The sequence below is a fragment of the Puma concolor genome, chromosome B3 (genome assembly GCF_028749965.1).
Source record: "Puma concolor isolate L17-30 chromosome B3, mPumCon1.1.hap2, whole genome shotgun sequence".
NCBI classification, from domain to species: Eukaryota; Metazoa; Chordata; class Mammalia; order Carnivora; family Felidae; genus Puma; species Puma concolor.
In genome coordinates, this window is record NC_141672.1 from 11410737 (window position 1) to 11480248 (window position 69512).

Here is a 69512-nt window from a genome sequence, read left to right on the forward strand (position 1 = left end):
AGCTCAATCCCCTACCTGCACCGACGCAGCGGTGAGATACCAGGGAAAGAGAGCGAGTTTCAAAAGGACAAAGGTTTTATTGGGGCCTGGGGGCAGTTGGTGAGGTAATGGCTATGGCCTCAGCCGATTGGCTGGGGAAGGGTCCTGGGGAAGGGTCTGAGTCCTGTTAGGCAGGTGAGGGAGGGTTTACTCAAGGGGAGGAGGTGTGGTCAAGGTGAAGGACACAGAACAAGATGGAGTCGGCTGGCGTAGGCCGCCCTTTCATTTGTATCTGGCAGATGACTTCACTAGGGCTGATCAGGAAATGACAGATGGACTCTTAAAAGGTCACATTCGTGGGAGAGGTTGAAATTGTAATTAAGTCTTGGTGCGCTGTTGGGGGGGAGGGGCAATGAATCCAATCTGGGTTTATTTCTTTTTTAATAGGGTGGAGTTGGATGGGGGGGAGGGGAACACCAGAACTGGGGGTGGTGTGCCTACAGCTTTGAAAACTCAAGGGGTTCAAGCGGTCCCGAGGGGCTGTTCTGAGCTTCTAACGACAGTGATAAGGGAGCATAAGGCAAGCTAACACCCCACAAACCGCTCTCAGGTGGGATCTGAGTGAAATATATTCCTCAGGCACTCCCAGCAGCCCAAGAACAAAGGACAGGACAGAAAACAAAAGGTTAAACTGATTAGAGTCTCCTTTAGTTTACAAATATCTTAGTAATACTTCAAGAAAGGGGCCATCTTATTATTGGCTAATCTCCAGGACCTCCCTACTATCTTAATGCTAATGCCTTGCCAGAGGGAAAATCCACTTTAGTTTGACAATAGCTAGGCCTCCAGTAATCTGTGAGTCTTCTTTGGCATGAGGAAATCCCTTTAAGAAACTTCCTCTTGTGGGGTGCCTTGGTGGCTCAGTCCATTAAGCGCGGACTTTGGCTCAGGTCATGACATCACCTTCAGTTTGAGCCCCACGTCAGGCTCTGGGCTGACAGCTCACCTGCTTCCGATTCTATGTCTCCCTCTCTCTCTGCCCCTCCCTCACTCTCTCTCTCTCTCTCTCTCTCAAAAATAAATAAACATTAAAAAAAATTTTTTTAAAGAAACTTTATCTTGACTTTATCGGCCCCAACTCCATAGCATATAACCAGCTACCCTGCACAACCCCAGGGCAGTTCTCCTGCCCCCCCCCCCCCCCCCCGTGCTTTCCTAAAATCACCCTTTCTGGACCAAAGACTTCTTCAAGAATTCTTTCTTGGCCGTCAGTTCTGGACCCCCCCCATCACTTCAAAACTCCACCAGGCAGCAGCCTGGAAAGGGTTAAGGGAGGCTGGCCAGTGGACTTCATTTCTCCAACCAGGCTGCTTCCTTCCTCCCCAAAACCCCAGCACCAACTTCTCAGCTCTTCCCAGGACTTTCCTAAAGTTCCACAGAGCCGTTTAAAAGATGCCAGAATTAGGAAATAAGAACCAATTACGCCTTAAAGGCATAGACTGTAGTCAAGTTGCTCTAGGTTTCTGTTCTTGCGTCATCTCCTCACTTAAGATGATGAGACTTAAGATGATGAGAAAAGAGAGCTTACAATACCCATTTTATAGATGACGACACATCTCTGCCACAGAGCTGGCAGGTGATCTGCCCCAAGTCCAGCTGCTTCCAAAGCCTGGGCTTGGAATGGTTCCGATTTGGTTCCTCCCGACGCTGGTCTTTTCCCCCTGCTTAGCCAATTGCCACCCAGGCTCAAACAAGGTCAAACAGAGCCCCAGAGCCCAGGGGCGGTTGGGGCTGGAGTCCCTCCTCTCCCCACCCCAACTGCCTTGATGCTGAACAAAAGAACTTTCACCAAATGGATCCACAACCCTCCCACTCACGGAGCCCCCGCCCACCTGCCGTCGGAGGTCAGGGGACAGAGCCCCTGCCCACCCCTCCCTGTATTATCCAGAGAAGCAGATTTTCTCAAAACGGGTCTCGGACCCAGAAGTCTGAGCCTGAGACCTTGGATGTGTTTCCAGAAGATCTGACTCAGGATATTTATAACACGACTCCCTTCTGACTGAAGCACAGCCAATGAGGTAGGTTTTGTTTTTACTGGAAAACGAAACTGTAATAGAACTGTTAGGCTTTTGGGCTCGCCAGGCAATAGACATTGTGTGTTGGGGGGGGATGGAGAGGGGGCGCCAAACTGGATGTAGACAGCAAGACGCAGTAGTCATTCATGTTAGGCGGGGATGTGAGCAGTCAGCTGTGTTGTAGTGCAGACCAGGTGTCACCGAGACCGGCACCGGCTGATGACCCATCTAGAACTGAGAACCAGCGGGAGCCAGAGGTCTGCCAATGTTACAGGATGTTGGTCCTTGTCTCACGGAGTCCAAGAATGAATCTTGCAGACAACAGGGAGTGAGCAAAGCAACTGAATTTATTGAGAAAAAGCCCAACTCAAGAGTGAGAGGGCTCACGACTGGGTAGCCGCCGAGCATTTTTGTCCCTGACTTTTTTTTTTTTAATTTTTTAAATGTTTATTTATTTTTGAGACAGAGACAGACAGAGCACAGCTGGGGAGGGGCAGAGAGAGAGGGAGACACGGAATCCGAAGCAGGCTCCTGGCTCTGAGCTGTCCCGACTGAGTCACCCAGGCGCCCCAGGTTGCAGTTTAAATATCACAGGTTGGTCCACCCATCTAACTACTTTATCTGTTTCAGTAAATACTTTTACAAAGGCTTGGGAAGGTTTTACTTTCCTTCTGGGTACTTAGTTTCATTTTAGCTTAGGGGAGGAAGGTGAAAAAAATTTTTAACAGGCACACATGGGTGGCTCAGTCTGTTGAGCATCCAACAGATGCTCAGGTCATGATCTCGCAGTTCACAGGTTCAAGCCCCGCATGGGGCTCTGTGCTGACAGCTCAGAGCCTGAAGCCTGCTTTGGATTCTGTGTCTCCTTCTCTCTCTGCCGCCCTCCCCACCTTGCTCACTCACTCTCTCTCTCTCAAAAATAAATAAACATTGAAAAAATTTTTGTAGCATGTTTTGCAACTTGGCCAATTTCTGACCGCAGCACTACTGTGTAGGTTTTGTTTGTTTGTTTGTTTGTTTGTTTTTAAGCTGAGACAAACAGTAAACATTTCTGGCAGGATTTGATGCAGGCTGACTGGGTCCGGGGACCCAGAGAGGATCCCAAAGGATCAGCCAAGATGGTCCTTGGCATCACACAGGGCAGAAATCAAACACAGGCTGAGCAGAAGCGAGAGCAGAGTTTATTGAATAGGGTAAGTCATAGAGTATAACAGATGGACTGTCTGGGAGACTCACAAAGGAAAGGAAAGAGAGAGAGAGGGAGATTCCCCTTTGCTTGGGGTCTAGGGTTTTTCCTGAGGATGTGGTCCAGCGTACATGTCTTCTCAGGCATCCAGGAACTGGTCAAAACAAGGATGAGTGCTCGGGTGTCCTCCATAAGTCACTTATGCCCTGGACCCAGGGGTCCTGGGGTCAAGGTGTCTGGAGTCAGAGGTCTTGGAAAATGTACATCCAAATGACTACCTGGCCCAGTCACTCCTTAGATATTATCGATTGTGCTAGAAGACCCCAAAGAAATCATTAACTCCTTGACCCTTACAGGGAGGACATTCATGATCTGAACCATAAGGCGTGTGTAAGATGGGGGTGTAAGTAAAAACCAGTTCTTTCCATGAGATCCCTCTAGTTTCTCTGTCTTATATTGAAAAAACACACACACACACACACAAAAAAAACCCTTGGACTCAGGAGGCACTCTCAGAGAAGGTGCAAAAGATACTTTGTGTTCTTTTTCTACAAGGTACTGCAGGCAGAGATCCAAGAGAGCTGACTCTGGTAACAATTTTCACCTTTAGCCCAATCTGCTGCCCTGATATTTACCAGAATTTGACGAGTTTTTTTTTTTTCTTAACGTTTACAAGGTTTTGTTGTTGTTGTTTTTTAACGTTTATTTATTTTGTTGAGAGAGAGAACCAGCAGGGGAGGGGCAGAGAGAGAGGGAGACAGAATCCAAAGCAGGTTCCAGGCTCTGAGCTGTCAGCACAGAGCCTGATGCTGGTCTCAAACCCCTGAGCCGTGAGATCAAGACCTGAACTGAAATCAAGAGTCAGATGTTTAACCAACTGAGCCACCCAGGCGCCCCTAATTTGGAGACTTTTTTTTTTTTTTAAATTTAAGGACTTTTAAGTGCACTTCTTAAATGATCTTATCTAATTGGAACATTCCTTGTGGTGGCCATTGTAATTTTCCTCAAGGGCTAGCAGCAGTTTGCTAGGACCCTAGCCGAAAAAGGGGTGCAATCCATGTTTCTATCTAGCCACAGTTTGGGGCGCCCAACCTGATGGTTACCAAGACAATTTCTCAGGACACAAAATAAGCTTAGTAAAGATTTTGCCATTTTGGCAGATTCTTCTAGCTTCCGGGACTACAGTTCTTAGACGTTAAAAAAAAAAAGCAGGTGTGCCAGAAAATGGATCACGTGACTCTTTAGAGTTTAAGGATATTTTTGGCGAAGACTTTGGGCTTCCCAGGGCTGAACAAATCCCTGCAAGGGGTGTGCAGCTGGGTTGAGGATTGTACAGTGTTTTACAGTGTTCCTCGCCGCATGGAAATTTTCTTGAGGCTGGCCGGTGACCTAGTGTCAATTTAACCTGTGCCATGACCCACTTATCCTAGCGCAGGAGTCTTTGGGTTTGGGAGTGATTGCTCTGATAGCTCTTAGGTTCTTGACCCGTGCCCACCAATTGTTGTGGCTTTTCGGCTTTGGAGACGCCTGTTAGCAATAGTTTTTATCTACATAAGGTGCACGAACGTGTGTGCCTAAGCCCACCAGCGGTAACCAAGAGGTGACGGGCCAAGAGAGGTAGTGCACCCCACCAGCAACTCCATTGTGGACGAAACCAGCAGACCAGGAAGTGGGGACTGCAGACTGGAACTCCGGAAAGGAATCCCAAAGAGCTGGGGAATTTCGACCTGAACCAAGGGCCAGAGATTCAAGTTCCAGATAGAATTGTCTGCCAGCTCTAGATGACCTGCCAAACCTGGGACTAGAAAGCCACTTAGATGGGGGAGCTCAATGCAAAGAGAACAGAGCTCAGAACTGAAAGGAACTCGGCCCTAATCCCATATGGAAGCATGGGTTGGTGGTTAACAGCATGATCTCTGAGCCAATGGCCTGGGTTGGAATCCTTGCTAGTTGTGACCTGGGAACAGTTCCTTAGTCTTGATGTGCCTGAGTGTGGTGACACAGAGACCCACAGAAAATAGACCTATTATTCCATTTACTGTTTCTAGTGGAATAAGTTCCACGGAAGTATAGATTTTCTGTCTTTTTCTCTTGGGTTAGTACTCAGGAGCTCAGTAAGTGGGTTTTGAATGGGCGCATGAATAAGGAGGAGAGAGAGGAAAGCGAGAATCTCAGTGTGAGGTTGAGGAGGAAAGGAGAGGCAGGAAATGAAAGAAATGGCAGAATTGGGGGGCAGGACATCCTTGATTGTCCTAAGCAATGAGGCTTTGCCTCTTATGCAACACAAGGAAATGAGGTGGCCAGACCCAGGGCCCGGCCCAGCCCTCTTTGGCTTTGGAACAGCAACCCGAACAGTTTGGCAAAAACTGCTCCAGTCTCACTGAGATCCTGCATAACCACCGTCCTCGGGACAAGCAGGGGAGAGGTTTGCAGAGCTAGCTTGCAGGAAAAGTCTCTGGATGGGTTGGTATTGGCTCTGCCTTCCTGGCGGCATTCATGACATCAAGGACATTCCCCATGGGGAGAAACAGGCAAAGTGGTTTCTCTGAATTTCCTGTCACTAGAAGACAACTAGAAAGACAGCCTGTGGGACAGGAAAAAGTGGTTCCATCAGACGACATCTGCCATTAAAAGCACCATGAACAAGGATGAGAGCAAGTGACCTACCAAGGGGGAAAAAAAACCCAAACCTTTGCACTGTTACTCTCTGCATTGTCAAGCGTTTTTATGAATCAGTTTTTGAAAGGAACTATTTATTTTCTTTCTTCCTTATTCTTTTTTTAAGTTGGCTCCATGACCAGCATGGAGTCTGACATGAGGCTTGAACTCACGACCCTAAGATCAAGACCCAAGCTGAGTTCAAGAGTTGGACACTTAACTGATGGAGCCACCCAGGTGCCCTTGAAAAGAACTTTCTCCAAAAAGAAACCCGAAGACAAGAAGAGGTAGTCTCCAAGGAGAGAATTACATATGGCCAATAAATATATGAAAAGATGTGCAATCTCACTAATAGTAAAATTGCTTTTTAAAGCAGATAACTGTGTGTGTGCATGTGTGTGTGTTTGTGTATGTGTGTGTTGCATCTATTATTGGTTTATTAGTCAAGGTTTAACTACAGTAGCAGAAGTCACTCCAGCTCACTTAAGCACAATGGGTTTTAACACAGGGAATTAGGTGCCTTCAAATAGTTTCAAGATTGGAGGAGGAGGTTCAAGGTTGAAATTCCATCCTCAGAATGACACTGAAGACCTGGACCACCAACGGTGCAGCAACCACTACCAGCATCGAGAAACTGAGACATCAAGGGGTGTCAGGGTGGCTCAGTCGGTTAAGCGTCCAACTCTTGATTTGGGCTCAGGTCTTAAGCATCCTGCTGTTTCTGGAAACCAAGGTCCCACTACTGTGATTGGCAGCTAAAGCCCTGTCCCCCTCCCACTTTCCAGTTCTGGCACAGGGGGGACTATGTGGCACGATCCAGGTTATGCACAGAACTGGTGCTACACGGGAGTCTGGGGAACATGGACGTTAGCTCTCCGTCGTGGAGAATTTAGAACAGGGGATGAAAGAGAGATGATTGAGAACCTCTTCAATATCTGCTGCAGGTAGTAATTAACTGAAAACACGCAGTGTTTGCCTGGGCAAAGAGAGGCGAACCCTCTCCTACTGTGCTGGGTGGTGTATATTCTGAGGCATACTTTCCGGCTAGCAACACGAGACAGATAATAAAAGCTTCCATTCCATTTGACTCAGAAATTTTGCTTCTTGGAACTCATTTTAAGAAAAAGAGTCAGGGGGCGCCTGGGTGGCGCAGTCGGTTAAGCGTCCGACTTCAGCCAGGTCGCGATCTCGCGGTCCGTGAGTTCGAGCCCCGCGTCGGGCTCTGGGCGGATGGCTCAGAGCCTGGAGCCTGTTTCCGATTCTGTGTCTCCCTCTCTCTCTGCCCCTCCCCCGTTCATGCTCTGTCTCTCTCTGTCCCAAAAATAAATAAACTTTGAAAAAAAAAATTAAAAAAAAAAAAAAAAAGAAAGAAAAAGAGTCAGATACATGCACAAAAATATCAGCCCGTGAATGGTCATCATGGTGTTACTGATGACAGCAAGCCAATTGTTTGAAACAATAGGGAATATGGAGTAAAAATTTCGTGCCTCCACAAAATAGAATTCTGTGCCACCACTGATGATAGAAGCAAAGGCAGGTTTGCCACGGAGTGAAAAAAGAAATCTGAGCTCGGGGACCCTTGCTTGTGCTGGCTCCTTCTAAGACCCTGAGAGCGATTCTGGTCATGTGCTCACATCACTAGCCTCACTATTTGCAAAAGTATGATATTCTAAAAGTAATTGGTTAAGACAGTTGTCTCTTCCCAATCGGACTTCCCTCAGCCCTACTCCCCTGGTTTTGGATGACATTGTAATTATAATTTTTTTAAAAGAGCTCTCCCTCCCCAATTATGTAAGCTTCAGGCCTCTAAAACCTGGATCATTATAAGCGTGCCCTTTAATCTCCATCACCAGTTTTATGCATCTCCCATCCCCCCACCGTCTGGTAACCATGAGTTTGTTCTCTATAGTTAAAAGTCTGTTTCTTGGTTTGCCTCTCACGGTCTTGTTTGTTTTGCCTATTTATTCCTTAAATTCCACGTATGTGTGAAATCAGATGGTATTTGTCTTCCTCTGACGGATTTATTTTACTTAGCATAATACCCTCCAGATCCATCCATATTGCTGCAAATGGCAAGATTTCAGTCTTTTTTATGGCTGAGTAATATTCCATTGTGTACATATACCACATCGTCTTCGTCCATTCGTCTGTTGGACATTTAGGTTGCTTCTAAATTTTGGCTAATGTAAATAATGCTGCAATAAATATACGGCTGTGTGTATCTCTTTGGATTCATGTTTTTGTATTTTTTGGGTAAACAGTAGTGTAATTAGTGCATCCTCAGGTAGTTCTATTTTTAACTTTTTGAAGCAACTCCATACTGTTGTCCACTGTGGTTGCATCAGTTTGCCTTCCCGCCAAGAGCGCATGAGGGTTCCTTTTTCGCCACATCCTCGCCCACACCTGTTGTTCATTGTGTTTTTGAGCTTAGCCATTCTAACAGGTGTGAGGTGATAGCTCATTCTAGTGATCTGTATTTTCCTGATGAGGAGTGATACTGAGCATCTTTTCATGTGTTTGTTGGCCCTCTGGACGTCTTCCTTGGAGAAATGTCTGTTCACGTCTTCTGCCCGTTTTTTTAATTGGATTATTTGTTTTTTGGGTGTTGAGTTGTATCAGTTCTTCTTTTTGAGTTTTTTTTTTTTTTAAGTTTATATATTTTTTGAGAGAGAGAGCAGGGGAGGGGCAGAGAGAGAGGGAGATCGAGAATCTGAAGCAGGCTCTGTGCTGACAGCAGAGAGCCTTACGCAGGTTGTATCAGTTCTATATTTTGGATACTAACCCAAGTTAGTATCAGTTCTATATTTTGGATACTAACCCTTTATTGGATATGTCATTTGCAAATATATTCTCCCAGTCAGCAGGTTGCCTTTTAAGTTTTGTGTCCTTTGCTGTACAGAAGCTTTTTATTTTGATGTAGTCCCGCCAGTTTATTTTTGCTTGTATTTCCCTGGCCCCGGGAGACATTTCTAGAAAGATACTACTACTGCCTATGTCAGAGAAATTACTGCCTGTGCACTCTTCTAGGATTTTTATGGGTTCAAGTTTCACATTTAGGTCTTTAATCTATTTTGAGTTTATTTTTGTGTACGGTGTAAGAAAGTGGTCCAGTTTTCATTCTTCTACATGTTGCTGTCCAGTTTTCCCAACTGGACAGCGCTCTCTTTGTTGAATTAGACTGTCTTTTTCCCATTGGATATTCTTTCCTCCTATGTTGAAGATTAATTGACCATATATTTGTGTGTTTATTTCTGGGTTTTCTCATCTGTTCCATTGACCTATGTGTCTATTCTGGGGCCAGTACCATATTGTTTTGATTACTACAGTTTTGTCATATAACTTGAAGTCTGGAATTATGATACCTTCAGTCTTGTTTTTCTCTTCCGAGATGGCTTTGGCTACTTGGGGTCTTTTGTGGTTCCATAACAATTTTAGGATTACTTGTTCTAGTTCTGTAAAGAATGCTGTTGGTATTTTGATAGGGATTGCATTAAGTGTGTAGATTGCTTTGGGTAGTACAGACATTTTAACAATATTCACTCTTTCCAATCTATGAGCATGGGATGTCTTTCCATTTCTTTGTGTTGTCTTTGATTTCTTCCATCAATGTTTATAGTTCTCAGAGCACAGGTCTTTTGCCTCTTTGGTTAAGTTTATTCCTAGGTATTTTATTATTTTTGGTGCAAAGTATAAATGAAATTATTTTCTTAATTTCTTTTTCTACTGCTTCATTATTAACCATGTAGAAATGTAACAGATTTCTGTATATTAATTTTGTATCCTGCAACTTTACTGAATTCATTGATCAGTTCTGGTAGTTTTTTGGTGGTGTCTTTAGGGTTTTCTATAGACAGCATCATGTCATCTGCAAATACTAAAGTTTTACTTCTTCCCTACCAATTTGGATGCCTGGGACTTCCAGTACTATGCTGAATAAAAGTGGTACCCTAGATTTGTCTCGTTTTCCATGACTGTGTTGAAGAAGCCAGTCGTCTTATAGAATATTCCACAATCTAGATCTGCCTGATGTGTCCTCGTGATTAGATTCAGGTTAAACAGTTTTTTGGTAAGAATACAATGTGAGCAACGTAGTTTTTTCAAAAACTTTTTAATTTTGAAGTAATTGTAGAATTACAGGGAGTTGGGTACCGAGAGGTTCTACGCGCCCTTCACCCAATTTCCTCCGGTGACTACATCACCTGTAGTGCTGATCCAAGATCAGAACTAGGAGATTTGCATTGGTAGAAGGTGTGTGTAGAGTTCCGTCATTTTATTACACGTGTAACCACAATTTCAATCAAGACACAGAACTATCCCATCACCGCAAAGATTTCCCTTGTGCTACTTCTTTTGAGTCACACTCGCCCTCTAACCATGTCCTCCTTCCTAATCTCTGGGAACTGCTCATCTGTTCTCCATCCTATAATTTTGTCTTTTCAAGACTGTTATATCCCGTTTATTTAATTTTTTGAAGTTTATTTATTTTGAGAGAGAGAGAGAGAGAGGGAGAGCAGGGGAGGGGCAGAGAGAGAGGGAGAGGGAATCCCAAGCAGGCTCTGGACTGTCAGCACAGAGCCCCACGTGGGGCTCGAACTCACGAACCGTGAGTTCATGACCTGTGCTGAAACCAAGAGAGTCAGACGCTTAACCGACGGAGCCACCCAGGCACCCCTGCGATACGCCCTTTAGACGTGGGCTTTTTTTCACTCGACATGATGCCCTTTAGATCCATCCAAGTTGTGTGTACCACCAGTTCATTCCTTTCTAATGTTGAATAGATGTACCATAGGTTCCTCCCCGCCAGCTTTATTGAGATATAATTGACACACAACATTGTATAAGTTTAAGGTGTACAACCTAACGGCTTAATATATGTAGATATCACAAAATGATTACCACATACCACACTTTAACCATTCACCTATCTTAGAACATTTTGGTTGTTTCTAGTTTTTGTAACAAATAAAGCTGCTATGAACTATGAACAGATACTATCTGACGAGGTCAGTACTCATTGTCACTTTTGGTGCTGGGTTCAATGACAAAAGTGGATAGGAGGAACCTGTCTTCAAGCTAAGGTCAACTGTTTTCTCATTCATTCATCCACAAACAGCTATGACCCCCTAAGTCAGCCAGACATGGACTAGATATTTTAGGGGACACCAAGACAAAGCTGAGGGGAATTCCTTGGGGAACTTGTAATCTAAGAGAAGTAAGACAAGAAGGTAAATCTCCCAATCAAATACAGAGCTGAAAGTACTCTATACAGAACACTCAGGGAATCCTAAGGAAGGAGATGCTTGTTGAACTAAATTATTGTAAGTCTGAATTATATTTCACTCAACCTTGGCCACAAGTTTTAAGCAATGTTCAGCAAAGACATTCTCTCTCCCAGCCTCTTCAATTTCGATCCTTTTGTACTTTGAAGCAGGCTTTGAGCTAAGCGTCATGAAACTGATGTTGAGACAATTTCCTTGCTAGGTCTAACACTCTCCAAGGAACCAAGCAAGGAAACTCTGCACTTACATTTTCTTCTCAGTATTTGTGCCTTCACTAAAATGGACTCAGACAGAATACCATTTTAATGTCTCATCCATAATAATCAGGGGGAACAACACCCCGTTGTCTTGTGAAAAAAAGACACAAAAATGCCATCTAACATGATGTCAAAATTTCCACCTCACGTGCAAATTTATAACTTCTCCCTTTTCCCCGGCTTAGGTCTGATCCAGGCTCTGAAACAAAGAGCTGGGGAGAGGGGAAGTAATCTGCTCCTCACCTCTCTTTCTTTTACTTCCTCCCCATGCAGCTGCTTTTGGTGACTTCAGGGTCAACTGAGCAAAGCTGCAAGGAATAAAGGGGCAAAAGACTACCTTAACTTAGCTGGTGCTTGCAAATCTGTCTTGGCTGCCCCTCAGAGTTGTCTTCTCCACCATGGAAGACGTCCAAACAAAAACTACCCTTTTCTCTCCTGGAATGCTCTGATGGTTAATTTCCTGCCTCCACTGGGATGGGCCACTGTGCCTGGATAGTCCGTCAGACATTATTCTAGATGTTTCTGTGAAGGTGTCTTTTTGGATTACATTAGCATTTAAATCTGTGGATTTTGAGGAACACAGATTACCTTCCACAGTGATGGTGGGCCCCATCTAACCAGTTGAAGGCTTTAATAAAACAAAGACTGCATCCCCTCAGTAAGAAAGGATTCTGCCCAGGGGCGCCTGGGTGGCGCAGTCGGTTAAGCGTCCGACTTCAGCCAGGTCACGATCTCGCGGTCCGGGAGTTCGAGCCCCGTGTCGGGCTCTGGGCTGATGGCTCAGAACCTGGAGCCTGTTTCCGATTCTGTGTCTCCCTCTCTCTCTGCCCATCCCCCGTTCATGCTCTGTCTCTCTCTGTCCCAAAAATAAATAAATGTTGAAAAAAAAATTTTTTTTTTAATTAAAAAAAAAAAAAAAAAAGAAAGGATTCTGTCCATTGGCTGCCTTTGGACTCTTTGGCTGGCCTACCTTATCTGAGTTTGGATATGTCAAACCTCCACAATCACTGTGAGCCACTCTCTTAAAATAAATTTCTCTCTGTATATACATATCCTGTTGCCTCTATTTCTCTGGAGAACCCTAATACAGATGCTTTTGTCAGTTTTTCAGAGGCCTCCACTGAGAATCTCCACTATGCCCCATTTTGAGCCCTCGACAGGTCCCCCAACTCCCACCCCAGGGGCTCTATTTCTAGCCCGTTTCTGTTGAGGACCCTTTTCCCTCCACACGGCCCTGTTAGGCAAGGTTCTCTCAGGACAATGCTGCAATCCTCCAACGTGTGTAACTAGCTCAGAGGGGACAGGACCCTTTATCCTGTCATGTAGTAGGGACATGCACCCTTCCTCGTCACAGTGTCACCTAGACAGCTTCAGTCTCTAGGCATCAGACTCCTTCAGACACCACTTGGGCACAGGCTTTATGCCATCCAGCCTCTTGGGGACCCTGGCAATTTTCCTCAAGAAATGAGTTAAGTTCTGTCCCATGGTGGTTCCAAGATGGGGTGGGGAGGCTCACTTGACCTAAACTTTATGAATTCCTTTAGGACTTTCCAAGATCACCAGACAGGGACACCATATGGGAAATGTTTCCCAGGTGGTGTGGTGATGCCCACATTGAAAGGAACATCATCTACCGTGGAGCCGATTTCTCTGCATATAACAAAGGAGCCAATCTAGCTTGGTGATTAAAGCATGAGCTTTGGAGACAGGGCAACGTAGCCTGACCATCAGTGAGCAACAGGCGAGGCATGAAAAAACTTGACAAAACAGCCCCTCCGATACAGGCTGGTTGGGGCTGCAAATTAGATGCTAAAACGTTTGCAAAAGGCTCCAGGCACGCACTAGGTACTTCATTCGTGGACAGCCAGTGCACCGAAGCTAGACCAAGAATACAAGAGGGGCGCCTGGGTGGCTCAGTCGGTTGAGTGTCCGACTCCGGCTCAGGTCATGATCTCGCAGTTCGGGAGTTCGAGTCCCGCGTCTGGCTCTGTGCTGACAGCTCGGAGCCTGGAGCCTGCTTCGGATTCTGTGTCTCCCTCTCTCTCTGACTCGCCCCCATTCATGCTCTGTCTCTCTCTGTCTCAAAAATAAATAAACGTTAAAAAATATTAAAAAAATATATAAGAAAACTTGCGCTCCGGCGAAGGAGCCGACACTAAACCCGTTGGACGCAGAACGGCAGAGACGCTTACCCAGCGTGCGAGACGCAATCGCACCTCTCGGAGCGCCAGGCGCCCCGTGTCCCCGCCCCCGCCCCGCCCCGCCCCCGCCCTGCAGGAGTCCGCGATGCAGCCGTAGCGAATCACGTAGCGGCGCCTAGATGGGGGCGGGACTTCCTGCCGCAGGGCGCATGCGTCCGTGAGTGCAGGCCCCGCCCCGGAACTGCGGACGACGCTGCAGCTGAGGGAGAGCGGTGGAGGTGTGCGAGGCGGTTGGCCGGCGTGTGTGAAGGAGCCGCGGCGGCTTTTCCAGGCGGTCAGTACCGGGACTGGGGTCGGGCCCGGGGCTTCCGCTGCGGGTCTGTCTAAGCCGCTGGGTTCTCGGGCCCCGAGAGGGCGGCCGTCGGCCCCGCGCCGGGGGCCCCTGCAGTGGGCCTCCTGGCTCGGTGGTGGCCTCGGTCTGTCCGCTTCGTGCGCTTGTCGTGCCTGAGGCGGGGCCGAGCAGCTCGCCCCTCTGGGCCTGAGCACCCCCACCGCCGTCGTCGTGGAAGCCGGTGGTTTGCGGTCGTGGCGTCGCAGGTGGCGGTGGGGGAAGCCTCCTTGCGTGCTGACGTGCTGAGCGCTCAGGCGCCATGGCCAGCGGGTGCTGACGTGCGCCACCTGGTAATGGTGTACCGATCCCCTGAGACAGACCCCTTCGTCATCCGCATTTTACAGGCGAGGACACTGAGGCTCACAGGGAGTGAGACGTCCGCCACAGACCCAAATTTGAACTACGCTTCACCCTTATCCTTCCTTCCAGGATCTGTCCTTTTTCCTGGCCTTTCTGGAAAGGGAGGAGATGGATCGAGTTCCACTCAAGCGGCCTCCGTTGAAATGTATTTTAAGTGACTTAAAACGTAATGCCAAAGCTGGGTGGGCAAAGGCCAGAATGGTGGAATAGGCGTTTTGCCTTCTTGGAGCCAGGCGTGAGGAGGAGGAAAGGTCTGTGCCCGGATCCTAAAGCTGGCCTCCTATCCTATCCCCTCCCTCCAAGCCTCCTCATGTCTTAATTCGGCCTTCAAAATGGCTTGGCTGTGGAAGGCTTTTTTCTCCCGGCTCTACGTAATTTTCTTTATTTGCGTAAAACATTTTTGTGACTTAGATATTAGCAGGCGCCTCTCCCTTTTTGCAAGATGAGAACACCGACGTTCCGAGAGGATTAGGCGGAAGTGTCCATGGCACACGGGCAGTTAAGTATTGGATCTGGAATCCAAACCAGATGCAGCGCGTGTCTGCCCATCTCCTGTGTCCCCTCTGTTGCAGGCCCCGCTGCCTAATCTGTCGCTGTGTTTCTTCTCTAATTTGATCTTCTCTATCTCTGTGTCCTCACTTCTTTGCAGGGCCTGATACGCTTAGAAAATATTTGTTGCCTCAGAACCCTGTGCTTCTCAGTTGCCAACTTAATGGAACATTTCCTTCCTTTTCTTTTCAGTAGCCATGAAGTTGAAGGAGACAAAATCAAGGCCAAAGCCGCCAAGCTATGGCAAATTTCAGACGAAGGGAATCAAAGTTGTGGGGAAATGGAAGCAGGTGAAGATTGACCCAAATATGTTTGCAGACGGACAGATGGATGACTTGGTGTGCTTTGAGGAACTGACAGATTACCAGTTGGTCTCCCCTGCCAAGAACTCCTCCAGTCTTTTCTCAAAGGAGGGGCCCAAGAAGAGAAAGGCACAAGCTGTTTCAGGAGACGAGGAAGGAGAGTCTAGCTCCTCAAAGAAAAAGATGAAGTTGAAGAAGAATAAAGACACGGAGACTAGAGGGACCAGTGCCGAGAAAGAGTCTGAGGTCAGAGATGCTGCGCCAGAGCCCCAGGGACATGGCACAGTTTGTCCTGATCCAGAGGTAGAGGAGATGGTATCAGAAAGCTCAGCCCAGACTGTTCCAAAAAAGAAGAAAAAGAAAGGGAAAAAAAAGCTGGAGTCTTCCCAGAGTACTATTCCAAAGGTGCCCAAAAAGGCAAAGACATGGGTGCCTGAAATGCATGACCAGAAGGCAGATGTAACAGCCTGGAAAGATCTTTTTGTACCCAAGCCGGTTCTCCGAGCCCTCAGCTTCCTAGGCTTCTCTGCACCTACACCAATCCAAGCTCTGACCTTGGCACCTGCCATCCGTGACAAACTGGACATCCTTGGGGCTGCTGAGACAGGTAGGGGCATCCTTAGCTGGCCAGGGCAAGATTGCTTCTGGGTTGAACTTGTGGCTGCTAACAGGTTGGATGGAGGTGGGAGAGGGGAATTTGGGGATATAACCACAAAAGCAGTGTTGAATGAAGGTGTTTAGAAGTCAGCCAGCTCTGGGTTGAAATCTGCCACTTTAAAAAAATTTTTTTTTAAGTGTTTGTTTATTTTTGAGAGGGAGAGGGAGAGAGACAGAGCACGAGCAGGGGATGGGCAGAGAGAGGGGGAGACACAATCTGAAACAGGCTCCAGGCTCTGAGCTGTCAGCACAGAGCCCGACGTGGGACTCGAACTCACAAACCGCGAGATCATGACCTGAGCTGAAGTCGGACGCTCAACCGCCTGAGCCCCCCAGGGACCCCTGAAATCTGCCGCTTTGTAATTGGTACCTTGGACAGGTCACTTTCTCTCTCTGACCCCTATAGCTCCCAGCAGTACCTGCTTTTTTTGCTTTGTGGGTTAAATGTAAAGTTATAGTAGTTTACACAGTGTATTGTGAGCGATCTGCACACGGTAGTTTCCCGTTCTTGAGCATTTCTAAATGGCTCAGAGGGGTAAAGTAGGGCTAAGTTCAGCCCTTCCGAGAGGTAGATCTTCATTAGTATAAGGAATAAGGGTCTGATTCACAGGAGTTGTCCAAGGGTACAAGGGCTGCTTTGGGAGACGGTGAGTTCACGTCCTTGGAAAGATTTGAGTGTGTGGTAGATAACCGTTAGGTGGATTTTGTAGGTAGATGTTGGCATGAGGTACTGTTGGGTCTAGGCATTGTTTAAAGTTCCCTCATTCCCTGGGCCATCTAAGGCTTTGTGAAGCAATGGCAGGTTGACTTGCCCTCAGTAGATGAAACTACCGACTGGAGGGCAGAGCTTGTACTACCTGGAGCTAAGTCCGGCTAGACCGGAGGTAACCAGAAGAAACGTACATGTAACGTGAGCCACGTCTGTAATTTTAAATTTCCTAGGAGCCATATTTTGAAAAGGTAAAAAGAAACAGGTAAAAATTAACTTTAAAATATATTTCAGTTGATGTAATTCATTGTAAAATTATGAGATGTTTTATATTCTTATTTCTATAGTAAGTTTTCAAAATCTGACATTTGCTCAAATGTAGAATGATCACGTTTTGGGGTGCCTGGGTGGCTCAGTTGGTTAAGATCTGACACTTGGTTTTGGCTCAGGTCATGATCTTGCTGTTCATGAGTTCAAGCCCCACATCGGGCTCTGCACTGACAGTGTGGAGCCTGCTTGGGATTGTCTCTCCCTTTCTCTCTCTACCCTTCCTCTGCTCATGCTCTGTCTCTCAAAATAAATCAATAAACTTAAAAAAAAAAAAAAAGTAAAACTCTTACAGAGTAACCGTATTTTAAGTGCCCGATAGCCATACATGGCTAGTGGCTATTCTTTTGCATAGGAGTAGACCATCTGGACACTTTGTGCCTTGGATTTCTGGAAAGAGTGGTCAGGGTACTAAGGGTGAGGTCCTGTATAAGAGTCACATAGATGGAAGAGTAAGGAAGCCTCGGGGGAATGGAAGTAACAATAACGATTTAGGACATTTTCTTAGATAAAATGTATCAGGCACTGTGTTAAGTACGTTACATAGATGAATTCAGTTCTTACGACCACCCTGAGATAGGTTGCGTTATTCTCGTGTTACTGGTGAGGAAATTCAGCCTCACGGAGGACCGTGTCCCAAAAACTGCACAGCTGAAAAGTGGTAGTGCCTGGATTCTAGATGAGGTCTGTGTGCTCTTGAGCATTCTGCCCTACTGCCTTGGTATGTGCGGAGGCCTGGAAGTGGGTTTCTGGAAGCAGAGGCAAGGTTGTGCAACGCACTGTTGCCAGACCCTGACATTTGGATTCGTACCTCAGCTCCTATCGGCTTATCTCTGTGGCATGCTGGGATTCTGCAGGTCTCAGATTCACAAAGACTTACGGGGCTGTGAACAAACTGCTCCCCGCACAGATAATGAATGTTTCCGTCACCCCCACAAGATGCTCTGGGCCCTTTTTGTAATCTCTCTTTTCCTGGGTCCTGCTCCTTGTTCATTCCCAGACAACTTCTGATATGCTTTCTAGCACTGGAGATTAGTTTGTGTTTTCAAGACTTTTATATAATGGAATCATACAATATGGACTTTCGGGGGAGGTGGGTGTTTTGGCTCTTGCAGCATAGTTTGAGATTCAACCATGTTATTACAAGTGCCAATAATTCATTGCTTTTTATTGATGAGTAGTATTCCAGGACATGGATAAAGCACAGTTTGGTTATCCATTGATGGGTATTTTTGTTCTCTGTAGTTTTTGGCTATCAGAAATAAAACTATTGTAGGGGCGCCCGGGTGGCTTAATCGGTTATGTATCCGACTCTTGATTTTGGCTTAGGTCATGATCTCACAGTTTGTGAGTTTGAACCTTGCATTGGGCTCTCTGCTGTCAGCACAGAGCCCACTTTGGATCCTCTGTCTCCTCCTCTTCCTGCCCTGCCCCTGCCCTTCTACATTTATTAAGACAACTTATGGGGCGCCTGGGTGGCGCAGTCGGTTGAGCGCCCGACTTCAGCCAGGTCACGATCTCGCGGTCCGTGAGTTCGAGCCCCGCGTCGGGCTCTGGGCTGTTGGCTCAGAGCCTGGAGCCTGTTTCCGATTCTGTGTCTCCCTCTCTCTCTGCCCCTCCCCCGTTCATGCTCTGTCTCTCTCTGTCCCAAAAAAATAAATAAACGTTAAAAAAAAAAAAATTAAAAAAAAAGACAACTTGTGTGTGCGCGCACGCGCGCTCTCTCTGTCTCTCTCAAAAATAAACAGTAAAAAAACACCTATCATAGATATTGGTGCATTAGTCCTTGTATGTGTATATGCTTTCATTTCTTTTGGGTAAATACCTGTGAAATGGCTAGGTCTTACGGTAAGTGTGACTTTTTAGGAGTTTTCCAAACTGATTATACCATTTTACATACCCACCAAGTTATGAGAGTTTGAATTGGTCCATGTTTTTGCCAACACTTGGTATGTACAGTCTTTAACCCTGGCTAATCTTTGAGCATCTTTTCAAGTGCCTGTTTGTCATCCATATTCCTTGGTGGATTCCTTGGTGATGCCTTGGTGGTGTCTTGTCAGTTCTCCTGCCCATTTAAAAAAAATTTTTTTTGGGGGCGCCTGGGTGGCGCAGTCGGTTAAGCGTCCGACTTCAGCCAGGTCACGATCTCGGGGTCCGTGAGTTCGAGCCCCGCGTCGGGCTCTGGGCTGATGGCTCAGAGCCTGGAGCCTGTTTCCGATTCTGTGTCTCCCTCTCTCTCTGCCCCTCGCCCGTTCATGCTCTGTCTCTCTCTGTCCCAAAAATAAATAAACGTTGAAAAAAAAAATTTAAGTAAAAAAAATTTTTTTTTAATGTTTATCTGAGAGAAAGAGAGTGCAAGCAGGGGAGGGGCAGAGGGGGAGGGAGCCACAGAATCTGAAGCAGGCTCCAGGCTCTGAGCTGTCTGCACAGAGCCCAACATGGGGCTCGAACCCATGACCCATGAGATCATGACCTGAGCTGAAGTCGGACACTCAGCTGACTGAGCCACCCCTGTGCCCCTGATGCCATTGTAAATGGCAACTTAAAATTTTCTATTTCAGGTTGTTGCTAACAAATAGAAATATGATGTCTTTGTATATTGACTTACACCCTCCAAGTTGGTACCATCAAGTAGTTTCTTGAAGATTACAGCACATTTTCTACAAAGATGATGTTATCGTCCAGCCTAGATGCCTTTTATTTTTGTCTTACCGCACTGACTAAAATCTCCAGTACAATTTTGAATTGAAATGGTATAGTGAGCACTATTGTTAAGTGTCATCATTAAGTATGATATCAGGTTTTACTTGCCTTTTGTCAGATTGAGAAAATTCTCCTCAGCTCCTACTTTGCTGAACTTTTTTTAATTTTTTTTTTTAATGTTTATTTATTTTTGACAGAGAGAGGCAGAGCACAAGCAGGGGAGGGGGAGAGAGAGAGAGGGAGACACAGACTCCAAAGCAGCCTCCAGGCTCTGAGCTGTCAGCACAGAGCCCGACGCGAGACTCGAACTCACAGACTGCGAGATCATGACCTGAGCCGAAGTCGGATGCCCAACCGACTGAGCCACCCAGGCACCCCTGCTGAACTTTTTTATTAGGAATGCTTGTTGGGTTTTTTGAAATTCTCTTTCTACATTTATTAAGACAACTGGTTTTTTGGGGCACCTGAGTGGTTCAATCAGTTGGGCATCAAGCACTTGATTTCGGCTCAGGTCATGATCTCACAGGTTGTGGGATTGAGCGCTGAGCGTGGAACCTGCTTGAGACTTTCTCTCTCCCTCTGCCCTCCCCTGCTTGCACTCTACCTCAAAATAAATAAACATTAAAAAACAAAGATAAGTGGTTTTCATTTTGAGTCTGTTGATAATGGTGAAGTACACTGATTTTCAAATACTAATCCAAACTTACATACTTGGGATAACCCAAACTTGGTCACGGTGTGTTATTCCATTTATATATTGTTGGATTTGATTTGCTAAATTTTGTTGATAAGTTTTGAATTTCTTTTCATGAGATGTTAGCTTGTAGTTTTCTTATAATGTCTTTGGTTTTGGAGTCACAGAGTCATTCAGGCCTCAGAATGACTTGAGTATTCTCAATTTTCTGAAAGTTTGTATAGAATTGGTTTTTTTTTCCTACCTTATTTAGTAGAATTTATCTGTGCCTGCACTTTTAGTAGGATGGGTTTTAACTACAAATTTAATTGCTTTAATATATTAGAATATTTGTGTTACTTATTTTTCCTTGAGTGATAATTTTCTTTGCAGTTCCATTAGTTTTTGTTTCCTGTGTTGTGAAGCTCTGTTTTACTTGTGTTTACATGTTTAGGACTGTTACATCTTTTAAATGACTTTATTCCTTCCATTATGAAATGGCCCTCTTTATCCCCAGTCTTCTTTTTTCTAAAATCTTCTCTCTCTCATATTAATGTACCTTTTCCAGCTTTATTTTGATTCACGTTAGCATGGTGTGGTTTTTTTCATACTTGTACTTTTTTAAAAAGATTTTATTTTAAAGTAATCTTTACACCCAATGTATGGCTTGAATTTGCAGCCCTGAGAATGAGTCACATGCTCTACCAACTGAGCCAGCCAGGCTTCCCTCATACTTGTACTTTTTTTTTTTTTTAATGTTTTTATTTATTTTTGAGACAGAGAGAGAGCATGAGCAGGGGAGGGGCAGAGAGAGAGGGAGACACAGAATCCGAAGCCAGCTCTAGGCTCTGAGCCATCAACACAGAGCCCGATGCGGGGCTCAAACTCACGGACTGTGAGATCATGACCTGAGCTGAAGTCAGACGCCCAACCGACTTAGCCACCCTGGCGCCCCCACACTTGTACTTTTAACCTACTTATGTCTTTGTATTTAAAGTGGGTTTCTTGGGGCGCCTGGGTGGCGCAGTCGGTTAAGCGTCCGACTTCAACCAGGTCACGATCTCGCGGTCCGTGAGTTTGAGCCCCGCGTCGGGCTCTGGGCTGATGGCTCAGAGCCTGGAGCCTGTTTCCGATTCTGTGTCTCCCTCTCTCTCTGCCCCTCGCCCGTTCATGCTCTGTCTCTCTCTGTCCCAAAAATAAATAAACGTTGAAAAAAAAAAAAATTTTAAGTGGGTTTCTTGAAGCTTCCAGGTTGATGAACATATCTGTGTGCTGGGAGGGTGGTGTGCCCCCATTCCACAGGGACAGAAGCCTTTGCACTTGGGACCCTTCCAGACCTTGCCCTATGTACCTCTTCACTGGCTTTTCATCTTTATAAAATATGCTTTATGTTAAACTGAGACTTGTAAGGAAAAAAATAAAACAACATGGCATCCTTGTAGACAGCATATACTTGGGTCTTGCTCTTAAGTCTCACAGTCTTATTTGTTGAGGTCATTTATATTTAATTTGATTATTGGTAATGGTTAGGTTGTAATATGTTGTTTTGCTATTTGCTATTCTCTTTTTCCTCTTCTTTGGGATTGAATATTTTTTGTGATGACATTTTATATCTTTTAGTATTAGCTGTAACTCTGTTATCTCCTTTTAGTGGTTGCTTTTGGATTCATAGTATGTATCTTTAATATGTTATGCTCTTCCTTCAAGTAATAACATACTATTTTATATATAGTACAAGAACCCTACAAAAATATATTTCTATTTCTCCTCTCCTTTGTGCTTTTTGCTATATACTTTAGAAATCCAAAATATGTTTTTATGTATAGTAATTTTAAGTTTAAATAAGTTTAAACTTAAATAATATGTTTAAATAAGAAAAAGACATCTTTCGTGTTTACCCATGTTACCATCACCATTTTTGGTGCACTTCCTTTGTACAGATCCAGAATCGCATCCAGTAGCATCTTTTGCACGGAAGATGCTCCCTTTAGTACTTCCTGTAGTCCAGGTCCTGCTGATGATAAACTATTCAGCTTCTGTGTGCCAAGATGTCTTTGTTTTATATTTGTTTTGAAAGGAATTTCTGCTAAGTGTAGAGTTCTGTGTTGTCAGATTTTTTTTTTTCAGGTGTTCAAATAAAGATGTAGTTCTGTCTTCTAGCTTTGATGGTTTCTGATGAAAAGTGCCATTTTATCTGAAGTGTTAATGGGTCTGTTTTGCTCTCTTACAGTTCTTGCTCATAGTATACCTTGTTTTCTTGTGGGTTATTTTTTTTTTTAACTGAGAGCTGCTCATTTTCCTCTGAAAATGACTAGAGAGAATTCTTTGAGGCTTATGATAAAGGTTTCTTCCTCCAGAGGTCATTTATTTGCTTTTGCTTGGGGCATTATAACTTTGGAACTACTTTAAATTCTCAATTTGCAGTGTCTTGTTGGTTTGTATTAACCACCTAGAGGATGTGAATTAGGGTGTCATATACATTCAAAGGTCAGTTTGACCATGTTCAAACATAGAGAAAAGTGTGCTGATTTAAAGTTTTCTCAAAAACTAAAAAAATTGTCTTCTACTCCCACCTTCTCCATCTAAGGTCTTGGAAAACTATACACAGGTTTCCATTCCTCACACCCTAACGTGGTGTTGTTTCTTCACAACAGTGACAACACGCACACACAAAACTTGTCTATCTGTTTAGAGTTTCAGCGCGTGGACTTTGTGTGTAGTTCACATTGGTGACCTTAGGCCTCAGGGCTAGTCTGCCAGACTTTTTTTCGGCTTTTAATTCCAGATGCCTCTGGTTGCAGTGCTGTGGGGGAATCTGCTGGGTGGAGGAGCTTGGGGTTGGTCAGCCTGGCACTTGGCTATTTCAGGATCCCTTAGTCTGTGTAAAAGAAAGAGCCCCAGAGAAAAGGTATGTGCGTTTGTTGATTCACACCGTTTTTGTTTTTGTTTTACTTCTAAGGAAGTGGAAAAACCCTTGCCTTTGCCATTCCAATGATCCATGCAGTACTGCAGTGGCAGGTGAAAAAGAAGCCCACTCCAACTCTAGGGAACCCAGGAGCATTACCTAGCGAGGCCGGGACCGAGGCCGGAACTGAGTCTGGAGTTTTGCCTGATGAGATTGGAATTGAGGGAGAAGCCCTGCCCAGTGAAGCTGGAGTGAAGGCTAGAGCGCCACCCAGCAAGATCGAGACTGGAGCTGCCGTGTCGGACCGGGCGCTGCCCCTCTGTGATGATGATGCTGGTGAAGGACCTTCTTCCCTGATCAGGGAGAAGGCCATCCCCAAGCAGGATGAAGGCAAAGAGGAAAAGCTGGACGAAGAGCAGACTGGAGGGTTAAAACAAGAGCTGGGTGGCAAAACCGCCACCTGTAAAGCACATCCGAAGCGCCCTTTACTTGGACTGGTTCTGACTCCTACCAGGGAGCTCGCTGTCCAGGTTAAGCAACATATTGATGCCGTGGCCAAGTTTACAGGTGAGGTTTGTTTAATTCCATTTAATAAATATTTCCAAGGATCCTAGAGGATCCTAGATGCCGGGGTGGCAAAGGTGAATGAACTGTGGCTCCTACCCTTTAGGAGAAATCTTTCTCTCCTGCCAGAGAATTAAGCCTTACAGAAATTGTTTGATGCTTTGTCTGTTCTCCTAAGAATGACACACAGCTAATGCCGTTCTAGATGCATGGGTAGTTAGTTATTTATTGCATATGGTGGATGCTTAGGGCAGAGATGGGCAAAGTGTAAAGAAAGTGCAGCCATACCCATTTGTTTACATTGTGTCTGTGGCTGCTTTTGCACTATCAAGGCAGAATGAAGTAGGGGCCATTTAGCTCACTAGGCCAAAATGTTTACTATCGACCCTTTCAGAAAAAGTTTGCCAACCTCTGGCTTGAGGTGTTGAACTTACTCTTTGAGGGAATTCCTTTTGGGATGGGCTGCACAGTGTGAATTTTAACTTTATACGAAAAGCCAGCAGTACTTACCAAGCTCTTACTGTGTGCCAGGCATTTTGCTAAGCACTTGGCCTGTATGATCCTATGTGTTCTTTCCACATTGGATACCTTGAGAAGTCCTCCGCGAGAGAAGAGAACAGAACAGTAGGCTATTAGAGGAGGTTCAGAGTCATTCTAATTGAGGGGGATGGCAGGGTTCCTAGGGAGCTGTGTGATAGCTGCAGAGTGACATCTTTCCCAGCATTGTGCGCTGCCGCTCAGTTTTCCGGGAACTTTGGATGTAAATATGCCTGGGTTTGAATCCAGGTCTTCTGTTGTTGATAGAGGGGAGGGAGTAGAAAGAAATGAGGTTGGGGAAGCAGGCAAGGCCTAGACCATAGAAGACTTGATGTGCCTTCTAGGAGTGACACCAACGGTTAGGCCAGGCCCACTCTTTTAGCGCTATCCAAAAAGAGACGGGAGCTGTCCTGGTGGTTGATGGCCTCTGCTAATCTGGGAGCACCTGTGTCAGCCATGGCAGAAAATAAGCAGCCAGACTGAATAACAGGGTCTCTCATATTTTGTGTACCACAGGAATTAAAACTGCTATTTTGGTTGGTGGAATGTCTGCGCAGAAACAGCAGAGGATGCTGAACCGCCAGCCCGAGATTGTGATTGCCACTCCGGGCCGGCTGTGGGAGCTAATTAAAGAAAAGCACCCTCATTTGAGCAATCTTAAGCAGCTCAGGTAAGTGACAGTACCTCTCCTTTCCCTTTCCCTCCCTTTCTGAAGTGGACCTGGGGTGGCATGGTAGTATATGCAGTACCTTCTCCTCATCACTGTGTGCCACAGTGTGGTGCCAGCCAGACTTGGGCCTTTAGAAAACCCAGTGTGCATGAGGAAGGTTAGTTGAGGCCCTGGAGGTGGTGGCGTGTGTGTGTGTCTCTGTTGAGAGCTGCGATGGTAGTCGAGTGTGCTGTAAATGACTCCTGCTACTAACCAGGTTATGTGGATCTGTCTGGATCTGCAGGTGCCTTGTGGTCGATGAGGCTGATCGGATGGTTGAGAAAGGCCACTTTGCTGAGCTCTCACAGCTGCTGGAGATGCTCAGTGACTCCCAATACAATCCAAAGAGACAGACCCTTATTTTTTCTGCCACGCTGACCCTGGTACATCAAGCTCCTGCTCGAATCCTTCATAAGAAGCACACGAAGAAAATGGACAAAACTGCCAAACTTGATCTCCTCGTGCAGAAGATTGGTATGAGGGGCAAGCCCAAGGTCATTGATCTCACCAGAAATGAGGCCACAGTGGAGACACTGACAGAGACCAAGATTCACTGTGAGGCTGATGAGAAAGACTTCTATCTGTACTACTTCCTGATGCAGTATCCGGGCCGCACGTTAGTGTTTGCCAACAGCATCTCCTGCATCAAACGCCTCTCTGGGCTCCTCAAAGTCCTAGATATCATGCCTCTGACCCTACATGCCTGCATGCACCAGAAGCAGAGGCTCAGAAACCTGGAGCAGTTTGCCCGTCTGGAAGAGTAAGTCAGGCCTGTACCCAGAACCCAGGCTCTAGCCATTACATCAAGGTTGCCAGGACGGTGGGAGAGGGTGGGAAGCTACCTTCTGACATGGAGGCCTTATCGGTAGAAGGTAGCCCTTTTTTGCACATCATGAAGCAGGCTTACTCTCACTAATGCATTTAGTTGCTAATAATGCCCAACAGAAACTTTCTTAACAATGAGTAATGGTAGGGGCTCCTGGGTGGCTCAGTCGGTTAAGCTCTTGATTTTGACTTAGGTAATCTCATAGTTGTAGGATTGAGCACAGAGCTTGCTTACGATTTTCTCTCTGCTTCTCTCTCTGCTCTTCTGCTCCTGCTCTCTCTCAAAAAATAATGAGTAATGGTGACGATAATACCAACTGTTACTGAACACTTAATGATACAATAAGTATTATGCTGGCGTTTTAAATACATGAGCACATTCATGGAATTCTAACATCCTTGAGAAGGAGCAGAATAGATTCATGGTTAAAAAGAGAGAATCAGATTGCTTGAGGTCAAGACCTTGGCTGTGCCACTTCTAGCTGACCAAATTACTTCAGTTGTGTTTCACTTCTCTCATAATTAGCATAACAGTATAATAATAGAAGCTAATTGAGAGGTTGTTGCATAGGTTAAATTAATTTATACATATAAAGCATTTAGAACAATGCTTGGCCCATAGTGTGCACTTGCTAAACGTTAGCTTTAATACTTATTTCGTATCATTTATTATCATTATTCTCATTTTATAGATTGAAAACAGTAAGATCTAGGAAAGCTTGCCCAAGGTTTCTCATCCTGAAAGTGACAGAGCTGGGCCTCAGACAAGCGTGTCAGGCCCAGAGTGCATGCTGTGTCCTACTGTGCTGTCACTGTGCATCTCTTTTTGGGCCAGACTGATGCTCAGACAGCAGTGTGCATGTGGTCAGGATAAGGGCCTGTGAAGGTTGAGGTTGGGTCTTGATTGACTTCTGCACAGTGTTTTGTCCGGTTACAGAGTGATTAGTTTCCAGAACAAGTGTCTGGTTTACCTCCCTTGGAATGTTGCCAGATAGAATTTAGTGGTTTACTTGATCAGAGAGTAGGAAACGATGGCCCATGGACCAAATCTGGCTCACTGCTTGTTTTTATAAGTACAGTGTTATTGGAACACAGCAAGGCCCATTTATTTATTGTTTCTGGCTGCTTTTGCACAGAGAACAGCAAAAGTTGAGTAGTTTCAAAGCCCAAAGTGATTTACCATCTGGCACTTTACAGAAAAAGTTGCCGCCATTGACTTAGAGCTGCGGTTTAATGTTTCATAAATTTTAATTTGCATCACATTCTTGTGCCCTACATCAGAGCTACAGGGAGTGGGGATTCTGAAAAGCCCAGAATCTTATGTTTTGAAGACATACATACCTCAGGTGCTTTTGACTTTCTTTGAAGTACGCACACATTAAGAAACATTACCCAGTGAAATTATGTCATGCTTACTATCAACCGGGCACTGTTCTAGGTAATAGAACAGTGAATAGTGCAAAGTCCTTACTGTTATGAGGTTTATGTTCCAGTGGAGGGAGATGATAAATTGAAAAGCAAGTCTGTAGTTTGTAAGGTGTTGCTGAGTGCTGAGGAGCAGAGTTGTGCAGACTGTGGGGTATGGTCAGGGAGGTTTCTCTAAGAAGGAGGGATTGTAGCAGAGTGTGGACAAAGCAAGGAAACCGGAATGTCTGAGGAAGACCTTGTAAGGCCTAAGGTGTAGCAAGTTTAATGGCTTAGAGGCCAGAGCATGTTTGGCATGTTTGAAGGAAAGCGAGGAAAGTGTATGTGAGGGAAGTAAGTGGGACGGTGATAGAAGACGAGGTCCCTGACCTAGAATGGGCTTGACCTCATTTAAGTTACTGAAGGTAGCTTTTTATTGCAGGGTGTGGCTTGTCGATTGTGGTCAGCGAGACCCCACTTTGGATCCTGGCTTCACAAGTGAACGGCCGTGTTTATGCCTTGGGAGTTAATCTGTCTGAGCCTCAGTTTCTTTATCTAGTGTATTCAGCAGGTGGTAAGAATTTGATTAATGAGAGCTGTTAGTTGTTATTAATGAGCTTTGTCTCTCCACCACAGTTGTGTTCTCCTGGCAACAGATGTGGCAGCTCGGGGTCTGGATATCCCTAAAGTCCAGCATGTCATCCATTACCAGGTAGGGCAGTAGAGACTTTGTTGTGCTAACTGGGGAATTTTTTTTTTTTTTTAATTTTTTTTTCAACGTTTTTTATTTATTTTTGGGACAGAGAGAGACAGAGCATGAACGGGGGAGGGGCAGAGAGAGAGGGAGACACAGAATCGGAAGCAGGCTCCAGGCTCTGAGCCATCAGCCCAGAGCCCGACGTGGGGCTCAAACTCACGGACCGTGAGATCGTGACCTGGCTAAAGTCGGACGCTCAACCGACTGAGCCACCCAGGCGCCCCTGACTGGGGAATTTTTTAGGTGAAGGTTTGGGGAGGGAGCAGGAGGGAGGAGGAATTGTTGGTCCCAGGGCCTCATGCAGCAGAGTACCACTGGCGTCTAGTGACCGACTAACTGCTGTCACTTTCAGAATACTCGTGAGATTTCTTTTTTTTTTAATATATAATTTATTGTCAAGTTGGCTAACATGCAGCGTATACAGTGTGCTCTTGGCTTTGGGGGTAGATTCTCGTGATTCATCGCTTACATACAATACCCAGTGCTCATCCCAACAAGGGCCCTCCTCAGTGCCCATCACCCCCCCACCCCTGCCCGCCCAGTCAACTCTCCAGTTGTTCTCTGCATTCAAGAGTTTGTGAGATTTATTCTTTCTTTTTTTTTTTTTAATTTTTTTCTAATGTTTGCTTATTTTTAAGAGAGAGAGTACATGCACGCAGGAGTGGGGAAGGGGCAGAGAGCGAGGCACAGAATCCGAACCAGGCTCTAGGTTCCACGCTATCAACACAGAGCCCCACTCGGGGCTCGAACTCATGAACCATGAGATCATGACCTGAGCCGAAGTCGGACCCTTAACCGACTGAGCCACCCTGGCGCCCCTCATGAGATTTATTCTTAAAAAACCTCTTGGCATTTCTGATGTCACATCGTCCTTTTCTCTGATTTAGACAAACTAATTGATACTTACTGGCAGGTTAGAGTCTTGTTTTCTTTCATGGAATGGGCATAGTAGCATGTAAACTGGCTATCCTGGTATAGAGAAATAGAAGAGTGTGGTAGCTTAAGACCTTCCTGGGCTTAAATCCCAGCCATGTAACTTTACGCAAGCTATTTTAATCTCTTTAAACCGTATGTTTTTATTTGTTAAATGGAAGTTATTATAGTATCTACTTTTCTAAGTTTTTTTTTTTTATTTTAATGTTTATTTTCGAGAGAGAGAGACAGAGCATGAGTAGGGGAGGGGCAGGCAGAGAGAGGGGACACAGAATCCGAAGCAGGCTCCAGACTCTGAGCAGTCAGCACAGAGCCCCACGTGGGGCTTGAACTCCCAAACTGTGAGATTATGACCTGAGCTGAAGTCGGATGATTAACCGACGGAGCCACCCAGGCGCCCCTCTGAGTTCTTATTAAAGGGAACTAAGTTATCTTGTGTGAAGAGCTTAGAAAAACACAAGGTACATCCTAAGCACTTACTAAATGTCAGCTGCTATTGATACTGACATTAATTATGCATGCACCTGGTGAATATTAGCATAGCGTGGTGGTTAGGAATATGGGCTCCAAAACCACACTTGGAGCATTTGAATGCTTGTGGCCTGCTTCATAGTTGGTTAGCTTTGGGCACGTTACTTGGCATCTCTGGTTTTCAGTGTCATTGTTTGTAAACTGGGAGTCATAATGCTGCTGAAACCCTAGGGTGATGATGAGAATTAAACGGGCTCCTGCTGATGAACACCTCCCACAGTGCTAAGTACCCAGTAAATGGTAGCTATCTGGCATTATTATTTCTCCTTTCTAATTCCTCATGCTTTAAAAAGTCTTTCAGGCTACCAATTCCATTTAGCAAATCTTTCTTCATCCTTTTTTGGGCGAAAGAGGCTGAGTCAGTCTTTGTGGGAGATATCCAGATGAACAAAGCATAATCCTGGCCCCAGAGAAGTATCAAGTCCACTAGAGGAGATGAAACAACCATAGCCGTAATTTAAGGCAGAAGGTGTTAGAAAGTTGTAAAATACAATGGGAGAGAAAAGTAACTTCAGTTTGGGAGGTCGGAAAGAACTTTGTAAAAGATGCTTTGCATTTAAGAATGGGGAGGATCTGGGTATGTAGAGGTGGAAGGAGGAAGGAACGTGTGGAAGTGGGCAGCTGGCCATGAGTTGGGGTGTATGTTGGGAGAACAAAGTGAAGAATGGCCAGTAGACCTCATTTCTAGCACCGTTATGAACAGTTCATAGCGGCGCTGAGAGCTGCATTGGAAATGATCGTGTTATCTGGACTCGGTGGAGAAGGCTGTTGTTGATCAGTGGTGTGTGCCACAGAGTGGGAAGGGATTGTCAGTGCCCATCCACACCTGTGGGTGACATGTCCAGTATATATTAGAGTGGAGGCAGTGGAGTCCAGAGGTCAGCATAGACTTTGAAGTTGGACTGCTGTGGTTCAAATTGTGGCTCCACTGTTTATTAGGGGGTATTGCTTAACATCTGTGTGTTTCAGTTTCCTGGTCTATAATACGAATAATCACGAAAGCATCTATTTTGTGTTGCTGTTTGTGAGGAGTAAGTGAGATAATACATGCAAATGCTTAAAATTGCCTGGCCCATTGTAACCACTCAGTAAATGTTGGTTCTGATTACCATGTTCAATCATTCATGTAGAGTTACTGAAGAACCCGCAGAGTTTCTTTAGAGTGGGAATTGTGGTCAGAGCTTTGGTTCAGGAAGATTACAATGGCAGTTTTGGGTTGGGTCAGGGAAAGTGGGGAGGACGAGAGAAGAAATAAGAAGTGACTGTCATTGTTCTTTTGGGTGGTCACGAGGGTCTGGAAGCGGGGGAGGGCAGAACAGGGGCCATGGGAAGGCGGACCCTGCACAGTGAATGGGCTGAAGAATTAGGACTAAGGGAGAAGGGCTGGATCGGTCCACATTGCTGGAGAGGTTTCTGCTGCTTGACTGGGAGGGAGGGAGGTCCAGCATTGGGCTGCTGGCCCTGAGGGGAAGAGCATGTTGGGTGACGGCCACACATTGACTTCCCGGTTCCGCCTTTGGCAGGTTCCTCGAACCTCGGAGATCTATGTCCACCGAAGTGGTCGAACTGCTCGGGCCACCAATGAGGGCCTCAGCCTTATGCTGATTGGGCCTGAGGATGTGATCAACTTTAAGAAGATTTATAAAACCCTCAAGAAAGATGAGGACATCCCACTGTTTCCTGTGCAGACAAAGTACATGGATGCAGTCAAGGTAGAAATAAAAGTTACAAACCCAGTGCTAACGAGGGAAGGGATCACGCCGCAGCCTCACCTTGCTGGGAGGCTCTGGCAGTAGAAGCCTTAGAAACTAAGTAATGATTCTGCCAACAGCTAACAGGCAGATTCGTTAAAAAAAGAAATGGGGACACTGGATGTGGTGGGAGAGAGAAATGGATGAGTGTGCAAAAACCTAGGGAATTTTCTTCTTGAGCCCTTTCTTCACCGCCTGCCCCTGGAGCCTCTGCCACTCCCTGTCCACTGGACAAGGACCATGAGTGTGGCTGCCTGGACATTGCATCCGGTGATTGTAGGGAAGTAAGGTCAGCTTGTCTCGCTGAGGCACATACTAAAGGTTTGTCACATTCCTGAAGCAAATGCCAGTAATTCCTACCTTTGGGGTTTTACTTTTTTTTTTTTTTTTTTAATTTTTTTTTAACGTTTTATTTATTTTTGAGACAGAGACAGAGCATGAACGGGGGAGGGGCAGAGAGAGGGGGAGACACAGAATGGAAGCAGGCTCCAGGCTCTGAGCCATCAGCCCAGAGCCCGACGCGGGGCTCGAACTTGCGGACCGTGAGATCGTGACCTGAGCTGAAGTCGGACGCTCAACCGACTGAGCCACCCAGGCGCCCCGGGGTTTTACATTTTAACTCAGTATGCATTCAGCTGAGTAGGTGCTGCTAACTGTGGGCCATCGTGTGTCAGGTACCAGAGCGGGGTGGGTTTTCTTCCATAGAGATCCACTGGCTCGTGAGGCAGGCTGAGCCCGTGCTGAAGTTTAGGTACAAATGGAACACCATGGCACTGGTGGGCATTATGGTTATATTGGTAGGAGAGGAGGTTTCCTCCAAGCTTCTCGCCTGTAGAGAGGTAGAGAGCAGACAGAATTCCAGGAATTGAGGGAGCAAAAGCATGGAACAGTTCAAGGACTGTTGGTTCCTCTGGCTCGAAAGGAGTGTTAGCCGTGTGGGGAAATACAGTGGGAGGTGAGCTTGGAAGAATGGAGATGACAGAGGATTTCCCGTTAGGAAGGTTGGGAGCCACCCTGGCTTCCTGTGGCTCCTTTCCCCCCACACCACAAGGTCTCTTCCATTTTTCCCGTGTTTCCTGTCATTGCAGCCTGGCCCCAACACCCACAAGCAGGAGAGTTGAAATGTTTTTGGCAAAGGACGACATGGAAGAGAGAAGGCAGTTCTCTGACTTTGTCGACCCTGTGATCAGTCACAGTGGGGCCCTAACTCAGGACTATTGGGGTGGTTCAGGGTCCCAGCTCAGCTTGGGAGCTGTCGGTGGTGTCTGGGGAAAAGAGTTCCCTCTGGACACCTGGAGATTGGCAGTCCAGCTGCGGTGAGCTTCCACCAGGTGGGGCTGTTCAGGTTTGTCGTTTGGAAAGCTGGCTCTTGTGATTTCATTTGTGCCCACTCGTGCGCTGATTGCCCTCTTTGCTTTTGTCAGGAACCAGAACAGATTCATTTTGATGGGAGCTGATCTCGGGGGCTTTTTTGAAAACCACAACTTCTATGAGCCTTTGTTTCCTAGAGGCTGAACCTTCTGTCAGATGAACACTCTCTACTCCTTTCCCCCAGGAACGGATACATTTAGCTCGGCAGATTGAGAAAGCTGAATATCGGAACTTCCAGGCGTGTCTGCACAACTCTTGGATCGAGCAGGCAGCAGCTGCCCTTGAGATTGAGCTGGAAGAAGAGATGTATAAGGGTGAGTGGGCTGGGTGGGATTTGAAGGATACATTCAGCATTTTTCCTTCAACTTTTGTCTGGTTGGAACCTCCTCACAACCATGGGTCCTTTTAAAATCAGCAAGATGCCTTTTCTTTCTTTGTAACAGGCTTCCGTCCCAGATGAGCCTATGGCCCTTGGCCTTTGTTCCCTCTGTCTCATTTGTCTGGAGCCTTCGGCTGCCTCCTTCATGTGGAAAGGCAGTGGAGTATAGCAACATTAGGGGTAGGCTCTGTGGCCTGGCAGCCAGTGCTGGTCCATTCCCTTAACTGGCTGTGTGACCAGGTTGAGTTCCTTAACCTCTCTTTTGTACCTAGGCTGTCATCATGTATAAGACGCAGGTCCTAAAGTTCCTACCTCCTGGGGTTATCGCAAAGATGGCTTGAGTTGATGAGTGTGAAGTGCCTGTCACAGTGCCTAGCAAATAGAAAGTATTTGGTACATTTTAAGGTATTTATGATCATTATTGTTACTGTTTATCATCTCCTCTGACCGTCATGGTCTCCGGACATAAACAGCAGGAATTACTGTCCTTTTACATATGGAAACTAGAGGCTCACGGAAAAGGAGCAGTTTGCACAGGGTAACAGCTCTACTACTGGGCCTTTCCTGAGCCCCTATTCTGAATGTGGGCAAGAGCCTAAGGATCCAGGGATGACTCTGTGTGGTCCCTGCTCTAGGAAAGCTCTTGAGTCTAAGCAGTGGTAGAACCAAATCTAGAACTGATGACACCAGAGTTAGATCCAGTGTTCTTTCCATCCCACAGGTGGGCAGCTCAGCTGAGGTTGGCTTTCTCGGTGCCAAAGCCAACAGATTGGGAGGCTGACTTAAGCTGTCTGCTCAATATGGAAGCTGGGAACCAAACCAGCGGGCTTGGTGACAAGGAGCTGTTCCTTCTGTTAGCTCAAGCGTGGGCTGTTGACAGGTCAGGCCCTGGCTTCCCTTCCTGAGGACAGGCTGGTGTGGAGGCCTTGACTGTGCCGGCCTCCACAGGTGCAGTCAGTGCTGGTGGTGAGGTACAGGAGAGCTGGGCTGCGGACCGTGTTCACAGTCTGCTGGAGGCTTTGTACCTATTGAGTCACAATGGTCATAGGAAGAAAATTGGCTTCAAGTCAGGAAACCTGGGTTTTAATCTCAGTTTGACAGCTAGCTAGCTAGCTCTGTGACCTTCAGCAAGTGACCTTGACTGTAAAATGGAGAGGATTCTGGTCTTAGAGACTTTTTTTTTTGAGTGAAGACAACGGTGGCCCTGAGTATCCCCCTCCTAAATGGTGTTGGAAGTTAGCCAACACTAGCTTCCATAGAGAAGTTTTGAGCCTTGGTTCTCCAAGAGTTCTAAAACATTTTTCTTAAAAAAAAAAAAAAAAAAAATTTTTTTAACGTTTTATTTATTTTTGAGACAGAGATAGAGCATGAGCAGGGGAGGGGCAGAGAGAGAGGGAGACACAGAATCCGAACCAGGCCCCAGGCTCTTGAGTTGTCAGCACAGAGCCCGATGCAGGTCTCAAACCCACCAACCGTGAGATCATGACCTGAGCCGAAGCTGGATGCATAACCAACTGAGCCACCCATGTACCCCTAAAAGATTTTTCATCACAAGTATCCATCGAGGGAAACAAAATGCTGCTACAAATCACAATAAATATGATGTTTTGTATTGTGTTTTAAGGAAGAAAAACTGACCAGCAAGAAGAGCGTAGGAGACAAAAGCAGATGAAGGTCTTGAAGAAGGAGCTGCGCCATTTACTCTCCCAGCCGTTGTTCAAAGATGACCTGAAAACCAAGTATCCAACTCAGTCTGGCAGGCTGCCCACGCTCACGTCTGCCCCAAGAGATGGTGGGTCTGCTTTGAGCTGCCTGGCCAAACAGAAGAAGAAGAAGAAGAAGAAGAAGCCGAAAGAGCAGCAGCAGGAACAGCCGCAGCCAAGTACAAGTGCAAATTAACCACGCTCCAGGTCAGAGTCTGTGGGTGACGGCGCGTTGTTTCTGTGTTCTCTGGTTGTATGGAAAACCTGCCCACTTTGCATTCCACTCCACTGTCCACCCCGGTTACAGAAATCTCCCTCTTCCTTGCCAGCGCCCACTGCAGGCGAGACCTTGTGCACATTTGTGTTGTTTGGAGTAAGAATTCTATGCAGCAGCTTATATATTTCTGTATTCCAGTGTGTACAGGCTTCTTGTACGTTCCGCGTGGTTTTCTCAATTAAAAACCGTAGTCAGAACCAGCATGGTATCCTGAGTTTTTAGCTGGAACGTAGCCACGCTAACCCTTTGGCTGCAGGATGCATGTGGGGTGTGTGTCATCCCACCGGACGTGTGGATGGAGCAGTACGCCTTCGCTTGTGTTGCTGCTTTTCTCCACAGCAGACCCCTGACGGCTCTTTAGCTCTCTACCACTCCCTCACAGCTTTTGCCTTGTCTGAGCCACCCTGCAAGATGGGCAGGGAAGAGGCTGCCATCCTTGGGTTCCAAGAGAATACAGGCTTCCTTAACGTCAGAGCCACTTGTGGGGAGGCCAGTGACCGCGTGCTGAGTCTGGCATTGCGAGGCACTCGGGCTCTGGTGCTAGCTGGCTTCTCCCACCTTTTCGCTCCCCTCCTCTGTGTGATTGAACAGATTGTTGCCCGTGGGTCCCACGTGCCGCTTCCCTTATCCTGAGCCTTTTATACAAGCTTGTCCCTCCGCCTGCTTTCCTTTCCCATCCCTGAGCGCTGCGGTGTGTACTTTGGGTCCCTGAGCCCCCAGGAGGACATGGTGTCCTGTGGCTCCCACAGTAGCCGTGCTCACCCTCTTCCTAGCACGTGGCACATTGTATTGTCTCTGCTAAGCTCCTTGACGGCATAGGCTGTTTTTATGATCCCTTGCAGCCCTGGGGCTTAGGTCAGGGCATCGTGTAAGTACCTGCTGAGGGAACTGGTGACCTTTTGGTGCCACCCGAGCTTTCTCTGGCCTAGTCTGGGTAAATAGCCACAATTGCCAGAGAAGATTAGATTTCTTCACAGCTAAGCCTGGGCTTCTAAACAGGTGTCTCCTCGGCTTCATGGTTGACAAGGATGGCAGGATGGCGGCGGTGTTCTCTCAGCCCCGCTGTGTAACTGCAAAGGGACAGCTGGCCTGAACTCAAAATCGGGGATCACTGAGTGTTGACCAAGTACTAAACGCCGGTGGGCACTTTCATCTGTTTTATCATTTAACATGACAAGGTCCTGACATACAAGTCCCAGTACCTTTTTGTAGTTGAGAAGGTGGATACTGAGCACTTAAGACGTGCTCAGGATCGCAGAACAGCCAGGTGGCAGACCTGGGGTTAGAACTGTGAGTATTAACTTATGGGCTCAGGGCAAGTTCAGAAAACTGCTTCAGTCTTAAAAGGACAGACAGCAGTGTTGCCAAGGAATGTCTCCCCAGGGTCACCAGTGACCTGGAGAGGAGATTGTAGTAGAAAACAGTCCTAGTCTGACAGATCAGTTCTTGAGTGACAGCTGTTGGAAGAGGCAGGGGACTCTCCATTATCTGAATAGTACAGGGGAGGTTTAAACAGGTTTAAGGAATCTTAGCAGCACCTGAGTCGTGAATGGATCACAGACAGATCCACTGATGTCTGTTGACATCCTGTTCTTGTCTCCTAACAGGAGTTTCTTTTCATTTTTTGGTGGGGTAATATGTTAAAGGGGTAGGTTTTTGTTTTTAATCTTTGAGAGAGAGCGTGTGAGCAGGGGAGGAGCAGAGAGAGGGAGACACAGAATTGGAAGCAGGCTCCAGGCTCCGAGCTGTCAGCACAGAGCCAACGAGGGGCTCGATCTCACAAACTGAGACCATGACCCGAGCTGAAATTGGATGCTCAACCGACTGAGCGCCCCTAAAGGGGTAGGTTTTAAAAGGTAAGGTTAGCCTCCCAAGCAGTTCTGACTTGAGGTAAAGCTTTGGAGAGTCCTGTGGTTTCTTTGGCACCTCCAGTTCAAGGGCAGAACATCCTGAGTATCTGGACCTTCCACTAGAGGAGGAGCCCCTCTCCCCTGCTGATTTACTCGTACACAGAAGCCCTGTGGGAGAGTTGATCTTCAGTGCATGCCAGGTACCAAATACTAAGAAACTAGGACAAAAGTTGTCACGGAAACCATTTTAATGCTAAGAAAACGTTTCCACCCAGTGCTGGAGAAGCTGTCGGACCTGGCCAATACCCCACAGGACCTGGGCTCCCCCACCCAGGGTAGCTACTCAGTCACAGCTCCTGCCCCCACTTTGCTCGGGGTGAGAATGTTTCTTAGCCTTGTCTACTGTTCCCTGACACTTCCCTTTTGGGAAGCCAGTTTCCATCCTAAGGTGGCATTTCTCCACATTGCAGCAAGAGTTCTGCTGCTCCCCTACTTGTAGAGCACTGTGTCAGGTCTCAAAGCTCTCCTCACAGTTTGTTCCACTTTAACCAGTGATCCTGTGATGTGTAGGTATTGTTTGTTTCACCAGTGTGAGAATTGGAGCTCAGAGAGGTGAAGTACTTGGCCGAGGTCAAATAGCTCGTAAGTGAAAAGGTGGGATTTGAACCCAGGCAGTCTGGGTGCAGAGCCCCTTTGTGCTTAAAATAGGAACCTAGTTAAAAGCAAGGACAGTTTGTTCTTTTTGTTGTTAAACATTCCCATTTATAAAGTTCCCTTTGGAAAGAAAGTAATAAATGTGCAGTTGCAAGGACAGACTCTCAAAGCAACTTCCCTGCCTGATTTTAGTTTGGAAAGAGATGGCTTTGTGAGGTGGGGTGGAGAATTATCCAGAAAAGTCATGCCAGCATGACTGGCTGCTGCAGACAGGCCAAGTGATTTCCATGAATGACTAGATTTTAACAAGTTACTGAATTCTGCAACTTCCTTTCTCCACTGGTGCTTTTCCTTCATAGAAGATCTGAGTGCAGACGTGAAGGAAGAAAGCCATGGCTTGGCTTGGGCCAGTGGTTTTGGGAAAAAAGGGGAGAGCGCAGAGTAAGAGCATGAGCATCATTTGCCTTTCTCTAACGTTCTGATTCTAAACTAGTAGGATCTCTCCTGGGAAGAGGGTCCCATAGGAGCACTGGCGGACTCTCAGACCTGGAAGCACAGAATAGGAAGTCTGAGAGGGAATTTCTCCAGCCGGTCTGCCAAAGAGAAATCTGCTCTTGTGAAGACACCACACATCCTGAGAAGTGGCAGCCAGTGCTACTAATGCTGTGCCCGAGAGCCCAGCTGGAGGCCCGGGCCATCTCGCAGCCCCTCGGAGCAGGGCCATTCAGCTCGGTACTGTATTCATACCCTTCAGTTTGAATATGGTGATCCTGATCGTCACAAGTCCTGTAATGTCCTCCTTCCCATCCCCCTTCTTCCAGTGTATTGGTCATAGACCCTGACAGGGTGGCACATAACCAATTCAGAGATCAAGGTCAGCTTTACATTCCTGTGGAAAGGTGACATAATCACTGAGCGTGAGCCCTTGGGTTTAAACTCGAGCTAAGGGCTACAGGGGAACCAGGGTCCCTGCCTGGAATTAAAGCACCCTCACATCTGTCTTCACAAAGGCAGAAGTCTGTGTGCCCCACCTCGGAGCAGCCTGCTGCCTAGTTCTGTGCACGGTCTGGCTGGCAACAGACATGCACTGTAGCACCAGTGGATTCTAATGAATCCCTGCAGAATGGAACCTGTGAGCAAAGTCCTTGGGTCAGGGAAGTACCCCCTGTAAGAGCTCGCCACCTGTGCCCCAAATCAACCAGGGCTCTTTGAGGTCCTGGGGCAGCAAGGTGACGAGGTGTTAAGGGGCAGGTCCAGGCGGATGAAGGAGGCAACTGCCAGCCAGGGCTCTAGGCTTCCAGTCAGTTTCCACAACAGAAATCTCCCCCACTCCCCATTTCCTTGTTTTGTCTCCGTTCTTTCCCACCTGATTTCCCGCCAGCCCACAAACCAAGAAGGGGGAAAAAGAAAAGCCACAGACAGCCTTGCAAAACTCGTCTGCCCTGCCCAGCTGGAGTCTGTGGCTGCGTGTGGGGTCTCCACCTGGAGGATTATCTGGGTTCTACTTTCAGGCTGTGATGGGGATGGTGAGACCACTTCCTGGTCCCAGACCCCAGTGTTCCTTGAGCCTGTGCTAAGGTGGGGCTGGCTGCAGAATCCTGAAGGGCCTGCCCAGGGGCAGGCAGTCCTGGACCTGAGAGAGGTAGAGGGGCCACAACAACTTGAGCTTCATGCTGAAGGCCCCTTTCTAGACTTTGGCATAAAGTCTTTTTTTCCCCTCAAGTTAGGGGGAGGGAACAGGCCCATCGTGAATGTCTGGAACCATGCTGAAGTCCTTACATTCAGGTTGGCTTCAACTGGCCAGTGCTTCAGTCGGCCATCCACCACAGTCCAGTCCAACAGCTGACTGGACTGGATTCTTTTTTGTGGAACTGGTAAGTCACCGAGGACGGCCGATCTTGAGCTTGTCCTCCCAACAGAGAGGTACTACCCCTGGTGAAAAGGACACCAGAGGGCCCTCTTTTTACACAACAGAATGTCAGCACTGGCAGCATCCTTGTCCAGATGAAGAAACAGGCCCAGAGAGGGGAGGTGACCTCCCCAGGGTCTCAGGGACCTGAGAGCAGAGCCAGGGATTCTGGCTTTGTAGCCCTGAGTTAGAAAGCATTTGATCCTCCATGAAAATAAATACTAAGAATATCACCAAGTTACCACAGTCCGTGACGGGTGGGCCACATTGCCGGCCACTTGGCCCAAAAGGCTGTACGTTTTCTAACTGTAGTCTAAGTTGCTTTAAAAAAGTGAAAAGTCAGAATGTTCCATTTGGAATGTAGTCCCGTTAGGTGGCAGGCTCCACTGCGTGTCCTAAAAGTAATTCACATTTATCGGCTGCATAAAGGATGTTGTAGTGGGATGTTTTATAGAGCAGGTAAACGGAAGGGGTGGCAGCCTCGGGGAACACGTGGTGGTTCAGGGCCGTGTCCATCTCGTCCACATACTCCACCTGTAGGGCGATGTTCAGTGCCTGAGACAGGGCTGTGATCTGGATGTGGTCACACTCCATGGCCATGGGCTCCACTTCCTGCAAAAGCCAAGATGCAAAAACCCAGTTTAGGAAGGAGGACGAGGGAGAAACCCCGCCCTGGCTTTGGTGGCCCCGGGTCACAGCGTCTGTGCTGGGAGGTCATCTTAACGACAACTCATCAGGGAGGAGGTAACAGCCAGGAATCTGCTAGGACTGCGAGGCCTGAACCTAGATCTGGATTCTGGGGTGTAGGTGTGTGTGGGAAGAGCATCCTATACTACCTTGAGGAATCGGGAAGGGGGCACAGGAATATTTAAGCTTGGCTTCTTAATGCACAGAACCAAAGAACGTCAGAGCAGAAGAGGACTGGCGTGAAGGGATTTAACAGAGGCCAGGCGAGTGAGTCCAGATGCTGAAGAGGCAACAGAGAGAGGCAGAGATGGTGGCAGGCTGGCGAGTGGGTCCCCTGTAACTGGGGGCAGGTGCCTGCCCCTCGGCTCCTGCTGATCGTTGCCACGCAAGAACAAGGCCCTGAGAGCTGGATCTTGGAGAGGAATCCTCTTCGTCCTGAAAACTGCCCAATGTTTAAATGTTGGCTACGCTTTCAGATAAATGCATCATAGGCCAAACACATCTTAGGACAAATGTGACTCTGGGGCTGCTACTCCGCGGTTCTGTAAACGGTCCAGTCCGAGGCCCTCATTTCTCAGATGGAGAACCTGAGGTCCAGGCAGGGACAGTACTGGCCCAGAGCCACACAGTTCAGGCAGCTCAAGTAGGGTCTGTTTCTGGCTTGCTCGTCTTGTTCTGCAATTACAAATGCAGCCGTGACTTCAGGTCCCCTGCCTAGGGATGCTGGTGCTCAAGTCTCTTGAGGGCAGAGGGCCCTGCCCAGCACTTCCCTGCAGCCCATACACGGACTTGTCTGTCCTCCCCAGTGTGTACAATCCCAGGAGGTGGGTGTTGCACAGCAGAGCCCGGGCCTGGGGACTAAGTCCCCAAAGCCTGAGACCCTGAGGACCTACGTGAGTGCAGAAGTCCTCGATGTCCATCTCCTCATCGATGAAGTGTCGGAAGAAGTCCGCGCGGTTCTTGATGAAGGCCGAGGTGAGCAGGCGCAAGAACTGCACGATCCGGTCTGAGGTGCTCTGGTCATTGAACACCTTCAGCAGGCTGGACACCGAGCCGTCCTTCTCTACGAGTTCCACCACGCTGTAAAACTGCGCCACGGGCTATCAGTCAGGAGAGGCCCGGGCAAGACCTGCCCTCCTCCGAGGGGCCCTGTCCCCAGGATCCTCCCCTCCGTGTGGATTTCTGTTCTTAAATCCTCAAGTTGAGGTACCAAACTAAATCGATCTGCGACCAAAGTAAGAAGGGTACTCTGCCATGAGCACCTCAGCCCAGAGCCATGTCTGGGGAACAGCAGTTGGGGTCTCCTTCCATCACTGTGGTGGTTGGGATTCTTATTTACAGAGTCAGAACTGAATCCTCCAACCCCGCCCCCTTGCCCCCTTCACGAGGGGGTCAGGGGAGTAGGGTGGAGAGGGAGTGCGTGAAGGAGGCTGGGGGAAGTTTCCAGCTTGAGAGCTACCTCCCAAAGGAGGTACCTCCTCTCCAGGAGGGCAGGGCCCTGTCCGCCCACGTCCCCACAAGCAGGAAGCAAGTGCCAGTCCCTCCCGAGCTGGGAGGAGCCAGACGGGCAGAGCCACAGAGCCGTGGGCCGTGACGGACTCTGGCCAATGCCGGCGGCTGTCTGCTCGGCCAGTGTGGGAGAACCTGGTCCCTCAGCCGTCCTGCCCAGGTTGACTCACAGCATTAAAGAAGTTTCGGAACTTGTGCTCTTCAAAACCGGCAGCCAGAAGGTCATTTGGGGTCTGCAGGACGCGCTCTTTGAACCTGAAGGGGGTGGATTGGGGCTCACGTGGAACGCTTCTGGAGCACAGCTGTGCTGGTCAGTGCCTCCCGCTCTCACCCGCTGCCCCTCACACACCCGAGGAGGCGTGTGTCACTGATAGCTGAATGCCCACCTTTCACAGCACCTCCCCGTGGATCCCACACGGACTTTGCTGTCCTCCCCAGTGTGTACGATCCCAGGAAAGGGGGTATTACACCCATTTCACAGAATAGGAGATTGGGGTCATGACCATCCACTCCCAGTCATGTTGAACTCTGTCCCTCCTTCCCGTCCCCATGGTTCCTGCTGTATCCTTACCATCTGCGGCCTGGGCCACTCCCAGCCTTCCTGTGCTCCCGGTCCCCTCACAGGGACCTCTGGAGTCACCTAGCACAGCCCTCTCCCTCAGGACACAGCTCCTCAGCACAAATGTCTGGCGGGGTGGGCCCTGCCTAGCTCCCCAACCTCTCCTCCCTTTTCACTTTTCAGCCTCCCTCCCCCCACCCTCCCCAGCCACTCCCATTCGCATTTCACTCCGTAGCACCCAGTCCCCTCAACCAGTGGCCTGTACCTACTCACAATAGCTAACTGTTCAATTTTCAAGATTTGGCAGCCAGTTATTAAACAGCCGTTATTTAAAAATCAAGGTGGGGCACCTGGGTGGCTCAGTCAGTTGGGTGGCCGACTTTGGCTCAGGTCATGATCTCGTAGTCCATGAGTTGAAGCCCTGCATCAGGCTCTGTGCAGACAACTCAGAGCTTAGAGCCTGCTTTGGATTCTCTTTCTCTGCCCCACAGTCTCTCTCTAATTTGAATACACTTTAAATAAATAAATCAAGGTATGTAGGGGTTGCCTGGGTGGCTTAGTCATTAAGCATTTGACTTTGGCTCAGGTCATGATCTCACGGTTCAGGAGTTCCAGTTGGGCTCAAGCCCCGCTTCTGTCTCTGCCCCTCGCTCACTTGTGCCCTCTCTCAAAGAAAAAAAAAAAATCAAGGTCTGTAAACTTAACGATAAAATGAATTCTACTGAGACACACAGATAAACATCCAAACTCAGTTTCCTAACTATCTCTGCTTTCGAGGTTGTCTGTCTGTCGTGGACTGCACGACATATGCTGCAGCTTGTGTTTCTCCCCCTCCCCCCCCCCCCCCCCCCCAGCGACCCCATGACAGTAGCTTGAAAACTAGTCACAAAGGGGTATTTATACCACAAAATGGGCCTTCGTGCCCCGCGGCCATTAAACCTTTGCCAGCACTGACAATCCTTCAGACCCGTCCAAAGGCCCTTGATCCCCCTCTCTGCTCCCACCGTGGGCCCCCAATGGCACAGCCCCCTTCTGAGATCAGTGCTGGTACTCATGGGGGTGTGGTGAGGAGCCCAGCAGCTGCCACAACCCCCAGACACAGTTTAGCAGCGGAGATGATGAGTGACAAGTCACTGGGCTGGAGGGAGGGTAGTGGCCCATGCAAGAGGGGGGCGGGGCCTCTGGGGAACTGGCTGGCACCGGCCAAACTGTAGCCCTGAGAAGGGAGGCCAGACTCTAGTGGGACATGGGGGACCCGGGTCGGGGGGGTGTCACGAGGGACTAATGGCATGAGGAGGTGGTTTAGGTGCCTCATTTTGGGAGAGGGGGTGGTGAGGAGAGAGGGATGGTGTGTGTGTGGAGCAGAGACATCTAGACCAGGAGGTGAAGGCCTGCTGTGGCCAGGGCAGGCGTGGGGAACACCCTGCTGGCAGTTGCTCTTGGGCTTTGGGCCCCCTTCCCTCCCTGGGTTCCCTGAACCTTGGCCGCCTTCCCACATTCATTCCTCGCCTTGACTGCTGAACACCCCCCACCCCCCCTACCAAGCACTGAGGAGCGGCACACGGGCCCAGCCAAGTGGGCAAACACCCCAGCCGGGGCTCCCACCCCTTGAGGTGAGTGTGGCAAGGAGGACAGCGTTGGGACGTGGAACACAGGCCCTCCAGGCTGTAAGGCAGCTTTCGTGTGACCTTGGGCAAGTCTTGTAACCTTCCTGAGGCTCCGTGTACTCAGCTGTAAAACGGGGTAACATGAACCTCGTACATCCTACCGCCCCCTGGATACCCCCGCTGGAAGGCTCACAGATATTTTGGACCCTGCATCACCAGAACAGAGCTCCCCATCTTCCCTCGTCCCCTTTGCGGCAAGCGGCTTTCCCATCCTGGGAACGCTCAGGCCAAACACCCGGCAGCCCTCCTGGGCTCCCCTCAGCTCTGGCACCACAGCCACCAGCCACCCCCACGGGAATCTGGAACCCGACCAATTCCTTCCGCCTGCTCACAAAGCCAGCGTCCTCTCCCCAAGCACGCTCCTTGGTGCAGCCTCCCAGTCTGTCCTGCGGGTAGCAGGCCAGGCGAGCCTCTGCTCAAACCCTCAGCGGCTCCACCTCATCCAAGCTGAGACTCAAGGTCTCTGTGTAGAGGCCCACGAGCCCCCCCACCCCTCACCTCCAACCCCTACTTAAAACTGCAACCCTTGGGGCGCCTGGGTGGTGCAGTCGGTTGAGCGTCCGACTTCAGCCAGGTCACGATCTCGCGGTCCGTGAGTTCGAGCCCCGCGTCGGGCTCTGGGCTGATGGCTCAGAGCCTGGAGCCTGTTTCCGATTCTGTGTCTCCCTCTCTCTCTGCCCCTCCCCCGTTCATGCTCTGTCTCTCTCTGTCCCAAAAATAAATAAACATTGAAAAAAAAATTAAAAAAAAAAAAACAACAAAAAAAAACCTGCAACCCCCAGCCCCAGACACCTGGGCCGCCTTCCCCACCTAGTTTTTTTCCTACGACACTGAGCAGCACCTGGCACCTCACATGTTCTCTGTTTTCTGCTGGCCTGCCTGCTCCACAGGCAGGGAATTTTGTCTCTTCTCTGCTGCATCCCCAGGGCCTGCAACGGGGTCTCTGTGATGCCCTGCTGGGTGACGCCCGCAGGGAGGGAAGAGGGTGCCCTGGAAGGAGTGTAGGGTGAAGGTAAACAGCATGCCGGGCTGGTACAGACACATAAGGGCCGGGCTTTGCCAGCATCATCGTGCTGGGTCCTCCCAACAACACCCTAAGTGTGCAAAATTATCCACCTTCCACAGATGGTGGAAACGGAGGCTCAGAGAGGCGGGGTAACTCGCCCAAAGTCACACAGCAAGTAAGCAAGAGAGTGAGGTCTGGCCTCAGGGCCCCGGGCCTCGGCATGGCACAACTCTGGGGGACACGGGTGGCGGGGGAAACCCCTGTACTGTACGGTCTCAACCCTCAGGGCTGCGGGGAGGCGGCAAAGTGGGTCTGGCACCAGGGTCCACGGATCCAACCCAGGTGCTCTGTGACCTGTGTCTGCTCTGGTCCTGTATGCGTTGCAGAGTGGCCATCAGACTCTCAGGGCAGTGAGAGCTCCAAGGTCAAGAAGCAGGTCTCTTAGCTCCTTGCTGCTCAAAGTGTGGTCTGAGACCCAGCAACGGCAGTGCCTCTGGGAGCTCAAGAGAAACAGAACCGCGGGCCCTGCCCCGGACTGGATCAGAACCACACCCGACAGGATCCAGGCGGGTTGAACAAATGGTGACGCTAGAGAAGCCCTGACCGAAGCCCAGACAAAGGCCTAGAGGGTCGCTCTGGGGGCAGCTGCTGGACAGAGGCCTTCGTCAGCAGCCCGTCAAGAACCTGGCCTGACAAACTAGACGCCTGGTTACACACACCCAGAAACGGGCGGCCGAACGGGCAGAGCTCCTTCGCTTTCTCCTGGAATCTTCAGGAAGGCAGCCGGCGTGACCCACCCAGGCGGACTCGGGCCAGAGGGCTGGAGGCACCCGCGAGCTCACTGGTTCCACCCCCCGCTGCCGGGCTGCCCCCACCTCCGCCACGGCTGCCCACTCCCGGGTGAGGCAGGCTGTGCCCGGGAAAGCCGCCCGGCGGGGGTGGGGTGGGGTTCGGGGCCCAGCGCTCCCTCGAGGCCACTCACCTGAGGACGTCCCTGCTCTTCCCCAGCAGAGACTCCAGGTAGGAATAGCCCAAGGCCCGGTAGAAGCAGTTGCCGTCCCCCTTGGTCTTGCGGATCTCAGTGAACCTCTTGCTGAGTTCCTGTGGGGCAGAGAAGGAAATGGGGACATCCGCAACACCGCTGACCCTCGCGTCACATCCTATGGGGACCCAGGCCCCCGAGTCCCCCGGTCCTCTCAGACCGGCCGCCCTTTCCCGGTCTCCCGGCTTCATCACAGAGGTTAAACGATGCTGAGCATGTCCTTGTGGCGGGCGGGAGTCATGGCCCGCCCTCAGGCAGCCTACAGTCTGCGGGAGACGGACGGACGGACAGAACGGGAAGCATGGGGGCGTCTCAGAGCAGTGGCATCTACACCAGACTTCGGAAGTCTGGGAAGGCTTCCTGGAGGAGAAATGGTGTGCGTGGCGGGGGCGGCATGGGTGAGCGGAGGCCTTGGGTGGGGTGTGACTGGAGGGCCAGGAGTCTGCAGAGCCGGTAGAAAAGGCCCCCGCAGACAGAACCAACCGTCCGCCCAGTCCTTCCAACATTTCTCAAAAGCTGCGGCCTCCCCACGCCACCCACCTCCGGCTCTGCTCCTGGCTGCCCATTTCCCTCTGAAATGGCCCGGAGGCCCCTTTGCTGCCTCGTGGGGCTACAGTTGGGGTTTTGACAGCAGAGGGCACGGCCTTCACGGCGCCGGGGAGTCCCTGCTCCCACCACAGCGACGAGGCGGCTTGGAGCTGACGGGGCCCATCCCAGGCAGGCCAGCAGGAAGACCATGCTCCTTGGGGAACCCCACCTCCTCTCCTGAGTGGGCGCCAGGGCACACGGGTCTGGGCCACCCAGCCCCTGCCCCTGCCCCCGGGGGTGCTCCGCACGGCCGCAGGACAGAAGCAGAGTTCTGCCGCCCCCCAGAGACGGACGGCGCCCAGGCTTCCCCTACTGCCCTGGTTCTGTGAGCTGTCCCTGCATCCTTCCAGCAAACTCCCCATTTGCGTAGCCCAGCTGGAGTGGCCCTTCCCCGCCGAGAGATGCCCTAACGCCGTGGTTACGGATGCAGCTGGCGAGAGAGACCAGGCTGCCTGGTCCGAACGCAGCTTGTCCACGCACTAGCTGCGGGACTGTGGACCTGCCATCTCATCTCTGGGCCTCGGTTTCCTCAGCCGTCAAACATGGATGCCACAAGTACTGACCCTGCAATATCATAACGAGGTCTCAGTGAGCACGTAAAGCACTTAGGACAGCACCTAGCTTTAAAATAAATCACTATGTTTTTTTGTGTGTTTGTTTTGGCAACTAAAAGATTTCTCATTAAGGCAAATGCCCAACATCGAAATACTCTGGGAGCCCTTTAATTTGCCTGGGAGCCCAGCCCCAGTGCTCCGCCTTTCTGCCTTCAAAGTGGCACCTTCACCTCCGGTCCCAGCTCCAGCCCCTTTGAGCCAAGATCCTCTCCTCCTGAACCTCTGCCTCACCTGGATTTTCCTCTGGTAAATCCTGTTTTCAGGATGATCCCGAAGAATTGACAGAATGTCACATTTTTCTGATATTAGGTCGAAAGATGTTTCACTCTGAAAGAAAAAGCAGCAAAGCTGTGACCATTTCAAAGCAACTGATGGACTTCCACCAAGGAGGAAGCCTCCGAACTGCTAGTCATGTGACCTAGTGACCGTTACCTTCCCACAAAAGGCACGTGTGAGGAGCTCCCAGCATCCTGGATGCCCTGTTCCCTGGACAAGGGAGTCGGGGTCCGCCCCATCAAATAACTTCCGGCTGGGTTCATTTTAGAGCATCACCCCTCAAACCTAGTAAGCCTTCATGCTGGAGCACGAGGTGTCCCCTCGTCTCCTGTCCTTCCTGCCTCATTCATTCGTTCTTTTGTTTGCCAACAATTCCTGACCGTCCAGCTTGCCCCAGGGCTGTGCGACAAGCCAGAAACAAGTGAGACCCTCCGGCAGAGGCGCCACCTACCGGTCACAGTCCACACTGCAGCTCGGAAGGAGTCGGTCTGCTCCAACCCAGAGGCGGGGCTCTGCCGGGAAGAAATCTGCAGGGTGCGGTAAGGGCAGGAGACCTCTCCGTTTCAATAGCCAACTCCCTGCCAGCCTCCTCCCTGCCTCATGCTGTTCCTGCCCAGACAAGTGGGAGACGCACCCCTGCCTCCAGCCCACCCCCCGGAACGGCTCTGATCTCAGCACGAAAATAACGGAAGAGGAACTGGTGTTAAAGCCACGTGTTGTTGAATTTAAGGTGAGCGGCCCGGTACCTGCACACAAACAACCCAAGGAGACAAGTTACGCCACGGCACACAGGTGAAAGGTTGGGGTTACTGGGGATTTCTGGGAATGGAAATCCAGTTTCCCATCAATTTGCTGCCGTCATTTTCGACAGAGTCGTCACCACTTTGACTTTACGCCTCCAACCGGGAGGCCCTTTCCCGGGCAGCCTCTCTGCCTCCCCGTGGACTCAACAGTGACCTCAGCTCCGCACCACAGGGCTCACAGAGGAGCCTTGAGGTCACAAGCCCCTTTCCACCTGGAAAGGCGTCTGGGTTTCTGATGATTAGATTTCTCCAAAGCTCACCACCGGAAGCAGGGAGCTGGGCCACGAGATCATACGATGAGGTGGAAGGGACTTGCAGGGCTACCCGTCTCCACACTGGACGGACTCAAGCTTCTGTCTCACAGTGAGCTTCTTTGGCTCTGATTCCTGTACCCAGCAGCCAGGACAGAGAAGCGCTTTGGCTGGTTCGGGACATTTCTCGGGGCCCGGATGCTCCCTGCCATCCAGGTCTCCGAAGCCACATAGGCCTCCCTTGGTGTAGAACATCTACCTGATTCCCCAGGGCCCCTCACAGGGCCTGGAACAGAGCAGGGGATGAGAGGTTTGTTAAACGAATAAAAGCCACCTCCTCCATGAAATCTCCCTGGCTGCCCCACCCCATCCAAGTCTGGCTTGGGCTCTCCCTTGAGCTCACACGATATTCCTTCTCTCCCTTTCTGGTGACCCCAAACATGCCTTCTCCTGGATTTGGGGGGGGGGTCAGGCCAACCAGAGAAAAACCTAAGGGTGGAGAAGGAGGACTGTGTTGTCCCAAGAAGAACGGAGAAAAAGGGTTTCTAAAGGAGGGAACAGGCCCTGCAAATGCCTGGGTGGGGGTGGGAGGAAGAGACTCTGAGTTTTCCTTCTGGAAGCTTCCATTCCATATCCATCCTTCTTTGCAAAATTAACTTAGCTTCGGGCTCCTTCCTCACGTCGGCTCTGACATGACAGGGGCAGGGAAACCATCGGAAGTCCAATAACCATTTGGGGGCAGATGCTGTGGGGTTGCTTTTCCATCAGTCACGGCCCATTTCCTCCCTACTTAACAGGGTTCCTGTTTTACTCCAGGCAGAGTGGTAGAAAATGACTTTCAGTTTTAGATAAAAGGAACCAAGCTCACAGGTCCTACCCCTTCCTCTTCCTTCCTGCCTGCAGTGCAGATGCAACATCTGTATTACAGCAGCCATCCTGTGGTCATGAGGCTGAAAGCCAATACAGAGAGAATGGTTTGATGTTCTGCTGCTATGCTAAGCCCAAGATGTAGGAAAGAAGAGGCGCCATGATCGTATACCCGCTACGTGCCATGGTCTGGGACAGAGCCTTACATATCCCCGTTAGCACATTTAACCCCCGAGAACAATTACCCTACCCGCTCTACTGACAAGGTCAGGTCCCTCGTGCCAGGAAGGGATTTAATGCAGATCTGACCGAGACCCATGGACGCTCTACCAAGCCAAAACTGCCGGGCAGACAGAGCTCCTGAGGGATCAAGGCTGCTAGACTGTGGCCCCAGCGGGCAGACAGCATAGCTCTCTACCAGCTCACGGTCTACAGCAGTATCCCCCAAGCCAAGGACACTCGTCACGGGGGGAACAAGAGACGGTTTACAGGTGTTGTCCGCACACAGGGTTAAAAGGCATTGAGGCATCTGGAGGGAAAGTTATTCTCTATTCAATTCCCTTCCAACCTAATCACGCCAAGGAGTAAGTTGGCTTCCAGTATACCTTTAATGCCTTTAATGCTCTACTAGCCTCTTTTGACCAGCGAGCAGGGAGCCTAAACGTGTTCCATTTTCTTTTTCTTTTTAAGTAAGCTGGATGCCCAGTGTGGGACTCGAGCTCACGACCTGGAGATCAAGAGTCACAACTCTGCCAGCTGAGCCAGGCAGATGCCCCCAAGTATTCCATTTTTATTTGCGATCCTTTTTAGATGTAACACAAGCCAGCTTTGGGGGCACCTGGCTGGCCCAGCCCATGGAGCTGTGACTCTTGATGTCTGGGTCATGAATTCAAGTCCTACGTTGGGCACAGAGCTTACTTAAGAAACAAGCCAGCTTTATTAACTTCCTTGGTGTATCTTTAAAAGTTGACGTGATTTGATCTATTCTAAATCACGGAAGATTTCCGTTATTGGCATGACAACGGTTGCTGGCGAGCAGTTGATTTTGCGCTCCTACTGTGCGCTAATGGAGCAAATACCCACGGGACCCCGTAAGTTTCAGAATAGGAAGTCCACCTTTGCTGCCTGGGGGGGGGAAAGTAAGGTGGCACCCAGGTATGTTTAAACACAGCAGGTGCCCCGACTCTGCAGCACCCTCTTGCCCACAGTCTTGTTTTACTCCAGAGTCCCATTAACCACCTCACTAACAGAAGTCCGGTTTTACGGACAGCAGACTTAAAATGTTGGCTCAGGTCTTTCTAAACATGGATTAAAAAGCAGTACAACCAGTATTTGATGCCTACTTTGATGCCTGGCCTGCCCCAAACAAAACCCAACCAAATGGTGGGGTGGGGGAACATGGAGTTAGCCGGGGAGCGAAGGGCGTGTGGAAGGGAGTTTAAGGAATTAATCTGAACTACGTAAGGACAAGCACTTGAGGTAGAAAGCTGCCAACAAGTCAAAAATGAGAATATGAACACTAGGTCAAGGAAAGGGACATGCGTCTCGTACCAGGGAAGCCAATGCAGGGTTTCTACTTGCCCCAGGGTAAACTTGGCCTTTTGGGGGCAGCTGGGTGGCTCAGTCAGTTAAGCGTCTGACTTTGGATTTTGGCTCAGGTCATGATGTCATGGTTCGTGGGATCAAGCACCACACTGGGCTCTGCACTGACTGTGGGGAGCCTGATCGGGATTCTCCCTTTCCCTCAAAGATAAACATTTAGAAAAAAAATAATAAAGTTGGCATTTGGGGCAAATTTACGTAAGCTACTTCATTTAAAGGGAAACTGTCAAATAGCACTTTGGGGGGGGGTTGCTCTCGGCACTGAGAGCCAAGCTCATCACACTTGGGGTTAGAGAGACCCGCGGTCAACACTGGCTTCCCCTTCATTCCCGTTGCCAAGCCCCATCTTCAACGTTTATTTATTTTTGGGACAGAGAGAGACAGAGCATGAACGGGGGAGGGGCAGAGAGAGAGGGAGACACAGAATCGGAAACAGGCTCCAGGCTCCGAGCCATCAGCCCAGAGCCTGACGCGGGGCTCGAACTCCCGGACCGGGAGATCGTGACCTGGCTGAAGTCGGACGCTTAACCGACTGCGCCACCCAGGCGCCCCTTCAAGCCCCATCTTCTATGGGTGGTCCCTGTGGTATGTCGGTCAATATGTACCCATCTTTTTATGGCAGTAAAATATACCCAACATAAAATATACCCCCATAGCCACTTTTAAGCGTACAGTTTGGTGGCATTAAGTATGTTCACACTGTTGTGCGACCATCTCCACCATCCCTTTCCAGAACCTTCTCTCTATCCCCACCTGAAACTCTACCCATTAAACACCAACTCCTCATTCCCTGCACCCCACGCCCCCATCCCAATCCCTGAACCCACCATTCTGCTCTTGGTCTCTGAATTTGCCCATCCTAGGGACCTCATGTAAGTGGAATGTATTGGTTTTCTTCAAACCACGGAGTTGTTTTCTGTTTGCATGCATTTTATTTTGTAATTTACATCCAAGTTAGTTAGCATATAGTGTGATGATTTCAAGAGTAGATCTAGTGATTCATTCCCAATGTATAACACCCAGTGCTCATCCCGACAAGTGTCCTCCTTAGTGCCCCTTCCCCATTTAGCCCATCCCCCCCACCACCCCTCCAGCAACCCTGTTTGTTTTCTGTATTTAAGGGTCTGTTTTGCCCTCCTTCCTGTTTTTACATTATTTTATGTTTGCATGTGTTTTAAATGTGTATACATATTACTCTACAGATATCGTGGCCTTTTTATTTTTCTTCACTCAGTGCTATTTAAGATTTAGCCCTCCTGACAAATGGTTGCCCAGTGGTCTTCCTCTATCTACCACGGGTGATGGAACCTCGGGTTAGCTCCAGCGCCCCCTAGTGGCCACAGGTGTATTTATTGGGGCTACGGGGCGGGGGAGGGGTGGGCAAGAGGGTTTCTACCTTGGCGCCTTCAAGTCCCAGCCTGGCAGGCATCCAGAAGGCCCAAGTCAGCTGGAGTCACCTCCCCACCAGCATGGCCCTGGTCGCAGCTCTGGGGAAAAACTAGTCTCAAACTCCAGGGAGAACCCAGGCACAGCCTCAATTTACTGGCCCATAAATCAGGTAGAATGCTCTGGGTTTGACACTGGCTAACTCTCATTGATGCTTTTTTTAAATTTTATTTTAATCGTGGCTGAAAACTTCCAGGATGTTACAGAAAAAAGGACAGGCGTGCCTGACAATGTCCCGTCAGACCTAATCAGGCCACCTGCTACGGTTTTAGCCCTTAACTGCTGGTTTGCAAATAGATGGTAAATAAGTCAGGCGGTTGGCAACTCTGTTCGGAAATGGCATGTAGCAGGTTAAGTCGAGAAAAGGACATTTCTCCCATCACTGGCTCTTACCCAGCAGCCCTGGGAACCAGCCCCGCTAGCATGTGAGTTTGGCATTCAGACAAGGTCTGAGTCCACACTGGGAGCCTGGACACGGACTCCCTGGCCTGGTGTTCACCTGCAGCCTCAGAGCCCAGGTGGAAATTAAACCACCTACCCGGGTGAGCAGATCCCGCCCCGAGTCTACACCCCCTCCAAACTCAGGGAAAGGCAGATTCCCCATTTTCCTCTGGTCTTCTCTCCAAAGCCTCTCTATAGACTGAAAACCCGGCCACGTAGCCCCAAGAGTTGCCTCCACCGGCCTCAGACCAGCCCTCCACCTATACCCCAATCCACGCATCCAGCCACTTTGGTTTGAAGCCCTGAAAGCTTCTGGAGAAGATGCCTTCAAGCGGGGATGGGGAGGTCTGATCCCATAGCTCTGCACCCCTGCCCATGGGGACCCCACGTGCCCAGCGCTGTTCGAGGATCTCCAGGTACCCCCGGGAGATGATGGGATGGGCTGACATGGGCTGCAGGACAGGGAGGGGCAGAGCCGAATGGAGGGGCTCTGGCAGCTCTGTCCAACCAGCCCTAAAGGCTCGTCTCATGACATGACGTGTGACCCCAAGCAAGACCCCTGCCCTCCCATGAGCTCTCAGTAGGCTCCTCCTGGAATAGGTGCAGCTCATGGTCTGAATCCAGACTCCCTGGGCTTTCAGGAGAAATGACACAGTAGGAGAATAAAACCCCAAAAGATCACGGTCCTTGGTCACTTTGGTTCACGAGTGTGTGGACCCCAAGTGCTTGGAACAGCCGCTGGTGCCCAGCAGGTGCTCAGTGACAGCTTGGGGAATGAATGAAGCCACCTCTGCTGGGCATTCACTATGGCAGGTGCTGTGGATTATCTCATTTAAGCCTCGCAATATCTGTTTTACAAACAGCAACGGAGGCACAGAGAGGTCAAGCCATTTGCCTGAGGTCACACAGCGCAGCGATCTCGGGTAGGGACTTGGACGCAGCTCACCCAGCACATCAAAAGTATTCAACAGACCCGGCTGCCTTTCTGCACCTTCTCACCCTCCACGAACAGAAGCTACTTGGCCCTGACACGTGCCCTCTTGTCACATCCCGCCAGCTCCTCAACTGTCAGGCCTCGGGCTCACGCCTCTATCACCACCGCCCCATCAACGTACCCTTTAGATCATCTGTGGACACCCCCTAGCCCAGGCTCTGAGGTGCCAGGAGGGCTCTCACAGGCCGACCCTGGGCCCCGGCGGCCAAGGCCGGCCCTCAGCCAGCCGGACCTCCCTCCACGGCTGCTGCACCAGCAAGGCTGACCGTGGGCTGACTCAGTCTCGTTAACCAGGCCCAGCACCCCAGAAGCCCCATCTCACTGCGTGGCCTGACCTCAAGCCACCAGCTCCTTCACAGTAGAGGCCAGAGCCTCCAGGGCCACCTGCCAACAGGGCTCAGAACCTGGCCCATCCCCCCCCCTCCTCTCAGAAGGTCCCCGTTGCTTCCAGAGGCACCCCGAGGGCTCCAGGCCTGGTCTTGACTGCCTGGGGCCAGGGTCTCCACCGTGGCTGCTGCTGGAGCTGGAAGGAATGCCCTTTGAACTGTCTACATTAGGGTATGACATATAATACATGAACGTACAGAATGATCAATTTTTTAACGGGTGAGTGATCAAAATGTTTGGAGGCCAAAGATTTAGGAAAGACTTAGTGCCCTGAACTGGTTTCCTGTCACCGCTGTGACAAGCTAGCACAAACTCAGTGATTAGAAACCACACAGATTTAGGGGCACCTGGGTGGCTCAGTCGGTTGGGTGTCCGACTTCAGCTCAGGTCACGATCTCGCGGTCCGTGAGTTCGAGCCCCGCGTCGGGCTCTGGGCTGATGGCTCAGAGCCTGGAGCCTGCTTCCGATTCTGTGTCTCCCTCTCTCTCTGCCTCTCCTCCGTTCATGCTCTGTCTCTCTCTGTCTCAAAAATAAACTTTAAAAAAAAAAACACACAGATTTATTATCTTGTATTTCTGAAGGCTCTGGGGGAAAAGCCATTTCCTTACCTTTTTTCTCCTTTCTAGAAGCTACCTGCGTTCCTTGGCTTCGTGATCCCCTCCTTCCACTGTCCCGACTCCTCACTCTGGCCCTCCCGCTTCCCTCACATCGCTCCGCCCACCCGCCCGCCCGCCTTATAAGGACCCTTGTGATTACATCATTGGACCCACCTGGGTGATACAGGGCACTCACCCATCTCAATACCCGTAACCTCATCACACCTGTGATGCCCTTGTTGCCACGTGAAGGAGCCCGTCCCCAGGTTCTGGAGATTTGGTGTGGACATCTTCAGGGGGCTGCTACTCAGCCCAGCACCCGCATGCCCCTTCTGGGCTGTTCAGCTAAGGAAACGGGGAAGGCCCTGCATCTGGGCTCCCGCCCCTCTTGGCTCACAGTTGTTGGCTAACCTCGCGGAGACCCCGAACTCAGACCCCAGCCACCCCTCATTTGACACCGGCCCTCATACAACATCGCGTAAAGAACCCTCAGATCTTCATCTCTGGCCCTGACCTCTCTCTGAAGCTCCGGCTTCAAACGGCCACCAGCCACCAGGTTGTTTGGCCGGCATCCCCCGATGACCGAGCCCTAAGAGTTCTCTCGCTCCACACCTGCCTCCCCTCCAGGGGGCTCCAGCTCCCCAAAAGGCCCAGAGCTCACGTCAAACCCAGGACCCCTCTCTTCCCCGTCGGCTCTGCTTCTGGGTCCCTTCCGAGCTGCCACTATCCGCCCCGTTGACCTCCTAGCTTCTGCTCCGGCCCCCCTTCCCGACCATCCTCCGCAGGAGCCAGCACAGGCCGCTTAACATGAAATCAGGCCGAGGGCACAGCTTCCCTCCCTCAATTCCCTCCAGGGGCTTCCCTCACTTCGGAAGAGACTCAACCCTCCCGGGTCCTACAACATCCGGCCTCACTGACCTTATTCTCCCAGGTGGTCTCATCCGGCCTGGCTTCCTCCAACCCCGTGTCCTTTGCGTGGACCGAGACTCATCCAAGTCAACCACCTTTTTCCTTGTCGGAAATACGCTACGGTTCTCGCTCCCTCTCCCACCGGCAGAATAAAACCCAGATCCCGCAGCATAGCCTGTGAAGCCTTTCTCAGTATGTTCTGACTCGACCTGCATGTCTAGACTCCTCTCTCTTCCTTCCTCTCAGCTCCCTGCATCCACACAGACCTTTCCCAGAATATTCCATTCTTAGCCAAGTTTCCAGGCCTTTAAGCAAGCTGTTCCACCCTGCCTAGAATGTACTCTTCCTCAAATCCTTCCTGAACACTCCTGTATATGCTTCAAAACCCCATGCAAAAGACCCCCTTGTGAAGCCTTCCCTGATATCCCCTGCACCCTCCGAGTGCACCAGCTTCCTGCCGTGCTCCCAAAGCCCTTGGTCAGGCCTCTTAGGCCATGACCAGTAGCTCAGGAATTGCTTGTGTCCAGCTCTGTCTTGACCAACAGGCAGTGAGTTCCTACGAGAGGTCAGGGCCCCTAATCTGACTCATCTCTGTCCATCACGGGGCCTGACTAGGGTGCCTGCTGGGGGCTTATTTGACAAATAAAAGAACAAAGCATCGAAGGGCCCTGTGGTTTTCCTGTTCGCCTCGGACCCTCACTCATTTATTCACCAAATGTTAAATGCGTTTTGCGTGAGCCCCCACTACCTATGGCCCCTGCCAGCGGCAGCCTCAGGCCTGGACTTCATCCGGGCCCCTGCCTTCCTAAGGGGCCCTGGGACCCTTCCTCAAGCTTAGCCCAGTGACTTTGAAATGGGAGAGCGAAGAAGACGCTTTATTTCCCAAGGGCATTCCTCTGCTCCCCACACATCCAGCACCATTTGCACCACGTGGAAACATCACCACCACACAGCCCACATAGCACGGTGCATGGCTAACAGTAGGTGCTCAATAAATGCTGGGTAAGCAAAAGAGAACAGACCCTGCACAGCCCTCCCCCACCCCGTGATTCCCAGGCAGGCATCCTATTCGGTGCGTTAACCACTTTACCCCTCTCCGAGGCACCCAAGCCTTCCCCGTCACGGGGTGAAAGGTTGGTGCTTTTTGACCCCATTGCCCTCCTACTTCCGGTCTTGGGAATCCAGTCAGGGGGAAAGTGGAGTCAGGGGCCTCCCCGTGTAGCACAAGGCCCAAAAGTTCAGGGCCCAGCCCCCACCCTCCCTGCCCTCTCAGCTTCCCAATGGCGGCCAGAAGGCATGCCAGCCTCCAGCTCCAGGGTGGCGTTTTAAACCCATCATTACCCCAGCCCCTGCCACTCCCTAGTGGGCGATACGGAAGCATCTGGCCCCTTCCAGGCGCAGGCGGGCCAGGGCAACCCTTGGGCACCTGGTAGAAGCAGGAAGTGGACGCTTCTAGATGCCCCAGAGGCCCTCCACCACGCCCAGCAGCAGGCTGGTTTGTCAGGACAGCCCCGCCTTAGGTGACCTGGCTGCCCACGCCAGACGCAGAATGTGCCAGGCCATGACCAGGCTTTGACCCGTGCCCCGGCCCAGCAGCATCCTGAAGGGGTGACCATTTCCCTGAGCAGACATGGGAGGGAGGGAAGGAGGCCAAGAACCAGACATCTGTGTACGTTCACTTCCAGGACTCTTGTCACAGAAACCGACAGCTAGTTAGCTGGGCCAAGCTCTCCACACGCGGCGACTGGCAGGGTCCTCGGGGCGGCCCATTGTACAGATGTGCAAAACAGTGCTGGGCGTGGGGGTGGGGAGAGTGGTGAAAAGACCAATCAAAGCCTCCTGGCTTTCCAAGGGGCGGAGGTGGCATCTGAACTCAGGGCTGTGTGACCCCAAGCCACCTAAGAGCCCTTACGCTCTACAGGCTCCCTGGAGCAGGGGGCCCAAGACGGAAGGGGTTTCCGGCAGTCAGACACCTAGTCTCCCTTGCAGACTGTCTGACCCCTCACCGCCCCCACCCGCGACCGGGAAGGTGGACTAATGTAACACAAAGAGCACTGGACTGGGAGTCCAGAGGCTTGGGTTCAAGTCGCAGGTCTTCGACAATCAGTCCCAGCCCCCCTTCCTTCTCTGGGCCTCAGTCTCCCCACCTACCCAAGTTCCAGGTTTGGCCTGGCTCAGAGTGTCTCTGGGGCCATTTCTGCTCCAACAGTACTCTGCATCGGGGGTTCCTCCAGTCTTTCCTTTGCCTGGACCCCTAATTCACATGCCTCACAACTTGAGGCAACCTCTCCATGTGGGTCCTAACTGCAAACACCACCGGTTGATCCGTGGGATGCGGAGGATGTCCAGCGACCAGCTGCTCCGGCAGCACCTAGGTCACTTGTGGGGCTTGGAGGGGGAGGTCTCCGATGGCAGAAACCTTGGGTGAGGGGGGCCGTAAGCTGCCCACCGAGGGGCTACTTAACAAAGGGGGCGACACTTAGCCCTGGAGCCTCCCAGTTCCTGGCTCCCGTGGAGGACGCCAACTTTGCGCCCTCAGGCCGCACCCGCGGGGACACCGGGGACGTGAGAGCCGGGGACTGGGGGCCCTTGAGGCCGGGCTGGGTCCCCTTCCCTGGGCACCCACGGGGGACGGCGAGGCCCTTGCCGGGCCCTGCAAGGCCTTTCCAAGAAAGACGGGGGCCCCCAACATCCATCCCGACACTATTCCCAGAGGTCCGAACACTGCGGGACCCGCGCTGGGGGCCGAATCTGGCGCTGGTCCCCGGTCCCGCGAGCGCACCTGCGCCCGGGCGGCGAGCCTGCCTACCGCGCCCCGCTTCCCCTCCCCCCGCCACGATCACTGACCATAGCGACCGGAGCCGTCGGGACAGGTCCCGCCCCAGCGAGGAGCGATCCGGTGCGGGAGGGCGCCGCAGGAACCACTGGCGGGCTCCGCCAGTTGGTCGAGGCGGGGGCCTCGAGGGCGTGGGGGCGAACGGAGAATACACCCGACCGCTCCGCAAACCACAGGTTAGACCTTCACTGTGTCCCAGCAAGACACACGCTCCGTTATTGACGTCTGAGACGGGCAATCAGAAGTCGGAGCACAGGACGTCACAGAAAGTGGGTGGGACTTCACTCGCCTTCCGCCTATGCTTTAAGGTCCCTTTGACAGGGAACCGCCCCCTTTTAAAGACATCGAAGGCTTTTAACTAGCAAAGAAGTTCGCCCAACCCAGAAAGACAGGTTTTAGTTTGTAAAGGCTGAAGGGCTTTTGACCAAAACTGCAAATTGACGTCTTCTGAAAGATTAGTTGGCTCTCATTAATTCCTAAACAAGGCCACCTAAGTATAGTTTGCTCCAGATCAGAGGACAGGTGCTTAGGGAACACGTGCCCAATAACATTAAGTTACCTGCCTGCCCTTGTGTAGCTTCTAAATAATATTTTACCCACTCCCAACTCATGAATCAGTAGGTTACCAGGCACTCAATTAATGGTTGTTGAATGAATGAATTTCCAGGATCGTTGATTCTGTGCCTCTGGAATTGCATGGCTCTATATGTATATGGCATAGACGTGAATCAGGTTTGGTGACTCAGCCTGTATACAAGCTCATTATTACTGAACATCAAACACAGGAATATGTATCATTCAAAGATTCATTCACCAGCCCTCCACCCCTAGAGGAGATGCTGTGGGTGGGGGAGGGAGGGTTTCCGGGGAAGGGGGGTCCAGTGTATTGCATGTGCCCATTTTACAGGTGTTAATATTTCCAGGAGTGTATTAAGTAATCCCCATTCCCACGCTCACTCTCCTGCCCCAGGCACCAGGCTCGGCTATTGGATAAACATCTGTGTCTTACAAGTGCGTATCATTTAGTAGGTGGGGAATTTGGAGTTTAATCATGGCTCAAGGAGCAGTAACAGCAGAGGCTAATTTTTATTGAGCACTTACTGTATACTGGGCACTGTCCTCAACTCAACCCATATTATCCTACTTAATTTCCTCACAACTAGTGTATGGGGAAAGATCCTATTACTGTCATCTCTATGATCCCTGTTTTCCACATGAGGAAACTGAGGCACGGGGACAGTAAGGTACTTGCCCAAATCCACTCAGCACACAGTGGGATTCAGTCCCAGGCAGCCTGACTCTGGAGCTGGTTTTGAATTCATTCTGTTGAGGAACCATGCATGTGGTCGTGGGGATGTGCACTCCCACACCCCTATTTGCTTTTGGTCTTTGTTTTTTATGGCCCAGGGAGTCGGAGAGGTAACAGAAGCGCCCAGGGAGTCGGAGAGGTAACAGAAGCGCCGTACCGCTCAGCTACAAAGTGGCCCAGCAAGACTGGATTCCCCAGACTTTTGACTCCTCATCCAGTGCTCGCTCCAAGCTCTGTCAGGCTTCACTCAGGGCAGGAATCACCGAGCCAGGCGTGCTTCCACGGGGAGCAGGTGAGGAGTCTTTGCTGAGGAAGGGAGGGAAGGGCCCGCGGGGCATTGTCTGGGTCCCTGTGTCAGGCTTAGCCCTGGTCAAATTCGACAGCTGAGGCATTTAGGCCTCAAGGAGGAGGATCCCGAGTGAGCTGAGGCTTCTAGGAGCTCTTGGCCCACCTTCTGCCTCTCTCCAGGCCATGGAAGGTCCAAACCAAGCTGGCACCCACGTATGAAGGGAGCATCTGGAGCTCACAAGGAACGCTGGGCCCCAGACTGTCTCTAGACGCCACCATTCACTGCTGTGTGGCCTTAGATGACTTCCAGGCCCTCTCTGGGCCTCTGATTCCTCACTTGCTGAGAGCGTCGGACAATCTGAGTAGTACAGAAAAACAAACAAACAGATCCTTAAAAAATATTTTTAGTATTGAGCCTTTTAAACAACAAAAAAAAATCTCACCCAGCATCTCAGTACATGTGTAATGGATTCTTTGCTGAACAGCGGCTGGAAGGATCGGGGGAAACAATGTAATCTCCTTAGTCCTAACTAATCAAGCCTGCTTCCTGAGCTCTCTAAGGGCCACTTGGAAGACATCAAGAGTCCAGCTGGTTTTCGGGCCGGGTCTGAGTGGAAAATGTGAACCGTCCTTTTGGGGCCTGCCCACGTGACTCCCAGTTTGGCCTTCCTCAGGCCGCTCAGGCCCAGAGAGTGCTCCAGGCTGGGCCCCCCAGCTTCGCTATGTACAGTATGGCCCCGGCACACCTTTCTCAGCCCCTTGCTTCCTGTTTTGCCCACTTCCTCAAGACGTGAGCTTAAGAGGGTGGCTTTCGGTGCCCAGAACCTTCCCTGTGCTGCTCTCGCACCTCTCCGCCTTCGCTCCTCCTGGAGGTCCGTTTCCCAGGCTCCGTGTGAAGTCCTCCCAGACTGCTGGGCTGGGCATGAATTCCTCTGAGTTTCCACCACGCTGTGCCTGTCCTTCTGTGGTGCTCATGCCTCATGGCTGTGACTTGGCGGGGGTGGTAGGACATGGTCATTACAAGTGTGGGCAGTGGCATGAATATTCGTGTCATAAAAAAAAAAATGGAAAAATCCGGCGGTGGGGGCGTGCCTGGGTGGCTCGGTCGATTAAGCGTCTGACTCTCGATTTTGGTTCAGGTCATGATCTCACAGTTGCGCGTCCGAGTTCCTCATGGCGCTCTGCACTACCAGCGTGGAGCCGGCTTGGGGGGGGTGTCCTCTCTCTCTCTCTCTCTCTCTCTGCCCCTCCCCCCAAAAAATAAATAAACTTAAAAAAAATATTCGTGTCCTGATTCCCATGTAATAGCTCTTGAGCAAGCCACACCTCCCTGGGCCTCAGTTTCCTTGTCCGTAAAGTGGGGATATTTGTACCTGATCTCAAAGGTCAGTCGGGAAGACTAAATGAGATGGCCATGAAAAGCACTTGACACTCTGCTTGGTCCCCAAACTTTGTGGGCTTTGCATGGTAGTTACTGGGGCCTGAGTCTCGTCCGTCCTTGAAGCCTACGGGGGGACAAGGTAAGAGCTTGCGTTTGGCGGGGAGGAGCCCCAAGGGGGTTTGTGTCCGCGCACCTGAGAGGGGTGGGTCTGCCGTCTCCCTGATCAGTGAGACAAACTTGGGGCTCGGGTGGCGGGAGATGTGTAGGCCCATCTTTCCCTGCCCTGTAAACCACAGGCCTGGCGCAGCAGGGGGATCTGGGCTTAAAGTGCTTGCCCTTCCACGCAGGAGGTCCGCGCTATCCTCCTCGCTGCCCCCGCCCCGTCGTGCACAGCCTGCTACTCCGAGCTGTAAAACTTGCTGGGATACCAACCTGTGTGTTGTTTCCCTGCTGGGGAAGATCAGGAGGAACCAGAGCCAGTTAGCCCCCTTCCCCTCCCCCAAGCCGCCCTCCTGGAGGCCGCGGGCTGCCCTGGCGGCCTATCGACCCCCCGGGAGCAGGGTTGAGAAAGAGGCTTTCATTCTTGCGAAAAGGTATTTCCAGGAAAAACGGTGGAAGTGGGAAGACTGGAGAATGGAGAGGCAGGTCTGGCTGAATAGGGAGAACATTCTGGAATCTGGGAAGGGGTGGAGGCGGGTGGCCCAGAGCAGGGGCACTGCTCCCTCTCACGTCGCCCAAGGGAACACGGGACCCTGACCTGGCTGGCGGAGATCCCTCGGTCCCTCCCGCCAAGGTGCCGTGTACGTTAGGTGCAGCTACAGGAAGGCCCTTCTTTCAACACTGGGCACAGATCTACCGCACATCCCACGGGCAGATGCGTGCCGGGCACGGACCATGCACATCTGTGCACAAAACTGACAAAAATCGCTGCCCTCACTCAGCTTCCATTTTCATGGGGACGTCACCGCCGGTTCCTCTGCGGTGGGTGACCCAGGACCACACAGCCCCCACAGGGCTGGACAGAGGATGGGGAGGGACCCCCACAAATGTTTGAGATTCAATTTTCCACCAGCCCCGGGAGCTGGGACACACAGAGTTAACTTTAGTGCAGGGCCAACAAAAAGGAATGTGGTCTTTCTGGAAGAACCCTCAGAGAGGGCTCCAGGGAGCCAGTCCCACGACAGGCTTTCCAAAGGTGAGACAAGGAAATCGGGGAGAGAAATCATGTTATAAGGTTAGGTTACACCATGTCTCTGGCTCACTTTTCAGATGAAACATGACCTACAGCCCCAGGAGAGGACCAGATAGGCCAGTTTACTAGCCTATTGCCCACCTGCGCCCCGCCCCCCCCCCCCGCCCCCCCAACGCCTGGAGTTTGAAAGCTAACATAGGAAGTGTTGTATCCCGGCAGCCTCCTGGGCTGGGCTGGAGGCACTCTCTGGCTTCCAAGGGAGGAGAGAGCACTGGGTGTGGTTTACAGAAGGCTGCAGCCAGTGCTGGGTGGGGGGGGGGCCTGGGCTTGGTGAGAGCTGCCAGTCCCAAGCCCTGTCCTGGCCATCCTGAGATGGGGCAGAGAGCCCAGCTCCTGAGGGGCCCTGGTTATGAGACCCGGGGCAGGGTGCGTGACCTCTGTGACAGGCAGCCTCTAATGGCCCCCAACAACCTGCCTCCTGTGCTCTCACCCTGCGTGACCCTCTCCCCTCCAGCGTGGGCTGGACTCAGTGACTGGCTTGTGAGGAAGACGACAACAAAAGTGACCGAATGTCACCTCTGGGATCAGGATACCCACAGACTGGCCTCTGGCTTGCTTGCTCCCCTGGTGAGCTGCCCTGTGGAAAGATCCACAGGGAAGGCGCTGAGGGAGACCCTCAGCCGACAGCCAGCGAGGAGCTGAGGCCCCCAGTCCCACAGCCCGTGGGGAGCTTCCTCTGCCAGCCGGCCGTGCGTGAGCCTGGATGCTGACTGTCCCCCGGTCGGGCCTTCAGGTGAAACCCCAGGCTGGACTGAAGCCTCGCGGTGAGACCCTGAGCCAGAGGACCCAGCCCTGCCCAGATGCCCGACCCCAGGAATAATGAGATAGATGTTCGTTATTTTCAGCTAAGTTTTGGGGTGACTTGTTACACAGCATCAGATGACTGATACAGCCTCTCTTGCTCTCAGCCACAGTCTGCTCCTCTATGAAACGGGGTTAATGAAACTTGTAACTCTGGGTTAACTGTGGGGGTGACCCCCCATCACCTCCTCACGCCCCCACCTAGCATCGTGGGTGTTCCACCCCACCGTCCTCTCTGCTGCTCTCGTCACACAAGCCAGCGTCTCATCACCAACTATGGCAAGTGCTTTTGGGAAGGGAGAGGACAGAGTGCGGTGCGAGGCGGTAACCCAGGCCTTCAGCCTTGTGTGGAAGGGAGGGGAGACCCCATAGCCTCAATGAGACTGAGCGGGGCTCGGTGCCTGGATGAATCGCGTGAATACCATCTCCCAGGACATGATAAACAGAAGAGTTCAGGGCTCTGTGATCCCTGGAAACTCTCTAGGGCCCCAGAGAGCAAAGCTCAGGAAAGCCTGGCCCTGGAGAGCCTGTGTTTACAGATGATGGAGGTTTATGGGGTAAGTGTGGGCTCGTCCACCCAGGTCCCGGGGGGCCACCGAGCTCTGCCAGGCAGAACCTGAAGTATAGCATAAACTCTGCGGCATCCCAGATCATCTGCTGTCCTCGGAGATATTTGGCCGGGAGAAAACATCTTTTTTTTTTGTGTAAGAACAATGTATTCTGAAACATAATGCAAATTGGCTTTTATAAAATTTTCAGATGAAATGCAAAAGCACAAAGATACTCAGTTCCCCTCGGGTCTGAGCACCAGGCCTCCGAAAATGGGTTCACTCTCCTCTGCCGCGAGAGGCATTTGGGGGAAAGTTCTGGAAACTTTAATTAGGAAAAGTGCCCTCGCTTTGCCGTCAGTCAGACTTGGGCTCTGCCACCTGTTTGCTGTGCCTCCCGGAGGGACTTGCTGTACCTCTCTGAGTTGAAGTATCAGTTTCGGCTGCCTTAGAGAAACCCTGCCCCTCCCGGAAGGACTTTGAGCAGATGGTCCTCTCAGGCTGGCCGTGTGACTCATAATTCTCACCTTCTCACCCTTGCTGAAGGAGAATTAAAATTTGTTCATCTTCTAGGTGGCAGCCTTTTGCCCCAAATTATTTCTTAGCTGAGATCACAGGAAAGAGAAAAATGAAAAGCAGCCATTATAGGAATAAGAGTGGCCTGGCCCCCGCCCCCACCATATCCTATGCAGGACTCAATAGTAAAATTCAAATCATATAAAGGTCTTAGATCACCTTTTTGAAATCTTTTTTCTTTTTAGAGAGGGAGACCGAGAGAGAGAGAGAGAGAGAGAGGAGCAGAGGGAGAGAGAATCTTTTTTTTTTTTTAAGTCAAAGACATCTCTCCAACTTTTTTTTTTTTTTTTTTTTTAATGTTTATTTTTGAGAGAGAGACAGAGCTCGAGCATGGGAGGGTCAGAGAGAGAGGGAGACACAGAACTCAAAGCAGGCTCCAGGCTCTGAGCTGTCAGCACAGAGCCCGATGCGGGGCTCGAACTCAGAGATCACGACCTGAGCCGAAGTCAGGTGCTTAACGGACTGAGCCAGCCGGGCGCCCCAGGAAGGGGGAATTTTAAGCAGGCTTCATGCCCAGCGTAGACCTGACACGGGGCTGATCCCATTTTTCTGTTGCCTTCTACCTCATCCATCCCAACTCCACGTGTGAAGGAGGCCTGAGCGGCTCAAGCAACAGCAAGGCTCTGCTGGCTCCCAAGAGGTGGGCGCCATCCCTGGCCTGGGATGGGGGTGGGGTGCTGGCTGTCCCAAGGTCCCCTTCCCCCTCGTTCCGTGGCACCATCCCAGGGTGCCTGGCGGCAGCATTCCCATGATTTATGATGCTGTGGAGAGTGGGGAGAGGGAGGTCTTCCCCCCAAGTAATTCCCCTGGAGAACCCCGAAACTCTGGCCTGGTTTATTAGGGCTCGCCCTGGGAGGTGGCATGATCCTGGGAATACGACATGGATAACCCTGAGGGCCAAGTGGAAGCCAAGATCCCTCTGCCCCTCGCGCACCCCTCTCTTTTGTCTCCTACACGTTCCTTAAAAGTTTCACTTAGAGATTTACTCCTTTGCTTAAGACATCCATTCATTCATTCGTCATTTACCCCGAGCATATGAGGAGGCATTCATCCAGCACATATTAGCTGAGGGCCTCTTCCGTGTCAGGCTTAAGTTGATTAAGATGAAGCCCTTCCCGGGACACCTGAAACTAACATAATGTTGTATGTCACATAGGCCTCAATGAAAAAGATGAGCCTTTTGTCTGGAGAACTTCTCCTTCCAGTGGGGGAGATGTAAGTGTAAACGACTAAGTGTCACCTCCGGGGGCGGGGGGGTGGGGGGGGCGTGGGCAAGTGCTCTCGAGATCCTTGTAGGAGAGGCTGGAAGCCCAGAGTTGGGCTCTGCTCACTCTGCCTAGGGCAGGGACAGCTGGGGAGGCTTCGCGGAGGAGGTGAGGCTGGAGGTGGCAGGGGCAGAGAGGGGCGGGGTAGGGACAGTGGGGGCAGAAGGAAGCCCCTCAGAGCATTCACTGGATGGCAGGCAGCTTACCCCCCGGGGTCCCGCAGCTTGAACCTGCGGCTGTCCGGTGGGGGCTCAGGCCGGAGGCGCTTCTCCTCTCAGTTCACGGCCCCTGCACGGAACCCCTGGATGCTGAGAGCTGATGCCGCCTCGGAGTCACATCCCCGCATGGGGGTGGTGCCAGTCTCCCCTCCGAGCAAATTAGACCAGCACTTTACCGTGCATCGGGATCCCCTGGGTTCTTGTTAAAATGCAGATTCTGCCTTTCTCGCAAATCCCAGGTGATGCCACGATGACGCGGGGCCCGGACCCCACTGAGTGGCAGGGGTCTACGGTAGCACCCTGTCTCTTGATTCCACCTGGGGGCTGTTCCAGATTTGAACTTGGCCGCCTCCCGTTCTGCTACGTGATCCGCCCCCCCCCCCCCCCCCCCCCCCCCCCCCCCCCCGCGCCACGCTCCCTTCAGCTCGGAGCACCAGCTCTGAAAGGAGATGGACGTGGGCCTTGTCCCCTGGGCTGTGCAACTTCAGACAAGCCTTTCGCCTCTCTGAGCCTGTTTTCTCACCTGGACAACGGGGACTGTCGCTCTCAGGGTTGGTAGGAAGACTGTGCGAGCTATGACGAGCTTAGCAAGGTGCCTGGCACACAGCAAGCATCCGGTGCGTGTTAGCTCTCGTTCTTCGTGTTCTTTGTGTTTCCAAAATGACAGTTGTTCCATCTGGAGCCGAAGGGCCAGAGCTAACGTCCCAGCTCCAACCGCTAAGCGCTGTGTGGACCTTGGGCGAGCCACATAACCACAGAGCTACAGCTCCCGAATTTTCCGTAAGATGGACCCAGAAAACCAATGCTTTCCAGCTCATGGGCTGTAGGGGTGACTCGGGTGAGGTACAGTGGCCTGTAAGTTCTGGGGCCGCATCAGGAAGTTCTCACTGTGCAGAGACCATCAGGAGCCTCTCTGGATTCACACCCACCCCCTCCTGTGCAACACTGACCACCTGGTTTGCACCAGGCTCGCCTGGGCACGGGGGGGGGGAGGAGCCAAGGAGACGCAGCTCGGGCCCTCATAGTGCTGGAGAGCAGCTGGGGACCCAGGGCTCGCACTGTCTGGACTCTGAATGCAGCGTCTCCCACAGCACTGAACCGTGCAGAGAACCCAAGCAGCCGGCAGCCAGGGACAAACGAGCCTCAGCACCAAAGGACATGGAAACAACGCAGCATCTTCTGGAGACGCCTAGTAATGACACTGGGGCACGTGCTGGGGCCAGGTGGCTTGGCCGGCACTTAGAGCCTTGGAGCACAAGCCTCGAAGTAGACTGGCTGTTTCCAGGCCAAGAGTGGGGCTGGGTAGGGCATCGCTCCTCGGGTGAGGGGCTGGGAGTGACGGCCGGAGTGCCCTGTGCCTTTGCAGCTGGGGCCACGGCAAGGCAGCCTCTTCCAGGTGTCTCCTGTCATCCCCATCTGGCCAACTTCCTTAGCTGGACAATGGAACTCAGCTTAAGACACCACGTTTTGAGGCTAGAGGCCAATGGGAACCAATTCAGAGTGGAGCCAGAGTCACCGAACTTGAAGGAAAACAATATTCAGAAGCCAAGAACCCTGTCCTCCGTCTTGAAGATGGTCCTGCAGGTGAATGAATGGACAGCGAGCCTTTTCCTCAGGGACACCGAAGGGAGGATTCGTGAGATGCCAAGAGGAGTTAGTTTCCAATTAATCTCTCCAATTCTTCAGCAAAGCTTTCTTTTCCTGGTTATAAAAGTGAACCACGCTCTTTGCAGCAACTCCGGAAAATCTACAAAAGTGTAAAGAAGAAAATGGAAGATTAGAGTCCTACGATCCAAAGCTAACCATGGTTACTGTGGCAGAGCAGAGCTCTAAGCCACCTCTGTACATCCCAGCATCCCTCAGGCGCCCAATTCACGGCCAGCAGGTGGACCGGCCACCCCCACACTGGGGATCCTTGGGTTGGAGCCAGTAGGGAATCTGAGGGAGTGTGTGGGTGTATCCAGCAGCCACCACTATAATACTGTGTAACCAACGACCTCAGCTTCACTGGCTTGCAATTATAAACATTTGTTTCTCAGTCAGGGTTGGCTGAGGATTGGACAATTTTCGTGGACCCAAACTGCATGTTGGGTCCATGTCTGCTCCACGTGGCTCTCGTCCCTCTGGAATCAAGGGGCTCCCAGAGGCACACCTCTCTCCATGGCAGAGCTTACCAGTGTTAAACCCCAAGCCCCACAGCACGATCATGTTTTAAGCCTCTGATTGTGTCACAGTTCATTAGTATCCTATTGGCCAAAGCAAGTCACGTGGCCAGCCCGGCCAAGAGGTGGAGAGGAGTGTTCTGCCCACCATGAGCCTCTGGCAAGCCCAAGGAAGTAGACACAACCCTGGGAGAGAGGACACTTTGGGACCCCTATCTATTTCACGACCCAATTCAATCTGCTGCACTAGGTGGAAATTAACACCCTGAGGGTCACGGGCCTCCCACTTAGAAGCACTAATGTAGTGTATACCCTTCCATTCTTTTGCATATATAAATTTTATCAAATGGGGCTTATATTCTATTTTTTGAATTCCTTTTTCCACTTAACTTTACATCCTCTATTTTTCCTAACACTGTTTTTGAAAACATGTAATTTAATGGCTGCAGAATTATCAGATCCTAAAGTTGGGGCATTATTTATTAAACTCTTCCTCCGAGATACTTAGGTTGTTTGAAGTTTGGCTACTCTAAATAACGATGTGGTGGCATCTTAAACACTCTGCTGGCATCTGTAACGGGCACTTCTGGGGTTTGCCGGAGCAGCATCAGGTCCCGCCTCACTGCGATAACGGTAGCCTGGTTCCCCTTTGGGGGAACCACACGTCCCCTTCTTTCAGCCCATGTAGTTCATGTGGCATCCACCACTGGCTCCAGGGGAAAGATATGGCTCCAGCCATAAAAGATATTCCACCTCTCCTAAACTCAAAAATTTGACCCAGGCTTGGCCAGTCAGGGATTAAAGAGAGGCATCTGACCCAAGGTGAGTCAATCAGAGTGAACCCTGAGACTTACCACAAAGGGACATTCTCTCTTTCTTGCTCTGACTTCAGCTTTGGAAGATGCAGGGCTGAGGTTGTTTACATGGAACTGGAGAATGAAGCCAAGATGCAGAAGAGCAAAGCCCAGAGAGAGAGACTGGGTTGACACTGAGCTCCTGATCAAGCTCTGCCCGAAGCAGTCCCTGACCTTCTAGTTTTTATAAGCCAATGCATTCTCTTTTTGGCTGAAGCCAAGTTGAGTTGGGCTGTCATTTTGGAACCAAATAGCTCTGGTTTTTTTCGCTTAAATTTCTCGGCTTGGAATTATTGAGCCAAAGGACGTAAACATTTTCTTAAGCCTCTTGAGACCTCTAATCAAATTGCTCTCTAGAAAATATATGCAAACAGTATCACACTGTTAGACAGCCTGTCTTACAAGCATTAGTGTATTATTAGTTTGCATCTTCTTATGGACAGAAATTACATTGTTTAATTCTATTTTTTGTA

The 69512-nt window shown here is 50.5% G+C and overlaps 2 protein-coding genes and 1 long non-coding RNA gene across 5 annotated transcripts; 2 read left to right on the forward strand and 1 right to left on the reverse strand.

Annotated features, from left to right (window-relative positions):
• Nucleotides 1–1909: 1909 nt before the first annotated feature.
• Nucleotides 1910–35092, forward strand: DDX24 (DEAD-box helicase 24). Of its 3 annotated transcripts, none has more exons than XM_086708903.1 (9): nucleotides 1910–2057; nucleotides 15068–15784; nucleotides 23206–23718; nucleotides 24769–24922; nucleotides 25206–25721; nucleotides 27827–27902; nucleotides 30935–31123; nucleotides 32718–32847; nucleotides 34537–35092. In XM_086708903.1, exons 2-9 carry the CDS (start codon nucleotides 15073–15075, stop codon nucleotides 34809–34811), a joined length of 2565 nt encoding a protein of 854 aa, XP_086565029.1. In that variant the 5' UTR covers nucleotides 1910–2057; nucleotides 15068–15072; the 3' UTR covers nucleotides 34812–35092. The 3 variants fall into 3 exon arrangements, with proteins under 3 accessions (XP_086565029.1, XP_025775308.2, XP_086565027.1); XM_025919523.2 differs by lacking the exon at nucleotides 1910–2057 and adding an exon at nucleotides 13783–13909; XM_086708901.1 differs by lacking the exon at nucleotides 1910–2057 and adding an exon at nucleotides 13783–13909 and having other exon boundaries at nucleotides 15071–15784.
• Nucleotides 19191–22405, forward strand: LOC147579743 (uncharacterized). The gene is made up of 2 exons (XR_015252061.1): nucleotides 19191–21264; nucleotides 21498–22405. It is a non-coding gene; the product is annotated as an uncharacterized LOC147579743 (long non-coding RNA).
• Nucleotides 35093–36972: 1880 nt separating the features above from the next.
• On the reverse strand, nucleotides 36973–58614 carry OTUB2 (OTU deubiquitinase, ubiquitin aldehyde binding 2). Its single transcript, XM_086708904.1, has 6 exons — nucleotides 58397–58614; nucleotides 47209–47304; nucleotides 45716–45834; nucleotides 41672–41756; nucleotides 40886–41080; nucleotides 36973–39917 (listed from the first exon to the last, which is right to left on the reverse strand). The coding sequence occupies exons 1-6, from the start codon at nucleotides 58397–58399 to the stop codon at nucleotides 39675–39677; spliced, it is 741 nt and encodes a 246-aa protein (XP_086565030.1). The 5' UTR covers nucleotides 58400–58614; the 3' UTR covers nucleotides 36973–39674.
• Between the last annotated feature and the right edge of the window lie 10898 nt (nucleotides 58615–69512).

Excerpts from the sequence above, each read along its gene's own strand:
- OTUB2 (XM_086708904.1), bottom strand. Across the intron at positions 41,081-41,671 it reads TCCGAAACTTCTTTAATGCT|TTTTACAGCGTGGTGGAACT; the intron begins GTGAGTCAACCT and ends CCCGTGGCGCAG. Across the intron at positions 39,918-40,885 it reads TCGAGGACTTCTGCACTCAC|GAAGTGGAGCCCATGGCCAT; the intron begins GTAGGTCCTCAG and ends TGGCTTTTGCAG.
- DDX24 (XM_086708903.1), top strand. The coding sequence starts at position 15,073 with ATGAAGTTGAAGGAGACAAAATCAAGGCCAAAGCCGCCAAGCTATGGC. Across the intron at positions 15,785-23,205 it reads CCTTGGGGCTGCTGAGACAG|GAAGTGGAAAAACCCTTGCC; the intron begins GTAGGGGCATCC and ends TTTACTTCTAAG. Across the intron at positions 27,903-30,934 it reads AGCATGTCATCCATTACCAG|GTTCCTCGAACCTCGGAGAT; the intron begins GTAGGGCAGTAG and ends CGCCTTTGGCAG.